The sequence below is a fragment of the Salmo salar genome, chromosome 04, assembly GCF_965601325.2.
Source record: "Salmo salar chromosome 04, fSalSal1, whole genome shotgun sequence".
Lineage (NCBI taxonomy): Eukaryota > Metazoa > Chordata > Actinopteri > Salmoniformes > Salmonidae > Salmo > Salmo salar.
In genome coordinates this window covers 27,837,919-27,910,007 of record NC_138294.1, presented here as the reverse complement: position 1 = coordinate 27,910,007, position 72,089 = coordinate 27,837,919, and the positions used below count along the sequence as shown (strand labels likewise).

The following is a 72,089-nucleotide window of genomic DNA, read 5'->3' as shown; positions in this document are numbered from 1 at the left end:
TCAAAAGGCTCGCAAACCAAAACAAATTGAGAAGTGTGTAAAAATGGTGTGTGAAAGAACGGTTGATGCTAAACTTCGTGCTCCCTAATAAATCATTGCGTGATGTTACCATGGTGATCGGAATTCTGATTTCCCTCAAATTCTACCCAAACTCTGATTGGAACCAGAGTGCCGGTTACCATGGTATAATTACGCTCTGATTTATTAGGGAGCACGAAGTTTAGCAAGTCTTGAAACAAAAGAGCTACGAATATTAATAAGCAGTTTGAACGTGTCATGTAGCTACAAGCAAACAGAGTTTCTGTAGAGGGTAAGTTATTATTTATTTACCTTTTGACTATGTTTTACTATAACGTTCGCTAATTACCTAGCAAACAACGCCTGGCTTTGACTAGCTACAGTAGCTAGCTAAGTTAGCTAACTTTAGCTACGTCAGCAAGTTACAGTCGCCTTGTAGCTGGCTTTTTAACCCAGTAATGTTGATAGCCTTGAGACTTAACATGAGAAGTCTATCTGGAACATTAGCTAAACTATCCTAAATTAAATGGCATTTAATCCCTGCTCATTAATGTTTTAGGTTACTGTCAATGAGTGTAATATTAGGCCCATTCCTGTTCAGGGACCAAACGTGCTGTCATCTAGCTATCACCCCAGAGAGCATCAACTGCTTGAGAAGGCCCCTGCACACCTGAGGCCCCTCTGTCTCCAAGAGAAGGCAACAAGCTTGAATGTTCATAATGAGGACATATCATGTTCTGCGTTTAAGCTAGGCATTTTTATATAATGACATTGTTTGATGATAGTTACAAAGAATATGGCCTAGGCTTTCATTAGGAAATAAGTCAAGTGTTCCATATGCTAAGCCTACTTGTTGGAGAGCAGGCTAATTAAGAATGGCTGCTGAATATGTATTTACAAATATGTGTTAAACCCACGATAATATTTTATTATTGACCTCACTCATTCCTTGCACTCACTTCAGGTTGAGTGGAGCACACTGGTTTCACAGCACATGGAGATGACACAGCCTCTTCATAATTGTAACAGCAAATCAGGGATATCTTCAGAAAAGTTTAACAATGTTTCATTGATGAAGGAAACAAATGAATCAGAGACTCGTAGAGCATCCTACAGGCATTCACCGACGGCGTTCGACTCTGCCTGCTCCCCAAGACGCAGTGGCTCAGGAGACCGAGCTCTCGTGACAAACTATACATCTGAGATGATAGTCGATTTGGAGAATACGGTGGACAGACTGAAAAATGCTCTGGTGTCACTGGAGGAGGACAACCTGAGCCTCAACAAGAAGATAAGAGAAAACAAGGCGGAAGACCGCCCATCTTTGACCAATCACAATGTCTTAGGCTCAACAAGTGGCAACAATTCACAGGAAATGGCTGGTGATCACAGACCCACCTCCAAACTCAATACCCACCCTGTCACTTTCGACCTTGTCAAAACATACCCAGAAAGTCAGAGGCATGATACACCATCCAAGATAGAGGAGACTAGGATGAGAGGGATGCTCAAAATGGAGAGCCTATCCTTGGAGGACAGGTGCGTTTACTTGGAGAAGGAGAAACAGGACTTGCGTAGGAAGCTGCGGAAGACGGAGGACTACTGCAAGGAGTGCGTCCGCGAGCTCAAGAGGATCCTCCCAAAGTACGAGGATCTCAAAGCCTTGAATAAAACCCTGGATAAGTGCAACAAGCAGCAGGCCGCAGAGAACCGCAGACTCGTCAACACTCTTGAGGCCGAGAGCCAGACAGGGGAGAGATCCAGGGATCCCAGCCTGGCTCGGGAGCCCAAAGAAGGGGATGGTGACAACAGGGTGTGCGTTCAAATAGAGAGGGCCAACGATCGCTTCACCCAGCTCACCCAAGAGAAGGGGCAGCTGGAGGACCGAATGGCCTCCGGCCTCACGAACGAGCTGGATATGAGCTGGGCCGAACTACATCGGCTGGGGGCCAGGGGGAGAAGCTCCCTTGAGGGGAGCACGACTAGGGACGTCAGCTCTCTGGCTTCGTCGGGCAACAAACACCCGGCCGAACGCATCCTGGACAGTGTGGGGAAAGAGCGCAAGGCCATGTCGAGCTCTGTGGACCATCTCAAAGAGGAGAACAAGACACTACGAGAGAACCTCAAGCAGAGCGTCAAGAGGGTTGAGGAGGCAGAGGTCGTAGCCAAGCAGCTGAGGGAATTGCAGGCCATATTGGAAAGCTGCCTGCTCACGGTGCAGCAGGAGAAAGACCTGCTACAGCTGGAGGTGCGGCAGCTCCACCAGGAGTACATTGATCTCAGCAGTAGCATCTCGCTGCAGCTGAGAGAGAGGAGCCCCGTCGCCACTACCGGGATATTAGCAGGGTCACATGAGGTGATTGATGGTGGAGCCAGGCAGCAAGAGAGTCCAAGGCAGCCTCTGAACAGCAGCCCTATTACCAGAGAAATGCTGGATGGCCCTGTAGGTAAGGTTAAAAGCTAACAGAAGATGAACATTTTAAAAGTAGAGACATCACCACTAGTCGTCCTGGAGCTCATCATTTGAATGACTTTCTTTCCTTTTCTTTGGACTGTGTAGGCGGAGAGGCAATTGACCATATAAGGAAGCGTTTCGAGGAGGAGGAGGAGCAGAGAGCCCAGAGGTACAAAAACATCCATCAATCAGAATGAGTGAGGCTGTAGCTGGATCAGTGGGCTAGGCAGACTGGATGTTTACCTCTACCTCCCGTACCACATCCTGTGTGACAGAAGAGTCAGGAGGGGTCAACCATACTGTAGCTTACCGTAGAGCTCTCTGCACCACTTTACCAACAATATGCCCTTCACAAAGTCATGTACCATATGCACTGTATAGATTTGAATTCCCTGATTATATTATGCTATTCAAAATATTTTGTCAGTGTTATAATTTCTGATGTTTAATACTTGAGAATTCGAGCTACTGTAGATAAATGGCATATCAAGGCTATTTGAGGCTAGGGTCGGGACGATGTATTATCAGTATTATCATACTTGTTAGTAATGTGGCAAGGAAACAAAACATGAAGCGGATTTCACTTGTTTAGGAAAACAGCCCTGATGTTGGAAACAAACATTATGTTGTCATCCAGAGTCACATGTATTTATTTTCCAAGCTATAGCACATAAAATGTTATATACAACAGGTTTTTAAAGGACCAAAGAATTTGGTCTGCTTCATGTTTTCATTTCTGTCATGGGGAAAAATATTGTGATAGTGGTCTAAGGCACTGCATCTCAGTGCAAGAGGCATCACTACAGTCCCTGGTTCGAATCCGTGCTGAATCCTGTAGGGCGGCGCACAATTGGCCCAGCGTCGTCTGGGTTTGGCCGTGGTAGAACTTCATTGTAAATAAGAATTTGTTCTTAACTGACTTGCCTAGTTAAATAAAATAAATAAATCATCTCGGCCCTATTTGTTGCTGTTGTGCAGCACGTGCCCCATGTAGTTTCATTTGGAGAAGGTCAGGATATTTTTGGACAGTAGGGGGAGCTGTTGTATTATTCATGAGCCACCTCTCTATTAGGATCTATTAGACCTCAACAGCCAAAAGGTTTAACCATAAGGGCTCATCACAGTTTATGTTGGTAGTATGTAGTCTGCTGTATGCATCATTCATACTAACATGTCTAATAAACATCCACTTAGCATTACAATCCAATTGGCGAGGTTTTATATTTGATTCCCTTGTTTATAGGGCCTAGTATTATAGTGTTTGCTATTTTGCACCCAAAGACCCAATAAGTCAGATGGAAACCCACCATTTGAGTTAACACATTATTTGGATAGTCTGTAGAGCATCTACAGATGGACTATCAGTAACATTTCAACTAACGATCTACTAACCCTAACCGTAACCCTTACCCTAACCGTAACAACCCTTACCGTAGCCCTAGCAAGCAGTTGCTTATCAACAGATTGTATAGTATAACGATCTGCAGAGATTCTACAGATGGACTATCTGCACTATCCTAATAAGGTGTGACCCCTTTTGACTCCTTATGGTTGCACAGATGGCAGATGAGCACATTGGGATTCTGTATACCCCGCTAGCCATGCCATGCTAATCAGTGGATGGCTTTTGTGGGACTATGCTACTCATGACTCACAGCTCAGCGTGTCTTGAGGCTTTCATTCTTGTCCGTTACCCATCTGTCTGGCAGCGAGACCGTTGTGTTGCATTGTTGTCATCAGGCCACTTATTCTTAGCTACTCCTGCCAACTTTAGTCTTTTTAGTCATTTCAGGGAGTAAGAGGCCTATTCTTTGACAGAATCGATACATATTTCTTTGTCTCCCCCCGAAACCATGTTTTACCTTCTGACTTGTCCGATACCCATTTGTCTGGCAGAAAGACCGATGTATTGCATTGTCATCAGGCCACTTATCCTGAGCAACTTTAGTCTATTGAGTAATTTCACAAAGTAAGAACTCCATCGTTTGACAGAATCAATACTTGTTTTGTTTGTTATGTGTCTCGGGAAACATATTTTTGACCTCGTGACATTCATTTTCTCACTGATACCTCACTGATGTAACTGCTGCAGTCATTTCATGCTACAGTCATAATGTGAGTCATTGAATAATTCTTTAATGTATATCTGTCGTAAGAAAATATTATGTGGGCATTTGATATTGATTCTGTTTCACAAATACTCATACTAGCCTATAACTCCCATTCTGTCAATGGATTCATAGACTTTGACTTCAAAATGTTAGATGGATGGAAAGCCGAGCGGTAAGTCATCAACTTCACTGCTTACATCCTAATGTAATTCCGTAGTGAACACAGACAGTATCAAAGGGAAAATGACATACGTCTTATACCCCATTGCTCAGGTCCTTCAGACTTGATTTAGAACGGGGGCAGCTCCCTCCTGGGCTCCGCTCTCTGTAAGTCGCAGGTCAATAACTTTCGACAGCCTGATAAACCATTATTGGCTTACGTGCTGAATGGTCCATGAATGAGTTACTAAAAATAGAGGCATTGAACCAATCCCCGCCAAACAACCGCGGTGATTGACTAAGAAACAGGAAGAAAGGAGAGCCTCTTAAATGATCCAGAAATATAGTGAGCACATACTCTAGCGGTAATGAGACTGTTTGCTGCAACCAAAGGCGAGGGAGGGGTTCCGGATCTGTCGTGGACTGTCTAATAATATAGCGTACAAATATTTTTGCCAGAGCTGCAATATACACTGAGTGTACAAAACATTAGGAACATCCTAATATTGCGTTGCACCCCCTTTTGCCCTCAGAACAGTCTCAATTTGTCGGGGCATGGACTATACAAGGTGTCGAAAGCGTTCCACAGGGATGCTGGCCCATGTTGATTCCAATGCTTCCCACAGTTGTGTCAAGTTGGCTGGATGTCCTTTGGGTGGTGGACCATTCTTGATACACACGGGGAAACTTGAGATTGGAAAAACCCGGCAGCGTTGCAGTTCTTGACACTCTCAAACTGGTGTTCCTGGCACCTACGACCATACCTTGTTCAAAAGCACTTAAATGTTTTGTCTTGCCCATTCACCCTCTGAATGGCACACATACACAATCCATGTCTCAATTGTCTCAAGGATTAAAAATACTTCTTTAACCTGTCGCTTCCCCTTCATCCACACTGATTTGAAGTGGATTTAACAAGTGACATCAATGAGGGATCATACTGTAGCTTTCACCTGGATTCACCTGGTCAGTCTGTCATGGAAAAAGCAGGTGTTCCTAAAGTTTTGTACACTAAGTGTACTTAACATGCTCAACAGTAGCCATAGCTCTAGTTAGGTCCATCTATCCAAAATCCACCATGCATGGAAAATTGTCAAAGACTGTTCTCTCTGATACTGCACGGCAAGTGTTACTGGAGCGCCAAGTCTAGGTCCAAAAGGCTCCTTAACAGCTTCTACTCCCAAGCAATAAGACTGCTGAACAATTAATCAAATGGCCACCGGACTATTTACGTTGACCCCCCCCCTCCCCTTTTTGTTTTTACACTGCTGCTACTTGCTGTTTATTATCTATGCATTGTCACTTTACCCAAACCTACATGTACAAACTACCTCAACTAACCTGTACCCCTGCACATTGACTCGGTAGCGGTACCCCCTGTATACGGCCTCGTTATTGTTATGTGATTTTATTGTGTTACTTTTTTATTTTTTACTTTCGTTTATTTAGTAAATATTTTCTAACTCTTTCTTGTTGGTTAAGGGCTTGTAAGTAAGCATTTCACAGTAAGGTCTACAGCTGTTGTATTCAGCACATGTGACAAATACAATGTGATTTGGTTTGAATTTGGAAATGTCAGCACTGACACACAGCTTGATTAAATGGATGAGTCAGTGAGTTTGCAACTATTAGGTGTCAATAAATTACAACCTGCGTTCTGAACGAATGTGTTGTTTTCCACCTCAGCTTGTAATTAAAGCACATCTATCAAAACAAGGCCTCAGAATCCATTTCAAAAGAAAAAGAATGATCAACATGGTTTACTATGGTAGCATTCACAAAGGCAATGTCAAAAAAAATTGTCCCACGATCAACATTTTAAATATCAACATTTGCATGTGGCCAAAGTAGTCCAGTTGTAAGAAGCAGCAAGTTTTAAACAGCAGTTTCATAAGCTCTTGATTATCAATGGCACAATTCAGCAATGCATTTGGCACTTGCATGAAATCATTTACACATTTTGAACACACTTGGTTCTTCACTGAACCTTTTGACAATAAACTAATGTAAAAAAGCTGAATGTTTTACCCATAATTCACCCTTACAGTAGGTTGCACAGAACAGCAATTTCACATTTCAGTTGATATTATGAATTCAGACTTTAGTCGCTTGGAAATCTGTATCACTCATGTCCTTTTCCCTCAGTGTCTTTCTGCTCATGATGCTCCTCGACCCAGAATTGACAGGTTGGCTGCACTTACACACGGACAGAAACGCAGTCCGGTAGTTGTTGTTCATCCACCCGTAGAGGATGGGGTTGACAAAGGTTGAGCACATGGCCACGATGTGGAACATGGTGAAAAGCAGCTTGAAGTCTTTCATGTCCAAGACACTGTTGTCAATGTCAATGGCCAGCTGGAAGGCATGGAGAGGCAACCAGCTCACTGCAAACACCACCACCACGATCACCAGCATCTTAGTGGTCTTCCTCTTGCGCTGGTGGCGGTTGTTCCTCCCTGCCGGACTCACGTGGTTCTTCAGCTTACTCCAGATGCGGATGTAGGCGAAGGAGTTGATGGCCAGCGGCAGGCAGTACTGGAGCAGGAGCATGGAGATACTATAGATGGTCCCGTCCATGCCGCTCCCTGGCCACTTTTCCGTGCAAACCTGAATGGACTGCTCGGGCGAAAGGTCAAACGTCCCGTACTCCCGGAAGACGGCGAGTGGGCTGGCCAGGACTGCGCTTATGGCCCACGTCATGACGATGACGGCGGCACACATTTCCTTGGACATCTTGGTCTCTAGGTGGTAGACGATGCTCCGATGGCGGTCCAGGGCGATGATGTTGAGCGTGATGGTGGAAACGTGCACGGACATGCCTTGGGAGAAGGGCAGTATAAAGCACAACGCCTGGCCAAACCTCCACTCTCCATGGAGAGTATTGATCAAAGTAAAGGGCAGACATAGAGTATTCACCAGCAGATCCGCCACAGCCAGATTCACGATGAAAAAATTGGTGACGGTGTGCAGAGTTTTGAACTTGTACACCACGTATATCACCAGGGAGTTTCCGATGACTCCGAACAGTATGATGGTGCTGTAAGCCAGGATGAGGATCACTTGCACTCCCACCAGCTTGGTGCTGTCCTCCAGGTCTGGAAAGATGTTGTAGCAGTTTGAGAATTCACCAGCAAGTCTAGAAGAATTCGCACAGTCCTCCATTGGAGTTATGTTTACTTGACTTGCATTATCCATTGGTATCGTTCCCCTCCGGGCCTCACAAATTCTGCAATAAGAGGAGGGAAATCATTTTGACAGAGGGCATAAAATTGTTTACATCTATGAACATAGTCTTGGGTTACAAAACATTTTAAAAGCTCCTTGCCTGCCCATATTTTAGACTGCAGAGAGTGATGTAATTGTTGGGAGGTTTAAAGACCATTGTATAAGCCGCTAGCATCAAGTGTGAGGCATACCTGTGACATATACACTACCGTTCAAAAGTTTGGGGTAACTTAGAAATGTCCTTGTTTTTGAAAGAAAGGCAAAAAAAATGTGTCCACTAAATGGCCTTTGTACGCCTATGTAGATATTCCATAAGAAATCTGCCGTTTCCAGCTACAATAGTCATTTACAACATCAACAATGTCTACACTGTATTTCTGATCAATTTGATGTTATTTTAATGGACAAAAAATGTGCTTTTCTTTCAAAAACAACGACATTTCTAAGTGACCCCAAACTTTTGAACGGGGGGTGTGCATACAAGATCTCCTGCAACATCGAGGGCAGGGCAAAAACATGAGGTCGCCCTATCACAGTGACTCATTGAACTCCGGAGACTAGTTGAATTTTGCAGCATAGAAATAAATATCATGCCAACAACCTTTTTCTAGTTTTCCTCTCACCCCCAAGCCACTGAATAAAATATGACTTGTTCTCTTTCAGTTGTTTCACAGCACATTGTATTAAGGATCACCTGACAAAACTAGTTATTCTCAATACTGTATTTATTTATAGATTTTATATTTTACCTTTATTTTACCAGGTCAGATTAAATATCTATTCTACAAGAGACAGCTGGATGAAATGGCAGTAAATGTCAGCTACATTTACAACAAAACACAAAGGACTACATTTTAAAAATGAATTTACACATTGAGCATGCAAGATGCTTTGGGGAGGTGTGTTGCATTGATAGCCCCCCAACTTCACTGTCCACCATAGTTTTTACCTTAGCTTTAAACTCATTCAAAGAGACCAGATCCTGCAATTTCATGTCCTTTTATAGCTTGTTCCAAGTGGAAGGGGCATTTTTTTTTAACCTAGCTTTATACAGACCTTAACACTGTCAACAAAACACAGTCATGTGAGTGTAGGCGATATAGCTGAAAATCAGCTATACGATTACCTACATTGCTGCAGGGGATTGCTCATCCTGCATCATACTGTTGCCCTTTGATGATCAAATAGCCAAGGGTCGTCTTACTTACCACTATAGGTTTAAATACACTATATATACATATATATATATATATATATATATATATATATATATATATGTATATGTGTGGACACCCCTTCCAATTAGGGGATTTGGCTATTTCAGCCACACCCATTGCTGACAGGTGTATAAAATCAAGCACACAGCCTTGCAATCTCCATAGACAAACATTGGCTGTAGAATAGCCTTACTGAAGAGCTCAGTGACTTTCAACGTGGCACCGTCATTGGATACCAGCTTTCAGTTGGCAAAAATGTCTGCCCTGCTAGACCTGCCTCAGTCAACTGTAAGTGCTGTTATTGTGAAGTGGAAACGTCTAGGACCAGCAACAGCTCAGCCGCGAAGTGGTAGGCGACACAAGCTCACAGAACGGAACCGCCGAGTGCTGAAGCATGTAAAAATCGTCTGTCCACGGTTACAACACTCACTATCGAGATCCAAACTGCCTCTGGAAGCAACGCCAGCACAAGAATTGTTCTTCGGGAGTAGCCGCACACCTAAGATCCTAAGATCACCATTCGCAATGCCAATAGTCGGCTGGAGTGGTGTAAAGCTCGCCGCCATTGGACTTTGTAGCAGTGGAAACGTGTTCTCTGGAGTGATGAATCACGCTTCACCATCAGGCAGTCTGACGGACTAATCTGGTTTTGGCAGATGCCAGGAAAACACTACCTGCCCCAATGCATAGTGCCAACTGTAAAGTTTGGTGGAGCAGGAATAATGGTCTGGGGCTGTTTTCATGCTTCGTGCTAGGCCCCTTAGTTCCAGTGAAGGGAAATCTTAACTCTACAGCATACAATAACAATCTAGACGATTCTGTGCTTCCAACTTTGTGGCAACAGTTTGGGGAAGGCCCTTTCCTGTTTCAGCATGACAATGCCCCCGTGCACAAAGCGTGGTCCATACAGAAATGGTTGGTCGAGATCGGTGTGGAAGAACTTGACTGGCCTGCACAGAGCCCTGATCTCAACCACATCAAACACCTTTGGGATGAATTGGAACGCAGACTGCGAGCCAGGCCTAATCGCCCAACATCGGTGCCCGACTTCACTAATACTCTTGTGGCTGAATGGAAACAAGTCCCCGCAGCAATGTTTCAGCATCTAGTGGAAAGCCTTCCCAGAAGAATGGAGGCTGTTATAGCAGGAAAGGGGGGACCAACTCTATATTAATGCCCGTGATTTTAGAATGAGATGTTCAACGAGCAGGTGTCCACATACTTTTGGTAATGTAGTGGAGATGTAAATGAACTATCAAATGATGTATAACCTGCATGGGAAACATATGGAAAAACCGAGGGTAGTAGCCTATTCCAGTATTCGTCACACTTATTGTTTCCAAGATCATGTCTTGTTTGTGGCAGTCATAGTGTAGCCTATACGATTTGAAAATGGCCGATTTTTATAATTGATAAGTGCCTAAATTGTAATGCAGTGACTTTACAGTAACATGCTATACATGACGTCAGAGCTCAGGTTCTCCGCCTCAGTGCTGTATGGGTTTTGACTGACAGCCATTATAAACTTCAGCGCGCGACAAGAAGATGCCCCCGTCCCTCCCGCTAACTGGGCTACTTTTGCACATTTGTTGTCATCTGAGTGAGGGAAATGCTGTAAATCGAGAGGAGTCGATGTGTTCTGAAAGATGAGACTTTAAGGATTATAATAAATACCAGTGATGTCACACAAGCAAACCACACCCATGAGTCCATATGTGCAGTTCACATTTCCATATTTGAAAACTCATGTCATTTACAGTGGCAACGTTTATGATCGCTATGTTCGATCCACAGTTACAAGGATGACATGCGTTATACCCGGGGTTGTCCTGAAGAGAATGAGCCTATGTTTGTCATATTGTGAAGGACAAGCTTTCAAATGATGCCCACCTGATGGTGGGGACACGGGTCTGTGTTCCAAACCAAAAACTACTAGTGTGCTTGCTTCAGTTCCTCAATGGCAAAGCTAGGAGTGCTCAAAAAACGAAGAACTGTGCACAGTTTGGAGTGGTGTGTGTCCACTTGGTGACACCAGTTAGACCTCTCACTCAAACCCTTGTAATAGTTTTTTCTTATCTTGCACTCCAAAAATGCACTGAATGTTCTTTATTATGTTACTAAATGTATCTGGAGTACTTTCAGATTTTGCTATTGATAAATGCTGTGAAAAGTACAGTAAATGTTAAATGCACATAAAATCAAAAGTGTTATGTTTGGATTCAGTCTTGTGTCAGGTGAACTGTTGTGACCTCACCTTTTGGTCTGATAATTTCGCCATAATCTCAAGTGTTATCTTTCAATTGCTACCTTGGTCATGTATATGCTTTTTATGGTTATTTTGTTAGAAAAATGTAAATGTTGCTTTATCCCTATAGGCCAATTTCCAGAGTGTAAGGGGTATTAATGAGCAGCATGTCCTAGTGTCTGTAAATAAGAATTTGTTCTTATGACCTAATTCTTAGGATCTCCTGACCTGCCTGTTAAAATGAAAGTTAAATTAAAATCAATCAATTTCATTTTGCTCTCAAGAAGCTGTATATGTCTAGCTGCTTTTCTAAATGGCAGTATTTTTAGGAATACTGTTTGGGATTTCAAACAGTACTGCATTAATACTTCTTGGCTGACAAACTTTGGCAATTCATGATAACATGACTTGGAACTCATACCAAAAATTCCTATTGCTTCCTGTGACAACTGAATCAGAATGAAGAGCGATGAAAAGAGTTGATATACTGGCATCCTGTATGATACACCAAGAAATAGACTGTCTACTTTGGAAATCACTCACAATATCTTAGTGCATTCAATACGATTTTTCTTCAAATGATTATCAGGAATTTATTTCTCACGTCATAGACATGGCGTTCCTAAATTCATTGCATTTGTCTACAACCTATGAAAGGTTCGAAAATATGACATAAGAAATCTTTCGTGATACTGATTTCTAGAAGAAGAAAACATTGTAATCAGAAATGTTAGTTTGTGTATCTTAGATTACATCTTGGGGATGCTGATATCAAGATTACAGTTGTAGCCTACAAAACAAATATAGGATTAAATAGGCTATACATTTGATAAATTCTTAACTAAACAAATGATCAGCATATTTTCCCATCGGCAAGTAACTGCTATAGAATAACCGACTCACCTTGATCTGTAACAGACGCATTCGTTATACTTCCGATGATAACCCTTTGTGTCAAGGTTCTCAACAGCGTATTAGTATTTTCAATTTAACATGAAATAATACCCTATATTCAAGTTGCAGCATTTTTTTTTTGTCACCACATGTCCTAGATATCAAGCCATTTTATTGTATCGCACATCAAGTTGTATAGTAGACATATCTAGGAATCTAGACAACAAGCAACTGACTAACTGAACGGTGATATATATTGGCAAAACTTCACGGCTTTTTTCCTACGAGGTATGTGCTCAACAAGACAAGCGCACCGCGCACGCTGTGGACTCCTGTCTTGAAAGGAGCGCATATTATGTGTGGCCAGCTTCGAGAGTGTGCGCCAGGGGGAGGGGGAGATGATGAAGCGCGCTAAATGACAGGGGGCGTATTACCCTGACAGAAATAAACATTGCCTCAAGGGAGAAAGTCTTTGCCTTATAAATGATTTCGGATCCATTTCCAGTTCAAACAAACAGATATGCCTGGGGTAAACTGCCTGGGGCATTCCACGAAATTAGTCCCTTTTTGCGTCCCTTTAATATTTTAAGTAGAAATTGTGTTCTAATATTGATTTTATATTATTATATTAAAATTAAGTGCCCTTTTAATATAGACCACATGGGAATTTGGTTGCACTTGCAATAATACCAGTTTTGTCAAATAAAGTTATTGTGTAAGGTTTTGAGCAATTTATCAGTCTTTTAACATTAATTGAACATTACATAATTCCAGTCAAGTTAATTCCCATGTCTGTGATATCAAATACATTTTTATTGTATTGTACATAGACATATTTAGGAAACTACACAACAAGCCGCTAACTAACTGACTGGAGATATATTTTGGTAAAATTGCATGGCTTTTTTTCGACAGAGGTATGCCCAACAAGACGAGCGCACTGCGCACGCGGTGGACGCCTTTGAAGGCGCGCAAATTCTGTGGCCAGTTTCAAGAGGGAGACAGAGAAGGAGGTGGAGATTATATGAAGCGCGTTAATGACAGAGAGGGGGTGTAACCCTGACAGATATAAACACGGGGGGGGGGTTCTATTAATCTCGCCTGGGCACCCATGTAGGTGTGAAAATCGATTTCATTTGATTTGGAACCAGGCTGCCTTCCGGGCATGAGCCAGGAGCCCAGCTCTGTCTGATGCAGGGTTCTTACCTCATGAAAATCCTGGAAAAGTCATGGAATTTAAAAAGTGTTTTCCAGGCCTGGAAAAGTTTTTGGAAAATGATCAAATCTGAAAAGTTTGGGAAAAGTCATGGGAATGAATTTAATAATTTCTCTTAATGTAATTTATTTAGGCACAGTTTTAAAATATTTCAACAATCAAATAAAAATCAACATATCAGTCAGGATCAGAATAACACTAGTGCATCTAATTTGAGCGCATCACCTGCATAGTGCCAGACTAGTGGGAAATTGCTCAAGGAGAGAGAGCGAGTCGGACTTTGTAGCAGCAGGCAGGACTAGCCTATAAAATATGAAAGAACAGATTAAGTAGCCAATTCAAAACATATATTGTACCTTCTAGTTAACTGTTTACCTATTATTAGCATGTGTTAATGTTTTCGTCATGTCCAAAAACCTTTCCACCGACACTCACGAATAAGGCCATAAAAAGTTTATTTACTTTTTTAAACGATTCATATGATTCATTTAAACGATTATTTTGACGAAACGAGGTATTCACTTCGCCATTGTATTAGTTGGGTTTCGGTTCAATCACGGTGAACATACATTTTAGGAAAAACATTAGATGTTGCCTTTCTTGTGGAATATGGGCTTTCAAACCTTGTTTTATTACAGCCTTATTCTAAAATGTATTAATTAAATACAAATCCTCAGCAATCTACACACAATACCCTATAATGATAAAGCATAAACAGGTTTCTAGAAATTGATGTAAACGTATATACAGTTGAAGTCGGAAGTTTACATACACTTAGGTCGGAGTCATTAAAACTCGTTTTTCAACCACTCCACACATTTCTTGTGAACAAACTATAGTTTTGGCAAGTCAGTTAGGACATCTACTTTGTGCATGACACAAGTAATTTTTCCAACAATTGTTTACATACAAATTATTTCACTTATAAATTCACTGTATCACAATTCCAGTGGGTCAGATGTTTACATACACTAAGTTGACTGTGCCTTTAAACAGCTAGGAAACTGATGTTATGGCTTTAGAAGCTGCTGATACTCTAATTGACATCATTTGAGTCAATTGGAGGTGTACCTGTGGATGTATTTCAAGGCCTACCTTTAAACTCAGTGTCTCTTTGCTTGACATCATGGGAAAATGAAAAGAAATCAGCCAAGACCTCAGAAAAAAAATTGTAGACCTCCACAAGTCTGGTTCATCCTTGGGAGCAATTTCAAAATGCCTGAAGGTACCACGTTCATCTGTACAAACAATAGTACGCAAGTATAAACACCATGGGACCACGCAGCTGTCATACCGCTCAGGTCCTATCGACATAACCTGAAAGGCCGCTCAGCAAGGAAGAAGCCACTGCTCCGCCACTGCTCCAAAACCGCCATAAAAAAGCCAGACTACGGTTTGCAACTGCACATGGGGACGAAGATCGTACTTTTTGGAGAAATGTCCTCTGGTCTGATGAAACAAAAATAGAACTGTTTGGCCATAATGACCATCGTTATGTTTGGAGGAAAAAGGGGGAGGCTTGCAAGCCGAAGAACACCATCCCAAACGTGAAGCACGGGGGTGGCAGCATCTTGTTGTGGGGGTGCTTTGCTACAGGAGGGACTGATGGACTTCACAAAATAATTGGCATCATGAGGGAGGAAAATAATGTGGATATATTGAAGCAACATCTCAAGACATCAGTCAGGAAGTTAAAGCTAAAATGTATTTGGCTAAGGTGTATGTAAACTTCCGACTTCAACTGTATATATTTAAAAAAATAAATGTCACATTTACGACCACAAGGTCGAAGGAATTGTCTGTAGAGCTCAAAAACAGGATTGTGTCTAGACACGGATCTGGGGAAGGGTACCAAAAAATGACTGCAGCATTGAAGGTCCCCAAGAACACAGTTGGCTCCATCATTATTAAATGGAAGAAGTTTGGAACCACCAAGTTTGTCCCTAGAGCTGGCCGCCCAGCCAAACTGAGCAATCGGTTTAGAAGGGCCTTGGTCAGGGAGGTGACCAAGAACCTGATGGTCACTCTGACAGAGCTCCAGAGTTCTTCTGTGGAGATGGGAGAAACTTCCAGAAGGACAACCATCTCTGCAGCACTCCAACAATCAGGCCTTTATGGTAGAGTGGCCAGACAGAAGCCACTCCTCAGTAAAAGGCACATGACAGCCCGCTTAGAGTTTGCCAAAAGGTACCTAAAGACTCTCAGACCATGAGAAACAATATTTTCTGGTCTGATGAAACCAAGATTGAACTCTTTGGCCTGAATGCCAAGCGTCACATCTGGAAGAAACCTGGCACCATCCCTACGGTGAAGTGTTTGTGGCAGCATCATGCTGTGGGGATGTTTTTCAGCGGCTGGGACTGGGAGACTAGTCAGGATCGAGGCAGATGAACGGAGCAAAGTACAGAGAGATCCTTGATGAAAACCTGCTCCAGAGTGCTCAGGACATCAGATTGGGGTGAAGGTTCACCTTCCAACAAGACAACGATCCTAAGCACACAGCCAAGACAACACAGGAGTGGCTTTGCGACAAGTCTCTGAATGTCCTTGAGTGGTCCAGCCAGAGCCCGGACTTGAACCCGATCGAACATCTCTCGAGATACCTGAAAATAGCTTTGCAGCAACGCTCCACATCCAACCTGACAGAGCTTGAGAGGATCTGCAGAGAAGAATGGGAGAATCTCCCCAAATACAGGTGTGCAAAGCTTGTAGTGTCAGACCCAAGAAGACTCGATGCTATAATCGCTGCCAAAGGTGCTTCAACAAAGTACTGAGTAAAGGGCCTTATGTAAATGTCATATTTCAGTTTTTTATTTGTAATAAATTAGCAAAGATTTCTAAAAACCTGTTTTTGCTTTGTCATTATGGGGTATTTTGTGTAGATTGATGAGGTACATTTTTTTTTTGAATACGTTTTTAACATTGTAACGTAACAAAATGTGGAAAAAGTCAAGGGGTCTGAATAGTTTCCGAATGCACTGTAGATACTTCCAGTTGATTTGAGTATCCAGTGTATGGGACATCGAAACTGAATAGATGGTAGTCAGCCTGAAAAATAAATACTTCTAAAGTAGCTAAGATAAATATGACAAAGCTAGCAAAGGTACATTTCATGAAAATGTGTGTGCTTGCTTCAGCTGAATAAAAATAATTGTAGCCTGCCATAGCCATTTGATCTTTGATATATTGAATGAGCCGAATTATTTCAAAAGGCATGAAACGTATTTGATTGTAATGTTACAATGTTTTACATCAAGGGTAATCAACCATCCTCCAGGAGAGCTAATGGGTGTGCAGGTTTTTATTCCGGCCCCCCTCTAACAAACCACATTTTAGTAATGAGCTGCTCAGCCAGACCTTGATAAACTCTCTGATGTTTTTGAGCAATGCTTGATCAAAAGCCTGCACACCCAGTAGCTTTCCAGATGTGAGGGCAGATTACTGTTCGATTTGAGAAGGGCGCTCCACTCTCCCCGCTTTCGCCCGATGACGTGATGGGCCATAGGCCGGTGTAACCTGGGCCAGATTAATCAAACCCCCTCTATTGCCTCGAGGGAGAAAGTCTATGCCTTAACGATTATTTCAGATCCATCTCCAGTTCAAACAAACAACACACACATTGAAACTCAGGCTCTTAGTATGACAATGTCATGGCTAATATCATCCAAAAGATATGCCTGAGGTAAACTACATGTTGCAAGTTATCAGCATGCAGCAAGCATATATGATTTTGTTTTAAAGCACCTAGGGGCTGTGTTGATGCAACCTTCATCTAATTCAAATCAAAATGTATTTGTCACATGCTTTGCCAGCAACAGGTGTGGACTAACAGGGAAATACTTACTTACGAGCCCTTCCCAACAATGCAGAGAGAAAGGAAATAGAGAAATAATAGAAAAGTAAAACATGTAATACTATATACACAATGACTATGGCGATGTACAATGGGTACTGAGTTGATGTGCAGGGGGACGAGGTAATTGAGGTAGATACAGTGCCTTAGGAAAGTATTCAGACCCCTTGACTTTTCCCACATTTTGTTACCTTATTCAAAGATTTATTAAATACATTTAAATCCTCATCAATCTACACACAATACCCCATAATGACAAAGCGAAAACAGGTTTTTAGACATTTTTGGTAATTGTATAAAAAATGTAAAACAGATACCTTATTTACATAAGTATTCAGACCCTTTGCAATGAGACTCAGGTGCATCCTGTTTCCATTGATCATCCTTGAGATGTTTCTACAACTTGATTGGAGTCCATCTGTGGTAAATTAAATTGATTGGACATGATTTGGAAAGGCACACACCTGTCTATGAGGTCCCACTGTTGACAGTGCATGTCAGAGCAAAAACCAATCCATGAGGTTGAAGGAATTGTCTGTAGAGCTACGAGACGGGATAGTGTCGAGGCACAGATCTGGGGAAGGGTACCAAATAATTTCTGCAGCATTGAAGGTCCTCAAGAACACAGTGGCCTCCATTATTCTTAAATGGAAGAAGTTTGGAACCACCAAGTTTGTCTCTAGAGCTGGCCGCCCAGCCAAACTGAGCAATCGGGTTAGAAGGGCCTTGGTCAGGGAGGTGACCAAGAACCTGATGGTCACTCTGACAGAGCTCCAGAGTTCCTCTGTGGAGATGGGAGAAACTTCCAGAAGGACAACCATCTCTGCAGCACTCCACCAATCAGGCCTTTATGGTAGAGTGGCCAGACAGAAGCCACTCCTCAGTAAAAGGCACATGACAGCCCGCTTAGAGTTTACCAAAAGGTACCTAAAGACTCTCAGACCATGAGAAACAATATTTTCTGGTCTGATGAAACCAAGATTGAACTCTTTGGCCTGAATGCCAAGCGTCACGTCTGGAGAAAACCTGGCACCATCCCTACGGTGAAGTGTGGTGGCAGCATCATGCTGTGGGGATGTTTTTCAGCGGCTGGGACTGGGAGACTAGTCATGATCGAGGGAAAGCTGTACAGAGTGATCCTTGATGAAAACCTGCTCCAGGGCGCTCAGGACCACAGACTGGGGTGAAGGTCCACCTTCCTACAGGACAACGACCATGAGCACACAGCCAAGACAGTGCAGGAGTAGCTTCGGGACAAGTCTCTGAATGTCCTTGAGTGGCCCAGCCAGAGCCCTGACTTGAACCCGATCGAACATCAGAACCCAAATACAGATGTGCCAAACTTGTAGCGTCATACCCAAGAAGACTTGAGGCTGTAAGCGCTGCCTAAGGTGCTTCAACAAAGTACTGAGTAGAGGGTCTGAATTCTTATGTAATATTTTCATATAATTTCTTTTTTAAATGGCACAAAATTTGAACAAACTTGTTTTTGCTTTGTCATTATGGGGTATTCTGTGTAGATTGATGAGGGGGAAAAAACAATTTCATCCAAAATGTGGAAAAAGTCAAGGGTTGTAAATACTTTCCGAATGCACTGTATGTACATATAATTAGGAATAAAGTGACAGATAGTCAACAGTAGCAGCAGTGTATGTGATCAGTTAAAACATTTGTGCAAAAGGGGTCAATGCAGATAGTCCGGGTAGCTATTCAGCAGTTTTTTAGGCTTGGGGGTAGAAGCTGTTCATGGTCCTGTTGGTTCCAGACTTGGTGTATCTGTACCACTTGCCGTGCGGTAGCAGAGAGAACAGTCTATGACTTGGGTGGCTGAAGTCTTTGACAATTTTTAGGGCCTTCCTCTGACACCTGGTATAGAGGTCCTGGATGACAGGGAGCTTGGCCCCAGTGATGTACTGGGCTGTACGCACTACCCTCAGTAGTGCTTTTTGAATGGATGCCAACAATACCAATCGGTGATTTAGCCAGTCAAAATGCTCTCAATATATAACTTTTTGTTCACGGATGTAGCAGACCACATCTAGTAGGCTTGTGTAACTGAGCAGCTCGCAGCTTGGTTTCCCTTTGTAATCTGGGATAGTTTGCAAGCCCTGCAACATAAGATCTTAAAGTTCACATTAGGCGTTTTTAATCTAAATAGCCTACAATATAGTAGAAGTATGCAAAGTTTCAAAAGTCAAATAATATATCATATTCTCTGTTTACATGGCTGTCTCGGTTTTATTTCACGCTGAAAGCCACTTTACAGTTTCCCATTTTTCTAATTTTCCATTCTGCTCTAAATGTGTTTCTATGGACCGGTACTGATGTGAAAGCCACTGCTGAGTCTGCACGATTCCTCTGTAGACTACTGACAGGAAATGCAATAATCAGGAAGACAATGAGAGTTTATCAAACGAAGGGAAACCATGGAGTTGATCCATATCAGACCGTGCCGCAGGTAATTGCGCCTCTAATTCCGTTGCCACCATTATGGTTCAAGACCTCACGTGGCCTCTCAAATTAAGTTAGTGTCTGCCAGCCTCCTTATAGCCAAAGCCCTTGGTGCTAATACACAGATGGTTAAATAATGAAACAAACCGTGAAATGATGAATACATGGGGCATACTTAGAACTTTCCTTATTTTTTCGAAAGCTTCAGCACTTCCCAAGGCAATTATAACATGCATTAGAGCCCATAGGCTCCGGCAAATTCCTCTGACTGGCTTGCAAACCACTCAAACAAATGCACATGGTTGTTGACCTTGTTTTAAAGTGAACGTCAACTCGTGAGCAAGAAGCCCCATTTTCTCATTTTAAATTGAAGATATCCCAAAAGGCTTACAAGTCGTAGCCAGAAGAGGGTATGAAATCCCCCTAAACAAACAGGCTAGAGTAGAAGCCTTGGTTAACACACGATATTGTAATGTATTGTAATGTAAATGGTATTCTAAAGCATCTCTCAGATTACAGATATGTCCAGTCTCTACAAGGAGAGCTCTTCTGCCCCTTCAGGGCAGGCCAGCCAGGCAGATGCTGCAAACCTGCTAGCCACTGGCTACAAACAAGTTTCAGCAACTATGTTTCCATGTGATTTAGCCACAATTTTGTAAATCTGACTAATCCAGGGCTCTCCAAACCTGTTCCTGGAGAGCTAACGTCCTGTAGATGTTGTGAAAAATAACTTATAGAACTTAGCTATGCCCAATATTTCTTAATCATAGGCCTGAAAAGCAGGTGAAACAACATCATTGATCAAGTGTCTGTGTTTAGTCAGACTTCTTGGAGGTATAGCCATTAGCCATCCATCAGCAATACACCGCAATATACCATGTCTGTCCCTCGGACACAGAATAGAAATCCATTATCGATTTCCTTCCCATCTAGACGGTAATTAAGTTCCATCCATGGCTGAAGCATAGCTGCAGTAAATGCCCTCAATGGCATTTGAGGCTACCTTTCTGTGTACTGGCTGGCACTAAATTCATCATTTGTCTAAGTACTACCAAGCATCAATATTCCCAACACTGCGGTAGCCCTGGTGTCAGGGGCTCTTAATCATCATCTAGTCCATTAAATATCACAATTCTGCAATATCACCTGTTATTTATAATGCCGCCTCCCTCTATCCACTGTCATTAATGAAGCTTTCAATTATGGTCTCTATGCTAATGTAGGTGAACAAGTGGAATGGGGAAAATGTTGTATCCCCTCCTGTGTCAGTCTGTTTGTGCTTTGATGCCAACTCGAGCACAAACAGATCTGGAACCAGGTTAAAACTCCACTGGACTCACTGAGAACTGCCGGTACAATTTTAGCAGATTGCAAGTCAGCCTTGTTTAGCCTGTTATCTTCTGCGAGTTCTATAATATATTGCCCTCGTAGGCGGCAGTATGCCGATATAGATTGTAATTTGTGCCAAGAAAATTAATGGGAAAAAATTGCTTTGCTATCCATGGGCTCAAATGTAAGAGAACAGGACGTAAGCACAAGGGATGTACAGTAAACATTTAAATCAATTCTCAGAAGGCCTATAGTCTATCTAAATTAACAGATGTGACACACGGCCTGAACAATAAGATGTACAGGGCGGTATTCCTATTTTTTTTTACATCCGTCAGACTAACTGCTATGAATGGTGAAGGTCGCTACAGTTCAAGATGGATGTTGTGTTTTATGTGTTACATATTGCTCGGACTGCTTTCATTGCATTTCCAATGCGTTGGGTTTATCTTATAAAGATTGCTCAAGAGGCCTATGACATCAGCAGGTACACCTAATGCTCTTGGGGCAAACATGATAGGATCTCACACAATACCGCCAACACTTCATGTCAGTTTGACAGCTGTTCTGATGACAACTTTGGCCGAGACCTCTCAAGCGATATCGATTGAGAGTTTTCTGAGCTCAAGCGTAATGAAAAATTCAAGGTGTTGTCTTTTCATACAGCAGTGTGGACATTTAGGCAGGTTTCTGAGGCTTACGTTGTGTTAATCCACTTTAGTTCCATCACCTCCAATTTCCAAGGCTCTACTCTGTGAATCTAAATTGAATCATCTCGACGATAGAACTTCAATCATCTTCATCAGGGGAAAATAACTGGCAAATTTGCATCCATAACATGATGAACGGGGTCCATCGCTAGCGACTCTACCGTGTTTCCAGGTTGTGTATAATCAGCTTAGCCTAGTGTTACCATACACATGCTTTCTCATGGCTGGGGCTAATGGGCTATGTGCTATCTGGCCGACCTTATCTCAGGCACAAAATGCATTACAATTACTGCCACTGCGACCGTGCAGTGTTTACCCGTCGCTTTTAATAAAGCCGCGGCAGAAAGCGAGCTGCACTGCCTCCATTTTAAAGGATTTCAGGCAGTCGGACCAGTCCATCATGCGGGACTGCAGAGAACACGAGGCGGGAATCAGATCATAACTATGGTTGCCACGACAAATCTTTCACCTTTTGTGCCACTTTCTGGTTCTCTGTGTCAAGGCGAAATGTAGGCAATCCACCACGCTCGGTTTCCTTTTAAGAGCAGGTAGATTGGGCAGGTAAATTGTCAGTTAGAAAGATGGCCTCCGTAGAAGATCACCAAGGTAGACATTTTATGACTCATCCAGAGCTGCGTAACACGATTTGTGGTTGCATTACCTTTCACATCACAAGGCATTTGAGAGAGTTCGAATATCCAATTCGCCAGATGCAAGGCGTTCACATCGACTTCACCTTAGATAGTTGGGTATTTATGGAATGCATGTCAAGGACAGTGAAGAATATCAAGGATGTTTGGATGTATTGAATCGATAAGTCGTACAACTGACGGGATCCCACAGATTATTGAAATTGTGCCCCCAATATAATTTAAAACATGTCCCAAATTTCAAAACTTCGGGGTGTCCTACAAGTATTAAGTTCCTAGTGAATGAAGTGTGTTAAATTCCTAGTGAATGAAGTGTGTGAAATTCCTAGTGAATGAAGTGTGTGAAATTCCTAGTGAATGAAGTGTGTGAAATTCCTAGTGAATGAAGTGTGTGAAATTCCTAGTGAAGGGAGTGTGTGAAATTCCTAGTGAAGGAAATGTGTGAAATTCCTATTGAATGAAGTGTGTGACAGGCTTAAATCAGGTAGCCTACAGTAGTATAGGGGTTCTAAATATATTTTTTTAGAAACTGTGTCTGAATTAGCGCTCCATCTTCATTGTTTTAATGTGAAAGCTGTAAAATGGCAGTCATGGAGGAAACTAGGAGTTTGTATTAATTCTGTTCAGGGAGGTGAAGTTACAACTAGAAGCCTCTGTAGTGGGGGAACCAAAGCTTCAAACACATCGCTAAGGGCTTTGTGAATACGGCGTCTTGATATTCTTCAGATTAAACCGTCAACACTAACTGGTATTACCTGCTCAAAGTCGTGCAGATTCCCGCTCTTTGAACAAGCTCAACAAGCTCACCTAATAATCCTTAACCACGCAAATCAACCAAACAAAGAACCCATAGGGAAACATTTCGGATTTAAAATACGTATCACAGAACACAACATAACACAATACAATCCGTGGGAGGCCAAAAAGCCCCAACAAGCCACGCCTCCAAGTCTTTCCAATAGGCTCCTGCCGCTACAATATATTTTGTCAAAATACATTTTTATTGTTCTTGACACATACCAAAAGCATACCAAAAGCAATGACTACAACCATGATAAAGATCTTATCTTACCTCGCACAGACTGTTCAAAATGAAAATACATCTAACCCCGAAATGCTCTCTATGCCCTCAGGGTGCTCCCGGAACCTTTATTCATATGGTCTGGGAGTGCCCTGAGCAGGTACGTGCACAGATAGGGGTCTACCTGTTCCCAAACACCTGCTCCTTTGCCCTCCCACTTGCCAAGTGCCCTTTTGGGTTTATGTATTTTTTTTGTATATAGTTCTTGTCATTGTTGTTCTCAACCCACTTTTCCCAAATGGCCCGGTTGTGTCTTTTGCCCTGTCTGCCGTGTGCGGAGATTGCATGCACACGGTATCCAAATGTGCATGTCTTGAGCTGCGGTCACCAGTCGAGTGTGTGTGCGTGTGTGTGTGTGTGTGTGTGTGTGTGTGTAGCAAGCTATCTAATTTAAATATCACTTCATAATTTATTTCCTTATAGAATCATAGCCCTTAGCGATGTGTTTGAAGCTTTGGTTCCCCCACTACAGAGGCTTCTAGTTGTAACTTCACCTCCCTGAACAGAATTAATACAAACTCCTAGTTTCCTCCATGAAGGGTTCTGGATGAGCTGCAGCACCCTTCATAAATTGAAATACATTAACCAAAGTTATAGCGTTGCTGCTGTCTGTCAGAAATAAATCATTCAGAATAGCCTACTACACCATGATTAGGCCTATAATTTAGCCACAGAGGATCAGTAGCTATCCCAATAACAAGGCGTAGCCTACGGTCGGGAACGCCAGGCAAATATGTCAGTGAACAGCATGAAGACAAAACAGGCCTTTCGCAATATTTCAAATAAAATCGCGGGAAGCAAATGGCTCCTGCTGAAAGAGAAGACTCTAATATGTCTGCTGTAGATGAACAAAATATTATATCAACTTCCAAATAGGCCTGTTGAGCGAACATTGTTTTACGAAGTTAAACAGGAGGGAGATAAGCTTTTGGCACTAGCGCATTGGCCATCGCCGGCTAGTGAGCTGTGCATCATTGGGTGAGTCATTGCAACTGGAAGTCTCTTTTAGGACTACAATTTCCTCCTACAATACGTGTGTCTCCACACACCTGGGCCTAGGCTATTGATGGATTCAAGACTAGGTTGTTTTGAAATTTTGTCAAAGTAGCCTATCTTTTCAATAATTTGTGCGGTATTAAAAAATACTTGTCCGAAGTCTCCAGTCATGTAGAATTGCATGAGGTGTTTATAAAAGGAAAAAGGTTTCCCGGACCATAAAATGTTTTCTCCCTATGTGTGCAACTTCTGTAAGCACTTCAACTCTACTGCTACATGCAGGCCACTAAGCAATTGCAAAGGTATGCATGCAATGCTTTATTATAAATGTGGACAGGGACAAAAATATAGCCCTGGCATTTCAGCCCCCCCCCCCCCCCCGCTACTTACACACACATACTGACACATAACATAGGCAACTATAGTACAGCATTTCTCAACTTTTACTGTACCAGTGACTGGTGAAACATACTCCTCCTCCTTTTTTAACCAGCTCATGTTTAAATCAAATACAACATGTAAAAGCACCACTGGACATACAACTCAACACTATAACTGGGCCTCTGTTGCCTCCCTGTTGTGCAGTCTGTCTCTGCATCTTCTCTGCTGTCACTCTGTCTGTCTGTCCGCCCGTCTGTCTGTCACTCTTCCTGTCACTCTGTCTGATTCTCATTGTTCTCCGTTGTCACTCCTAACATGACAAGACTGGGCAAGGGCACGCATGTTGATTTTGTCCATCCACACCAGACTCGATCAGGACGCACAGGTTGAAATATCAAAACGAACTCTGAACCACCTATATTAACTAAACCTAGTTAGTTTGTAGTAATCTCTCCTTCAGTCTTCTTCTTCTTTGGACTTTATATGGCGGTTGGCAACCAACTTTAAGGTGCATTGCCACCACCAACTGGACTGGAGTGTGGACCTCAGTTCAGCTTTCAATCACCCACGTGGGTATATGCTCCTTAAAAACAATGAGGAGATGGGAGAGGCTGGACTTGCAGCGCGTCTAAAATAGAACCAAGTTCTATTTTAACACCTGGCTACGCAGATGCTCGTGAGCAGTTTGGATGAGATGATTGAATAACATGTATGTGTACATTTATTTTGCAACGCTCACGCACTTAACGCCAGCATTGTGGTCAGCAGGTTAGTTGCTACTACATATAGAGCCAACATATTAAGGAACTGGCAGTACATCTGTGTCTCTCTTTTCTTCCAACCTCCTCTGCACTCACCTCTGAGCTGTCTCTGCTAAGCCTAGCATCCTTAACCACATCACTGGCACCAGAAGACCAGGGGACCACACTGCCTGTGCTGGGCCCAGCAACATCCTAGTTGTGAATGAATAAATACATTTATTAGATAAAGAAGAAAGACTACTGAATGAATACCTAATAGAGGATCATTGGCTCATGAAAGCCTAACTACTTACATTGCAAATATAAGTGTCTGGCTGTCATACATAATGGTTCATTAGTATTACATATAGGTCATATATAATGTAGAGCCAAAATATAAACAAAATGTGTCTCACTCTCTCTCGCTCTCTATCACTCTTTCTCTCTCTGTGTGTCTGTGTTTTCTCCCTACGTCCACTACACTTGACTGCTGCAGCCTAGCATCACCGGGACCAGAAGACTAGGGGATCACACTGCCTGTGCTTGGCCCAACAACCCCCTAGTGTAACACTTTATTTTAAAGGCATTTACAAACCCTTTACTCACCATTTGTACATTTTAGTAAGCTAGTTATTCACACATATATACATTTCCTTAAACATCCTGTGTTGTGTGTTTGTTCTTTTACCAGGTACAGCAGGAATGTCTACCAATGTCATGCCCATCTTTTTGTGAGAAATTACACTGGTAACTCAAAACATTTATGAAGTAAAAATAGCACTCACTTTTGATTAGGGTTTGCAAAAATATTTTACTAATGTTTAGTAAATGTTTTTTTAATGTGGGAGTAATGATTCATAAATGGTGAACACAATTTATAAATGCAGTTGGATATGGAATGAATTTTGGGAAAAAAAATATTTAAAAAATTGACAGCGGAAACAGCCTATCCAGCCGTGACGCACACTGCCCATATGCTCATGGAACAAAATGTGATTTGGTGCCTGTATACTTATTTAGAAACATAAAAAACACAAATGTTTTTTCCCCATTTCGTTTTATTTGATTAAAAACCAAGCATAGCCGCCCCTCTCAATGAAGGCTGTTTTCTTTTTGTCCTGCCCAACGTAATCAAGTAGGCTAGTCAAGACCGACGATGAAGTTTTTGACTTGTGAGACCGCTGAGAAATACATCTTAATCACCAAAGCTTTATTCAAATATTAAGTTTTAGAGGAGTAAAACAGTGAGCTGACATTCCCTTTTTATCTGTGTATTGTAGGCAGGCCCACATTATTTTAGCCATCCTTTGGAGGCGTGTAAAACCCCCTCCGTGATGTAGGTGACGTGTCCATGCCCATCATGAAATGAGAGATGAGAACCTCTGTGAATACCGGTGAACCTTGTATTTAGAAGTTATTTTTCCATTTCATATTCTGCTACAACGATGGCTGGTTCAACAGCATTGCGTTGTCTTTTTATATGCTGCTGATTTTATGACATCATTACATTTTACATGTATTTATTGTTTATGAAAAAAATGAACAGATGGCTTGTTTTTCATTGAATTGTATTAAAACTGTTAGGTTGTAAATGAAGGTTCTAAAATTTCCCAGGACGATTAGTAAAGCTTAAACCAAGTTTACTCACCCATTGGGTCATACAGCTCCATAAGACAAAGACATGGTTCCACCAGTGGTAGTATATATACCCCAATTTGGGGTGGAATCTCCTCCTCTCTAAACATGACATCTTTGTCGCTTGGCAGGAAATTCAGTGATGCAGGCAATAAACTGTTCCTTCTCCCTTAACATGACCTGACCTTGGCCCCCTTCCTCACTAAACCACATTTCTCCACCATTATCAGTGGCTGCAATCATGTGATTGCCTCTCCTCTACTCAGTACATTCCAAAGCACCCTGGGTCCTATCCATCCTTCATTGACCCCACCACATACTGTCCTCCTACAGATACCCATTACTTCTGGTGTATAAACCAGACTATGGCACTCCTCATGTCTCTAGTATAACTGAGGATTAACAATATTTAAAGTTTAGAAATCCGAACCCATCAAAACCAAACTTATTAGAATGATTCACTGTCCTTGTTTTATTGTGAGAACGTCCGTGGCATGCATGCATATCCACTTCTGGAGAGGTTCAAATGCAATCTGTTAGATGGTTCCAATATGTACATAGAACAAAGAAGCACTTTACTGAGGCAATTGTAAGAACAGAACGCAACCGCGTCACAAAAACAAATGCCCAAAGAACAAGTGAGGCAACACAAAGTACAACAACAAAGTACAAAGTACTGGCTGCCACAAATCACGGGTTCAAATAAAACACGGCGCAAACCAGCCGGAAGCGTGCCAACCAACACAATAAACAATACCCCACACAGACATGGAGGGAACAGAGGGCTAAATACACATAGTAATCATGAGGAGATGTAAACCAGGTGTGCGGAAAAAAACAAGACAAAACAAATGGAAAATTAAAGGTGGAGCGGTGCTGGCTAGAAGACCGGTGCCGTCGACCGCTGAACGCCGCCCGAACAAGGAGAGGGACCAACTTCGGCGGAAGTCGTGACAGTTATTTTGTTTCTGTAAGCTGTTTAACAAACTATAACGGACTAACATTGGAATTGGAGTTGATTCCAAGGCAATACATAAAAGACCGAAAATACTCAAATTGAAGCAACAATATATTTAGCCATGGAGCACGTTCTGATTGGCCAGTGAGAGGCCAAACCTCGACACACCCACAACTTGTTTATTCATCAAAACCTAGGCCCTTCGCCCCAACACCAGCAACTGTGCCGATAATTGTGGTTGTGAAAATAGCTAAAATATTTCGGACATACCCAGTGCGTTTGGAAAGTATATAGCCTTATTCTAAAATGGATTAAATAAAAAAAAGATCCTGATCAATCAACACACAATACCCCATAATGACAAAGCAAAAACAGTTTTTTTTAATGTTTGCTGATGTATTAAAAATAAACACAAATACCTTATTTACATAAGTATTCAAACCCTTTGCTATGAGACTCGTAATTGAATTCAGGTGCATCTTGTTTCCATTGATGATCCTTTAGATGTTTCCACAACTTGATTGGAATCCACTTGTGGAAAATTCAATTGATCGGACTTGATTTGGAAACTCGAGCTCCGAGACAGGATTGTGTCGAGGCACAGATCTGGGGTAGGGTACCAAAACATGTCTGCAGCATTGAAGGTCCCCAAGAAAACAGTGGCCTCCATCATTCTTAAATGGAAGAAGTTTGGAACCACCAAGACTCTTCCTAGAGCTGTCCGCCCGGCCAAACTGAGCAAACAGGGGAGGAGGGCCTTGGTCAGGGAGGTGACCAAGAACCCGATGGTCACGCTGAGAGAGAGAGAGGAGAGAGAGAGAGAGCGGAGGAGGGAAAATAGAGAAAGAGGTGGAGGAAATATACTTAAATTCACAGGACACCGGTTAAGACAGGAGAAATACTCCAGATATAACAGACTGCCCCCCGACACATAAACTACTGCAGCATAAATACTGGAGGCTGAGACAGGAGGGGCCGGGAGACACTGTGTCACCATCTGACGATACCCCACCCACTTTGCCAAAGCACAGCCCGCACACCACTAGAGGGATATCTTCAACCACCAACTTACCATCCTGAGACCAGGCCGAGTATAGCCAACAAAGATTTCCACCACGGCACAACCCAAGGGGGGTCGCCAACCCAGACAGGAAGATCACGTCAGTGACTCAACCCACTCAAGTGACGCACCCTTCCTAGGGACGGCATGGAAGAGCACCAGTAAGCCAGTGACTCAGCCCCTGTAATAGGTTTAGAGGCAGAGAATCTCAGTGGAGAGAGGGGAACCGGTCAGGCAGAGACAGCAAGGGCGGTTCGTTGCTCCAGTGCCTTTCCGTTCACCTTCACACTCTTGGGCCAGACTACACTCAATCATAGGACCTACTGAAGAGATGAGTCTTCAATAAAGACTTAAAAGTTGAGACCGAGTCTGCATCTCTCACATGGGTAGGCAGACCATTCCATAAAAATGGAGCTCTATAGGAGAAAGCCCTGCCTCCAGCTGTTTGCTTAGAAATTCTAGGGACTGTTAGGAGGCCTGCGTCTTGTGACTGTAGCGTACGCGTAGGTATGTACGGCAGGACCAAATCGGAAAGATAGGTAGGAGCAAGCCCATGTAATGCTTTGTAGGTTAGCAGTAAAACCTTGAAATCAGCCCTTGCCTTAACAGAAAGCCAGTGTAGAGAGGCTAGCACTAGAGTAATATGATCACATTTTTTGGTTCTAGTCAAGATTCTAGCAGCCGTGTTTAGCACTTTCTGAAGTTTATTTAGTGCTTTATCCGGGTAGCCGGAAAGTAGAGCATTGCAGTAGTCTAACCTAGAAGCGACAAAAGCATGGATTAATTTTTATGCATCATTTTTGGACAGAAAGTTTCTGATTTTTGCAGTGTTACGTAGATGGAAAAAAGCTGTCCTTGAAACAGTCTTGATATGTTCGTCAAAAGAGAGATCAGGATCCAGAGTAACGCCGAGGTCCTTCACAGTTTTATTTGAGACGACTGTACAACCATCAAGATGAATGCAGGAATGGCTTCGGGACAAGTCTCTGAATGTCCTTGAGGCCCAGCCAGAGCCCAGACTTGAACCTGTTCGAAGATCTGTGGAGAGAACTGAAAATAGCTGTGCAGCGACACTCCCCATCCACCCTGACAGAGCTTGAGAGGAATTGCAGAGAAGAATGGGAGAAACTCCCCAAATACAGGTGTGCCAAGCTTGTAGCGTCATACCCAAGAACACTCAAGGCTGTAATCGCTGCCGAAGGTGCTTCAACAAAGTACTGAGTAAAGGGTCTGAATATTTATGTGAATGTGATATTTCAGTTGTTTATTTTTAATACATTTGCAAAAATGTATTTATGGGGTATTGTGTTTTGATTGATAAGGGAAAAAACGATTTAATCCATTGTAGAATAAGGCTGTAATGTAACAAAGTGTGGAAAAAGTCAAGGATCTGAGTACTTTCCCAATGCACTGCATAGTGCTGCCGCCAACGCTTAGATTGACCAGCGCGTTAGGCTTGTTAAAATAGAGCCCATAATACCTTAGAACAGCCTAACTAAATATTTAAAATTAGTTTATTTTAAGTGTTCCCCCCTGCCCACATTAGATACGTGTTTAAACATTAGGCTGCATATTATTCAATAGAAGAAAACAGAGAGAGAGAGACTGCCAGTTCCTTATTGTCTTGGTTGTAGCCAATGGCTACGTTAAGGCACTGGTTGTCTCTCTCTCTCTGTTTTCTTCTATTGAATTCAGTATTCAACCTTCTGTGTTTGTCAAACACGCAAACGATGCCTGGACTAGTTTATGTGGATGCGGGTAGATTTCCATTGTTTCACAGTGCCACACGTTATTGCGCATCTTTCTGCCAAGAAGTGACAGGCCTTTCGGCAAATGAAATGAGCGGGAGATAGGCAGGACTTTCCAGCATTTAATGCTGTGTTTATGTAATGTAATCCAACACCAGAGTCTCACTTTTTAATACAGCTCATAAACTCACTCGCTGGGTGGAAGAGACTGAGATTCAGAAGTGAATAACATTGATAAAACTATTAAAATACGTAGACAGTCCCCGAATTGACCTTTATTGTAGTACGTGATTTCTTGTGTTTAGTGAAAAGCACTGTATAAATGTCTAGTAGATGGCTTTTGCCTTACCCATCTGTTATACTGTAAAAGCCAATCTAATGACTTGTTAGGCTATAGCCTAGTAGTTTAAATGTTCCCCCAATCCACCTTCCCTAATTAGCTTACTATGTTAGGTATGAAATATATTTCATATATTATACAGCCAAAATATTAGGCCTAACTGACAGTAGTAGGCTACATGATCTGTGTCAGTGTGCTTGAGTGTGTCTTTCTTTTGTTTTCTTCCTACCTCGACTGCACCACAGACACAGCACTTGGACCAGTAGAACCAGATGTTTTAGCAAATAAGTTGGATCATTTCACACATTTAGCGGTGTAGGCCTCGAGTACTTTTTTGGTCTCTTTTTCGCCACCACCCTGTTTTGACTGAATGACTGACAGTCAGAGCGGGTTTCACTCTTTTTGATGATGCACGTTTGAATTTGAATGTGAATTTGTGCCATCTCAGCCCAGCCAATCAGAGAACCAGGGCTGCCCATCTTGGTAGAGGTGCCGGGCCGTGGTTCCCAACCTTTTCCGGTTCCTGTACCACCAACTGAATTCTGCTGTGCCCGGAGTACCCCGAAGTACCCCCTCATGAGCATTTTACCAGTAAGTCTATGGTGTTATGAGTCTTCTCAAGAACACTCTGTGGATGGGCCAAGTACCCCCAGGGGTTCTAGTACCCCTGGTTGGGAACCACTGATATAGACGATTATGACAACAGAGAAATAGCGCAAAAGTCATTAAAAAAATGTATTATATACACTGAGTGTAGAACCATTAGGAACACCTTCCTAATATTGAGTGTCAACCACTTTTGCCCTCAGAATAGCCTCAACTTGTCGGGGGAATGAACTCTACAAGGTGTTGAAAGCATTCCGCAGGGATGCTGGCCCATGTGGACTCCCACAGTTGTGTCAAGTTGGATGGATGTCCTTTGGGTGGTGGACCATTCTTGGTACAGATGGGAAACTGTTGAGCGTGAAAAACCCATTAGCGTTGCAGCTCTTGACACAAACCAGTGCGCCTGCCACCTACTAAAATACCCTGTTCAAAAGCACTTAAATCTTTTGTCTTGCCCATTCACCCTCTGAATGGCACACACACAATCCATATCTCAATTGTCTCAAGGCTTAAAAATCCTTCTTTAACCTGTCTCTCCACCTTCATCTACACTGATTGAAGTGGATTTAACAGGTGACATCAAAAAGGGATCATAGCTTTCACCTGCATTCACCTGGTCAGTCTGTCATGAAAGAGCAGGTGTTCCTAATGTTTTGTTATAACCACTACCGTTCAAAAGTTTGGGGTCATTTAGAAATGTCCTAATGCACATTTTTTGTCCATTAAAATAACATCAAATTGATCAGAAATACAGTGCAGACATGGTTAATTTTGTAAATGACTATTGTAGCTGGAAAGGGCAGATTTTTTTTATGGAATATCTACATAGGTGTACAGAGGCCCATTATCAGCAACCATCACTCATGTGTTCCAATGGCATGTTGTGTTAGCTAATCCAAATGTATCATTTTAAAAGGCTAATTGATCATTAGAAAACCCTTTTGCAATTATGTTAGCACAGCTGAAAACTGCTGTTCTGATTAAAGAAGCAATAAAACTGCCCTTCTTTAGACTAGTTGAGTATCTGGAGCATCAGCATTTGTGGGTTCGATTACAGGCTTAAAATGGCCAGAAACAAAGACTTTCTTCTGAAACTCATCAGTCTATTCTTGTTCTGAGAAATCAAGGCTTTTCCATGCGAAACATTTCCAAGAAACTGAAGATCTCGTACAACACTGTGTACTACTCCCTTCACAGAACAGCGCAAACTGTCTCTATCCAGAATATAAAGAGGAGTGGGAGGCCCCGGTGCAAAACTGAACAAGAGGACAAGTACAGTGAGGGAAAAAAGTATTTGATCCCCTGCTGATTTTGTACGTTTGTCCACTAACAAAGAAATGATCAGTCTATAATTTTAATGGTAGGTTTATTTGAACAGTGAGAGACAGAATAACAACAAAAAAATCCAGAAAAACACATGTCAAAAATGTTATAAGTTGATTTGCATTTTAATGAGGGAAATAAGTATTTGACCCCCTCTCAATCAGAAAGATTTCTGGCTCCCAGGTGTCTTTTATACAGGTAACGAGCTGAGATTAGGAGCACACTCTTAAAGGGAGTGCTCCTAATCTCAGTTTGTTACCTGAATAAAAGACATGTGCCTACAGAAGCAATCAATCAATCAGATTCCAAACTCTCCACCATGGCCAAGACCAAAGAGCTCTCCAAGGATGTCAGGGACAAGATTGTAGACCTACACAAGGCTGGAATGGGCTACAAGACCATCGCCAAGCAGCTTGGTGAGAAGGTGACAACAGTTGGTGCGATTATTCGCAAATGGAAGAAAAACAAAAGAACTGTCAATCTCCCTCAGCCTGGGGCTCCATGCAAGATCTCACCTCGTGGAGTTGCAATGATCATGAGAACGGTGAGGAATCAGCCCAGAACTACACGGGAGGACCTTGTCAATGGGGCTGTTTAACTATACTTGTGGGGACCAGAACAAAAAAATTGACCAACTGGGATTTTTTTTTATCCCTACAAGGTCAAATGCTATTTCTAGGGGGTTTAGGGTTATGGTTAGAAATAGTGTTGGGTTAGGAACTAGGGTTAAGGTTAGGTTTAGGGGTTAGGGAAAATAGGATTTTGAATGGGACTGAATTGTGTGTCAAGGTTAGTTATACAAGACTGTGTGTTCCATGAGGGGAAGCAGGAAGGGGCTCGTTGGGCTTGATGGATTTCCTGAATGTGGTACAGATGGAAGGGAGTGGCAGCAGGCCTGTTTAACTATACTTGTGGGGACCAGAACAAAAAGTTGACCAACTGGGATTTTTTTTTTTTATCCCTACAAGGTAAAATGCTATTTCTAGGGGTTTAGGGTTATGGTTAGAAATAGTGTTGGGTTAGGAGCTAGGGTTAAGGTTAGGTTTAGGGGTTAGGGGTTAGGGAAAATAGGATTTTGAATGGGACTGAATTGTGTGTCAAGGTTAGTTATACAAGACTGTGTGTGCCATGAGGGAAAGCAGGAAGGGGCTCGTTGGGCTTGATGGATTTCCTGAATGCGGTACAGATGGAAGGGAGTGGCAGCAGGATGTATCCCACGCTGGCTGGCGTGGGGCCAGGGCCCCTCCTCAATCTATTTATTTATTTGTTTATTTATTTGGATCACCGTTGCAGATGCAGCAGCTACTCTTCCTGAGGTCAACCAAAAAGCACAAAACATGACAAGTAACAAAACACTTTTACACTAACAGACAAGGACAATCACACACATTTAAAATGCAATGATATAAAAACAACACACTATTAGCACTAGCAGTATAGGACCAGGCTAGTTCAGTCAGTGTACCGTTCATTGTACTGTTAGTGTCTTTTGCATCCTTTTGGTATGTTAAGTAGAAATTGTGCACCAATATTGCATTATTAAAAGCCTGTTATATGTAATTAAGTGCCCTTTAATATATATATCACATGGTGAATTCAATAAATCTGATTTTCAATATGAATAAAGACAATATGAATGTCCCTCCATACACCCTCTGTTACTTCTAGGAAGATTTTAACCCACTAACCCCTCAAAATACTCCCAACTTTTTACCGTCATTGTAAAGCCCTAGTTATTTTATTGTCACCAGTTCAAGAGCCGTTCAAGTGGATTTTTCCCAAATGTGTTAAATTTTCACTTCCCACTTGGTTATGAATGCACTATAACACCGCTAACCAGTCATTGGAAGCACAAGACCTAGATCTACACTTGGACATATTGTGGAGTGTTGTACAATGTATAGTTTTTGTTTAAATCGATACAAACTAAAATAAATAATAAAACCATCCTAGTGCCCGATCTCAATTTTTTTTCATTATGTAATTAAGCTGAAGAGAGGCACTTACTATAGTCATTTAGTTTTTTAACTTCTTGTGATGGGAAAAAAAAGTTTTTTGTCAAGTTGAACATGTGCTCTTCATGACAGAATGTTAAAGGTTCGGGTTTTTACTCACCATCACAATTTAAATTATATCATTGCCAAATCTTTGGCTTGGTGGCAAAAAAAAATGTGTCTCCATTGAACCATACATCAATTGTAATTTAAGAAGCCGAATAAGGAACCATTGGCCACCCTGCAGTCTAAATGTCATAGCCATTTATTTCTGGAATATTGTCAGGCATTACATACATTTGAGCTATGTATCTATATGTATTTTTTTTATATCACACATGTCGACCGGAGAATTTAACTATTAGCCTAATGCAAAGAAAATGTTTGCGCTTCAAATCAAATGACATTACCATATTCACGTTTAATTACTAGCAGCTTTGCATTAGCCACAGGCCAAATGAAGGCGACCTGACTACTTTGCATATTTTAACCACATTCCTGCTTGTAAATGTTGATATTTACAAACAGGTGTTTGACTCTCCATTTTTGCCAGATGGGTATTTATCATGTACTCGTCCATGTTAGATGGAAGCCATACTGTCTTGTGTATGATATTAGGTGAATATAACATCTCTGACAGACATTTATTAGAATATCATTGGCCAGATAGATAGTTCAAAGCAGGTCAGTGTGTTTTAAATTCAATCTTACCTTGGCTTTGGTTTGGTTTAAAATGATGTGCCAAGAGCATTGAGATCACCAGAGGCAAATGGTCAATAGCACAACACACAACTGTGATACGGAACAGAAATCACCCTTCCACAATAGCGTCTATTTAATTGGGAGTGATACCGTGATGGGATTCCTTTCATTACCTTCTCCTCGGTCCTCACCCGTCTACACAGCATGGGGCCTGACACCTCATTCATCTGTAATGGTTCAGAAGGCTGCTTGAGGACAGCTCCCAAGAATCAACTCTTAAATTAAACCTAGTTTTCTTCCTTAAAGCTGCTATAGAGTTTGCAGTCATATAAGAGAAACAGAAGAATCTCATCATGCCCAATGACAATTGAAGAAGACAAACAAGAACAGGAAACAGTTTCAAAGCCTTCTATTTCAGAAGAGACTCCAGCCTCCAGTCTCCCCACAGTGGCTCTAATGAATGGAAAACACACAGTATCTAGGTTACATAACAAGAAGGGCAGTGTGCTCGTGGCAAGGCCCCAGGATTTCCACTCCAACTCAGAGGAGGTTGTTACCGTACTGCCCTCCCTCCAAATGGTTCCAGTAAATTGTAGGCACAATCCACAGAACCACTAAATCAATAGTATGTGTGCCTCTCTCCCGGATTCGTGCCTTGACGTGGGGAGGTAATGATATCTTATTATCGGTGCTCTCTACCTGGCTGCCTCCACCAAAGGTCTATGGGGGGGCATACATCTGGCAGGTTTTATCAGTACCGCGGTGCTCTTTAACAGTCTGCTCCGTAGGGTAAATAAGACCATAGGAAGGAGGAAAATGTTGACATCTGCTTGATTTTCTGGACCGATGATTAGGGCGATGATTGGATGAAGACACGTTTAAAATAAGATGGTATTATACCAAATTATAAATCACAATATATTGTAGGTTTGTAGCTGATATGGAGATGCGGTTATGTCATGCATACCCTTTTACGGGCCTAGCAGCCAAATGTAAATAGCAGGCATTTGCACTGTGATAACTAGGTTTTCCTTTGCCAAAGAGAGTCGATTTGTGTCCTGAATTGCACCTAGAGTTCTGAAACGTGACGGCTTAAATAGATTAGATATTTGATGGGAAATCGCACTTAATCCAACCAATCAAAATAGCAGGATCTAACAAAAATCCCCCTCGTTCACACTGCAGTGAAGTTACTTTTGAAGACCTTCAACAAACTCAGATTGATATGGTAAGACCTTGGGACTGTCTGTAATATTCACAGGCGATTGAGGCTGAGATCCACGATAGGCGAAACAGAACCGCTGGCCGCCCGAGGTGCATTTGCTATTGTTTTTGTTTTGAGGAAAGAGCATCCAGCATCATACAAACAAAATGAATAATAGTAGTACAGTGTCATGCAGTGATGTGCAATGAGGGGAAAAAACATTGTTTGTTGTTTGAACCTCTATGGAGTCAAGCTTTAAGGAATGAAACAGATTTCACAACAAACTAATTAGAAGGTAGATTCAATTAGCCTTGCTTCTCTTATCCAAGGGAGAATTGAACGATGTTGTGTATAATACTTGCATTACAATTGACTGCCATGGAGAAGGGAAACACTTGAGTAAATGAAGGATACAAAGTATATTGAAAGCAGGTGCTTCCACACACATGTGGTTACTGAGTTAATTAAGCAATTAACATCCCATCATGCGTAGGGTCATGTATAAAAATGCTGGGCAGGCCATTATTTTGGCTACCATGGCTATGCCCCCATAGGATGACAATTCCCCCGTCCACAAGGCATGAGTGGTCACTGAATGGCTTGATGAGCATGAAAACGATGTAAACCATATGCCGTGGCCGTCTGTTAACAGTGTTTTCAACCACCATCAACAAAACACCATATGATGGAAATTCTCAGGGAAGAAAGGTGTCACATCATTCCTCTATGCCAAGGTGAATTGAAGCTGTTCTGGCTCGTGGTGGCCCAATGCCCTCTTAAGACACTTAATGTAAGTGTTTATTTTATTTTGGCAGTTACAGTTGAAGTCGGAAGTTTACATGCACCTTAGCCAAATACATTTAAACTTAGTTTTTCACAATTCCTGATTTTTAATCGTAGTAAATATTCCCTGTCTTAGGTCAGTTAGGATCACCACTTTATTTTAGGAATGTGAAATGTCTGAATAATAGTAGAGAGAATGATTTATTTCAGCTTTTATTTCTTTCATCACATTCCCAGTGGGTCAGAAGTTTACATACACTCAATTAGTATTTGGTAGCATTGCCTTTAAATTGTTTAGCTTGGGTCAAACATTTCGGGTAGCCTTCCACAAGCTTCCCACAATAAGTTGGGTCAATTTTGGCCCATTCCTTCTGACAGAGCTGGTGTAACGGAGTCAGTTTTGTAGGCCTTGCTCGCACACGCTTTTTCAATTCTGCCCACACATTTTCAATAGGGTTGAGGTCAGAGCTTTGTGATGGCCACTCCAATACCTTAACTTTGTTGTCCTTAAGCCATTTTGCCACAACTTTGGAAGTATGCTTGGGGTCATTGTCCATTTGAAAGACCCATTTGCAACCAAGTTTTAACTTCCTGACTGATGTCTTGAGATGTTGCTTCAATATATCCTCATAATTTTCATGCCTTATGATGCCATCTATTTTGTGAAGCGCACAAGTCCCTCCTGCAGCAAAGCACCCCCACAACATGATGCTGCCACCCCCGTGCTTCACGGTTGGGATGGTGTTCTTCGGCTTGCAAGCATCCCCCTTTTTCCTCCAAACATAACGATGGTCATTATGGCCAAACAGTTCTATTTTTGTTTTATCAGACCAGAGGACATTTCTCCAAAAAGTACGATCTTTGTCCCCATGTACAGTTGCAAACTGTAGTCTGGCTTTTTTATGGCGGTTTTGGAGCAGTGGCTTCTTCCTTTCTGAGCAGCCTTTCAGGTTATGTTGATAACGTCTTCGTCTGCCCACGTGTTCTCGCATACCCCTAGAGCATCGAGCCAACGGGGTGGTGGCACTGGAATCCTCATCTCTCCCAAGTGGACATTCTCTCTTTCTCCCCTGACCCATCTGTCTATCTCCTCATTTGAATTCCATGCTGTCACAGTTACCAGCCCTTTCAAGCTTAACATCCTTATCATTTATCGCCCTCCAGGTTCCCTTGGAGAGTTCATCAATGAGCTTGACGCCTTGATAAGTTCCTTTCCTGAGGATGGCTCACCTCTCACAGTTCTGGGTGACTTTAACCTCCCCACGTCTACCTTTGACTCATTCCTCTCTGCCTCCTTCTTTCCACTCCTCTCCTCTTTTGACCTCACCCTCTCACCTTCCCCCCCTACTCACAAGGCAGGCAATACGCTTGACCTCATTTTTACTAGATGCTGTTCTTCCACTAATCTCATTGCAACTCCCCTCCAAATCTCCGACCACTACCTTGTATCCTTTTCCCTCTCGCTCTCATCCAACACTTCTCACTCTGCCCCTACTCGGATGGTATTGCGCCGTCCCAACCTTCGCTCTCTCTCTCCCGCTACTCTCTCCTCTTCCATCCTATCATCTCTTCCCTCTGCTAAAACCTTCTCCAACCTATCTCCTGATTCTGCCTCCTCAACCCTCCTCTCCTCCCTTTCTGCATCCTTTGATTTTCTCTGTCCCCTATCCTCCAGGCCGGCTCGGTCCTCCCCTCCTGCTCCGTGGCTCGACGACTCACTACGAGCTCACAGAACAGGGCTACGGGCAGCCGAGCGGAAATGGAGGAAAACTCGCCTCCCTGCGGACCTGGCATCCTTTCACTCCCTCCTCTCTACATTCTCCTCTTCTGTCTCTGCTGCTAAAGCCACTTTCTACCACTCTAAATTCCAAGCATCTGCCTCTAACCCTAGGAAGCTCTTTGCTACCTTCTCCTCCCTCCTGAATCCTCCTCCCCCCCCCTCCTCCCTCTCTGCGGATGACTTCGTCAACCATTTTGAAAAGAAGGTTGACGATATCCGATCCTCGTTTGCTAAGTGAAACGACATCGCTGGTCCTGCTCACACTGCCCTACCCTGTGCTTTGACCTCTTTCTCCCCTCTCTCTCCAGATGAAATCTCGCGTCTTGTGACGGCCGGCCGCCCAACAACCTGCCCACTTGACCCTATCCCCTCCTCTCTTCTCCAGACCATTTCCGGAGACCTTCTCCCCTTCCTCACCTCGCTCATCTACTCATCCTTGACCGCTGGCTACGTCCCTTCCGTCTTCAAGAGAGCGAGAGTTGCACCCCTTCTGAAAAAACCTACACTCGATCCCTCCGATGTCAACAACTACAGACCAGTATCCCTTCTTTCTTTTCTCTCCAAAACTCTTGAACGTGCCGTCCTTGGCCAGCTCTCCTGCTATCTCTCTCAGAATGACCTTCTTGATCCTAATCAGTGAGGTTTCAAGACTGGGCATTCAACTGAGACTGCTCTTCTCTGTGTCACGGAGGCTCTCCGCACTGCTAAAGCTAACTCTCTCTCCTCTGCTCTCATCCTTGTAGACCTTTCTGCTGCCTTTGATACTGTGAACCATCAGATCCTCCTCTCCACCCTCTCCGAGTTGGGCATCTCCGGCGCGGCCCACGCTTGGATTGCGTCCTACCTGACAGGTCGCTCCTACCAGGTGGCGTGGCGAGATTCTGTCTCCGCACCATGCGCTCTCACCACTGGTGTCCCCCAGGGCTCTGTTCTAGGCCCTCTCCTATTCTCGCTATACACCAAGTCACTTGGCTCTGTCATATCCTCACATGGTCTCTCCTATCATTGCTATGCAGACGACACACAATTAATCTTCTCCTTTCCCCCTTCTGATAACCAGGCGGCGAATCGCATCTCTGCATGTCTGTCAGACATATCAGTGTGGATGACGGATCACCAGCTCAAGCTGAACCTCGGCAAGACGGAGCTGCTCTTCCTCCCGGGGAAGGACTGCCCGTTCCATGATCTCGCCATCACGGTTGACAACTCCCTTGTCCCCTCCTCCCAGAGTGCTAAGAACCTTGGCGTGATCCTGGACAACACCCTGTCGATCTCCACTAACATCAAGGCGGTGACCCGATCCTGTAGGTTCATGCTCTACAACATTCGCAGAGTACGACCCTGCCTCACACAGGAAGCGGCGCAGGTCCTAATCCAGGCACTTGTCATCTCCCGTCTGGATTACTGCAACTCGCTGTTGGCTGGGCTCCCTGCCTGTGCCATTAAACCCCTACAACTCATCCAGAACGCCGCAGCCCGTCTGGTGTTCAACCTTCCCAAGTTCTCTCACGTCACCCCGCTCCTCCGCTCTCTCCACTTGCTTCCAGTTGAAGCTCGCATCCGCTACAAGACCACGGTGATTGCCTACGGAGCTGTGAAGGGAACGGCACCTCCATACCTTCAGGCTCTGATCAGGCCCTACACCCAAACAAGGGCACTGCGTTCATCCACCTCTGGCCTGCTGGCCCCCCTACCTCTGAGGAAGCACAGTTCCCGCTCAGCCCAGTCAAAACTGTTCGCTGCTCTGGCACCCCAATGGTGGAACATGCTCCCTCACGACGCCAGGACAGCGGAGTCAATCACCACCTTCCGGAGACACCTGAAACCCCACCTCTTTAAGGAATACCTAGGATAGGATAAAGTAATCCTTCTAACCCCCCCCCCTTAAAAGATTTAGATGCACTATTGTAAAGTGGTTGTTCCACTGGATATCATAAGGTGAATGCACCAATGTGTAAGTCGCTCTGGTTAAGAGCGTCTGCTAAATGACTTAAATGTAAATGTAAATGTATATAGGACTCGTTTTACTGTGGATATAGATACCTTTGTACTTGTTTCCTCCAGCATCTTCACAAGGTCCGTTGCTGCTGTTCTGGGATTGATTTGCACATTTCACACCAAAGTACGTTCATCTCTAGGAGACAGAACTTGTCTCCTTCCTGAGCGGTATGACGGCAGCGTGGTCCCATGGTGTTTTTTTTTACTTGCGTACTATTGTTTGTACAGATTAACCTGGTACCAACATGCATTTGAAAATTGCTCCCAAGAATGAACCAGACTTGTGGAGGTCTACAATTTTTTTTCTGAGGTCATGGCTGATTTATTTTGATTTTCCCATGATGTCAAGCAAAGAGGCACTGAGTTTGAAGGTAGGCCTTGAAATACATCCACAGGTACACCTCCAATTGACTCAAATGGTGTCAATTAGCCTATCAGAAGATTCTAAAGCCATGACATCCTTTTTTGGAATTTTCCAAGCTGTTTAAAGGCACAGTCAACTTAGTGTATGTAAACTTCTGACCCACTGGAATTGTGATACTGTAAATTATAAATGAAATAATCTGTCTGTAAACGATTGTTGGAAAAATTACTTGTGTCATGCACAAAGTAGATGTCCTAACCGACTTGCCAAAACTATAGCTTGTTAACAAGAAATTTGTGGAGTGGTTGAAAAACGAGTTTTAATGACTCCAACCTACCTGTAGGTTTCATGGTTAAAAATAACAACAGACTAACTCAGAACTCTGGATCCAGCTGTCATGAAAGAATCCCCAGATGATCCACATATTGAATGAGCGAGTCGCTGCTTGGTTATTGAACCACGAGACCACTCGGTTGCGCACTACAACCAGTAGGCTATATCAGCCCTCACTGTCCCACGTAGACCCCACCGGGACAGAAGGTTGATTATTCCAAATGCAATGTTCTACTTTGCAGTCAGCGTACAGCCATCTGCCTGGGTTGTAATATAGGGAGAGGGAGAGGAAGAGGGAGAGGGAAAGACTGAAACAAGAGATGGGGAGAGAATATGAGGGAGAGCAAGGGAGAGAGACAGGGGAGTAAGGGAGAGAGATTTGGGTCCATTACATGTGGCCAGAATCTTCCACAGAAATGATATTACATTGGCTTCTTCAATGAGAACTTGGCTTCTTTAATGAGAACTTGGTGAGGTGGCCACCCAACTACCACCCACTTTCATTATACCTCGATGACTGAGCACTGTAAAAACAAAACAGTATTGCTATTTCCAGTGAGGTAAAAGGAAAGACACTTTTTCGTTGATGATTCATGTCATTTTTGCAGAGCCCAATTAATGGTGGGTCATCAAAATTGTGTTTTGACAGGAAGTAATCACAGGCTCGCTGTTAGTATAGCTATGGGGCTTGTATGTGCAAAATAATTTGAATTTGAGAACATTCAGGTGGACTGAATAGAAAGCGTTTTAAATTATTTATTATTTATATGACAAATATAATTTTGGGGTTAAATGCTCCTTTAAATGAGTGTTTCTGGGCACATGGTGTGTCCCAGTACTGTCTTAACAACGTATGTATTACACAGTTAAACGTGAATGTCTAGTATCCACAGTAACAGCAGAAGAAATTTACCCACAAACCCATGTAATGCAATCTCAATGTTTTGTCTTCTCCGATTCCTTCAAATACTTTCATAATTGAATGTTTAATCATCCTTAAAATCTAATGTTTACATGTACGTTATGTTTGCTGCAGTCATTAGTTCAATTTGCCATCCAATTTGCCATATTAGGAAAAGCAATGCCAGCACTGTTGGCATCAGATTACTTCTGAAATTACATTTTTACAGTGAATTATTTCATGGTTTGTTATTATTTCTAAATAGGCCAGTGGGAGACTGAATTGGATGGAAAAGATATCACCGACTGAGAAAACACTGCTTCTTATCACTACAGTAGTAGGGACACTTCCAACCATGCTTGAACCATGCTGAAACCCCCACAAACAATAATGGACAAGAATTGAGCACAACTGAGGATATTTCTGGGACTTCTATATTCAGAGCCTGAGATTTCCCCGTAGTCTTACCTCTCCATGTATTCCAAAATCATGCATTTCATTCAGAAGCATGGCAATGTTACTTACAGTGCTATCTACTGGGAGTATAGATAAGGGCAACAACAGGAGGAGTAAATTAGCACAATATAGTATTAAAGACAAATACTATAGGCTAATTGAAAAGTTGCACAAGGAAGAGTAGGCATATGAATTTAGTTGAAAGGCATAGGTCAGTACATTCACCCTGTCGGAGTATGGCAATAACAGTGTCAAATTGCACCTTGTCCATCCTGTCCTAATGTCATTATTGTCTGTATAATTTTGACCACCAAGGCCATGATGTCCATTACATACTGTCAAAACAATGCCTTTATCAGGAACAACAATTTAAAAAATAATAATATTGCTGTCCATTTATAGACTGTTGTACACAGATGTATATGTACAGTGGTGGGAGGAAAGTATTTGACCCCCTGCTGATTTTGTACGTTTGCCCACTTACAAAGAAATGATCAGTCTATAATTTTAATGGTAGGTTTATATGAACAGTGAGAGAATCAGAATAACAACAAAAAAATCCAGAAAAACGCATGTCAAAAATGTTATAAATTGATTTGCATTTTAATGAGGGAAATAAGTATTTGACCCCTCTGCAAAACATGACTTAGTACTTGGTGGCAAAACCCTTGTTGGCAATCACAGAGGTCAGACGTTTTTTGTAGTTGGCCACCAAGTTTGCACACATCTCAGGAGGGATTTTGTCCCACTCCTCTTTGCAGATCTTCTCCAAGTCATTAAGGTTTCGAGGCTGACGTTTGGCAACTCGAACCTTCAGCTCCCTCCACAGATTTTCTATGGGATTAAGGTCTGGAGACTGGCTAGGCCACTCCAGGACCTTAATGTGCTTCTTCTTGAGCCACTCCTTTGTTGCCTTGGCCGTGTGTTTTGGGTCATTGTCATGCTGGAATACCCATCCACGACCCATTTTCAATGCCCTGGCTGAGGGAAGGAGGTTCTCACCCAAGATTTGACAGTACATGGCCCCGTCAAATGATGCGGTGAAGTTGTCCTGTCCCCTTAGCAGAAAAACACCCCCAAAGCATAATGTTTCCACCTCAATGTTTGACGGTGGAGATGGTGTTCTTGGGGTCATAGGCAGCATTCCTCCTCCTCCAAACACGGCGAGTTGAGTTGATGCCAAAGAGCTCCATTTTGGTCTCATCTGACCACAACACTTTCACCAGTTGTCCTCTGAATCATTCAGATGTTCATTGGCAAACTTCAGACGGGCATGTATATGTGCTTTCTTGAGCAGGGGGACCTTGCGGGCGCTGCAGGATTTCAGTCCTTCACGGCATAGTGTGTAACCAATTGTTTTCTTGGTGACTATGGTCCCAGCTGCCTTGAGATCATTGACAAGATCCTCCCGTGTAGTTCTGGGCTGATTCCTCACCATTCTCATGCTCATTGCAACTCCACGAGGTGAGATCTTGCATGGAGCCCCAGGCCGAGGGATACTGACAGTTCTTTTGTGTTTCTTCCATTTGCAAATAATCGCACCAAATGTTGTCACCTTCTCACCAAGCTGCTTGGCGATGGTCTTGTAGCCCATTCCAGCCTTGTGTAGGTCTACAATCTTGTCCCTGACATCCTTGGAGAGCTCTTTGGTCTTGGCCATGGTGGAGAGTTTGGAATCTGATTGATTGATTGCTTCTGTGGACAGGTGTCCTTTATACAGGTAACATCCTAATCTCAGCTCGTTACCTGTATAAAAGACACCTGGGAGCCAGAAATCTTTCTGATTGAGAGGGGGTCACATACTTATTTCCCTCATTAAAATGCAAATCAATTTATAACATTTTGGACATGCGTTTTTCTCGATATTTTTGTTGTTATTCTGTCTCTCACTGTTCAAATAAACCTACTATTAAAATTATAGACTGATCATTTCTTTGTAAGTGGGCAAACGTACAAAATCAGCAGGGAATCAAATACTTTTCCCCCCCACTGTATATACCTGATGTGTAGGATGTTTACTCTTCTTAAACTTTCAAAACTTTTAACTAATAAAATAACGCAAGTTGAAGGAAAAAAAACGACTATCACCACAAACATGACATTTCCCATATGCTTTTTTTAAATGTCATGTACAATGATAATGCAGTGATACTGTAACGGTCGTCATAGGAAGTGGTCCAAAATGCAGCGGGTAGGTGAATGCTCATATTATTTTATTACGAACACCACACAAAAACAACACGGTGCCCGTTCCACACAGAGCTGTGAGGTAGGCGTTCATCCTTCTGCAGATGATCTTCCTCACTGTCAAACAGAACTGCAGGAGAGAGGATGAAACAAGAGTAAGCATCCTTTACATCTTTTTTTTTTATCCACCAGATGAATAAAAGCTTGTGAGTGCTTTAAATCTTAACATCGTGTTAACATCGAGTGAAAGAGAGGAGTGCTCTTTGCCTTAGTCTTTGAAAGCCTTCGTCTTTGTTTGATTGAATTGGGGCCTTTGATATTCTAATGGTTAATCGTTATTGTTAATTTTATTTATTTATTCATCATGTCCATTTGTAACCATTGAGATGCAAATCTCTTTTTAAAGGAGCTCTGGCCAAGAGGCAGCATCCCAATCATACATACAAATGAAGTACAATGACGATGCAACAATTAATGAAACAGCATGAGATGTCTTAATATGATAGAACATTGTGATTCAACCATAAATACCTCTATTCTATAAAGTACTGTGTAGCAGTGGTTCCTATCCAGGGCTACTGGCATTCCATCCTGAAGTTTTTATCATTACTTTGATTTATATTACAATGCATTTCTTATTTAAAATGAGGACTTCGTGTGTCTACATTAAAGGGGCAATCTGGGATTCAAACAACAGCAAAATGGGTACCCCTCCACTGTTTTGGTGAACAGCCGCAGCCAAACAGCGATGCATGGGGGCCTTTAATGCATTAACACTAGATGGTGCTGCTCACCAGTGTACTTCGGTCCAACTCGACAAGTCTGTTGTTTTGTCCCAATTCTCCACTTGCACACGTTCTCTTATGGATTTAACCAATGTTAGTAACTCCCTCCGCCACTGCTTACAACAATCAGATGCTTTTGAATCCATTGATGGGGAGTGTGCAAGTGCACACTTTTGGAGACGGGTAGAGAATCGGGATGCAGCCTTTAAGTTCACTTTTCGTTGGCCTAAAAGCAATCTATTCACAGCAAAACACAATCATCTGACCTTTTCAGAGAAATGTACACCCTTTCAACCGCTCTCATCATACAGTACATTGCATCAGTGTGCAGTATTCCCACATTGATTGGCTATTGTCTGAGCTAGGGGTGACCACAGCATGTCTAGACTAGACGTTGGTACCAGCACACCTGTGTCGTGTTCAGATAGAAATGCCATGATTAGAGCTTACCCCGATTCGTTACTTACATGCCAGAGTGGTTGCATGTCTGTTCTACCCAATATATTTCTGAGGGTTCCACAACACTGTGCCCTGCTGAACTTAGACCAGGACCCGTATTCATAAGAGTGATTAGGTGTGCTGATCTATTACCAGCTTTGACTTTTAGATTCTAATGAATGGATAGCAAGGATCTGATTACGGAGTAGGACTCCTAGTCTGAGACGCTTCATAAATATGGTGCCCGATGACACTCACTAATTATGCTCCAGAGATTTTGAGGAGTCTGTCCATGAATCATGAACCGTTGATCATTTGAACCAGGCGTTTTACTGCTGGGCTGGAACAAATGAGCCACCTCTGGTGTATGCCAACTGCCGTCATCTGAAGTACTCAAAAGTAGGCTGCTAATAACGAGACATTGTAAATCCATTCTCAAAGCCAAAGGAGTTGAGCAACTAAGCCGCTATTTCACCATACTTTTCAACACAGTCAGTCGATGTCAGCGTGAAACAGCACTTTTACTTGAAAGACCAAATCATATCTGACGGTTGAAGAAAGATTTCATCCTATGCGTTTCCCTTTTACCTATGTTCCGATTTGGCACGTGAGGTGACGGAGGTCAATTTAACGACACCACTTGATAGTCCCATAATCTGTGTTTTGTTTCATGAAATCCATTGAAATATCTGGCATATTTCCCACGTAACCACATGCCAAAACTCTTTCAGAAAATATCCCTCCAGTGTGACCTTTTGACCCTATGACATAGGTGACTGGATAAATAGAGACACTTTTGTGGCTACAATCACATGTACCAAAAGGGGCATTTCCGAAAAGTTGGAGAGAAAATATGCTCGGAGCTAAAGCAGATTCCTTCCAATAAACATTTCTTGTGTAACCTAATGCTCTAACAGCAAAGCAATGCACTACTGCAAGTCATTAAACAACATGTTTTTGTAGTTTTTGCTTCCCCAACGTATTTATCCGCAGCAATTCACTTTAACGTGTCTCAGTAGGTTCTTCACTCAATAGTATATGAATAGTATTACAAAAAATTTGTCTGACCGTAATTTGAACCAGCAGTAACTCTGACTTGCCTAAGTTAAATAAAGGTTAAATAAAAAACTCCTCCCATCAGTGGTTCATTGCCCTGAGCATTATGTAACACCAAGTACTACAGTGTACTATTGGCTCATGGTCTACAATGTTATTCCTACAGTCTCAAATAAAGCATTGTTTTCTTAACATCTTCTTGAGTACCCCCAGCCATTCCACTGATCTAATCCAGTACTAGTCCAGCACACAACTATTATAGGGCTTGATGATTGACAGGGTGAATCAGGTGTGCTAAAACTGGGATAGGTCAAGTCAGTGGACTGACAGTTGAGGGGACGTTTGGTACACCCTATTGTCTAAAGTGACACCCTCCTTTACAGTGCCCGGGGGGGGGGGGGGGGGGGGGGGGGGTTCGCTCTGAGAAGTTTGTAGTGACTGATCTTAGTCGTCGGAAATCACCATAGATTTTCCGATCACATAATAACCACAAAACGTGTAAGAACAGCGCACTTTGACAAAGGAGAACCCCATACTCCACCTGCTAGGTCCGGTAGCTGATGGCCATGCTGTAACGGCAGTACATGACGTAGTGTTCACAGTTGTACCACAGCAAGCCGTAGGTCATGGAGCCCATGAGCTTCTCTGCCCTCCTGGCCACCTCGTCCCCTTCCAGGGGGGGCTGGCTGCACAGCTTGTCCATGTGGTTGACCAGGATCTCTGAGTCATACGCAAAATCCGCCAACTAGTCACCCTGGCGCTCGCTGACTTGGCGATCACCCCTAGAATCAGCCAGTTGTTGGTCACCGTCTTGCAATGGCACCCTTGTTCTTGGTGAAGACCGGAAGGATGTCCGGGATGATGTGGGCCACACGGTTGTTGCCCAGGTAGATGCCAAAATGGGTGAAGAGAGTTCTAGGGACCTCCAAAAGGTCGCCACGTTTGTACAGGGACGGGTCATGCTTAAAGGCTTTGTCCTTGTCCTCTTCATCTACTTTAGAAGCGATGAAGAAGCGGCTGAGGAGTTGGAGGAAGGGAATCGTGGTGGCAGAACTAAACTACGGTTTGACACCTGGCCGTTTTATCGAGGCTAAGGGTCTGGGAGGAGCCAAGCACGTGGGATTAGAGGTTTCTCAACTTTGCAGTGCAATTTTGACAGAAATAAAGGAGCTTTCCACTAATCGTGTGGTTTCAAGGGCGGCTTAATTTCACAACCGGGAGGGTTTAATTGGGGGAAGTGTTCCAGTTATGTGGCTTTCATTGGCAAATCAGAATAACAACCCCCAGTTTAAAAGGTCAGAAATATCTTATAGCCTGAATAAACAGTCAGGTTGAGTTGTATAATGCTGACTCACTCTTGATATGTCTGGAACTGTGAATACCCTGTACAGTAGAAAGAAAATAATAATGCATAGTCATTACTCAGCAATATTATCCAGAGAATGTGTATATTTTATGAATGTAGCTTTTGCGTAAATTGACTTTATATGATTAAATATTTGGGTTTGGAAATATTATGGGGATATATTGGGGATTTTGTGTGGCCAATCATGTCAATAACATGATCATTTGAAAAGGCTATGTGTCACGTTCTGACCAGTAAAGGGGTTATTTGTTATTGTAGTTTGGTCAGGACGTGGCAGGGGGGTATTTGTTTTATGTGGTTCGGGGTGTGTGTTTATGTAGAGGGGTGTTTGGTTAGTGTTTTCCGGGGTTTTTGGGCTATGTTCTATGTTAGTATATTTCTATGTTCTAGTTTAGTCTTTTTAGTTCTATGTTTAGTTTATTGATTTGGCCTTCAATTGGAGACAGCTGTTCCTCGTTGCCGCTGATTGAAGGTCCTATATAGAGGGGTGTGTTTTGTTTGGGTTTTGTGGGAAGTTGTGATTGCATAGCTGTGTTTAGCCTGTAATCCTGTTCGGTCGATCGTTTTCTTGTTTTGTTACGTGTTCAATAAAGTTAAGATGAGCACTCAACCCGCTGCATTTTGGTCCACTACCTACGACGACCGTTACAGAACTTCCTACCACCAACGGACCAAGCAGCGGGGTAAGGAGCAAAAGAGGAATTATGTGGACTATTCGGAGACTTGGACATGGGAGGAGATCCTGGACGGGACAGGACCATGGCATCAGGCTGGGGAATATCGTCGCCCACCGGAGGAGATAGAGGCAGCCAAGGCGGAGCAACACCGGTATGAGGCTCTATACACACGGTTGGCATTTAAGCCTGAGAGGCAGCCCCAATAATTTTTTTGAGGGGGGCACACGGGTAGTTTGGCTGGGCCAGGGTTAAGCCCCAAGCCAACTCCCCGTGCTTATCGGAAGCAGCCTGTTATTGGTCAGGTCCCGTGCTATGGAGTGATACGCACGGTGTCGAGGCCGAGCATTCACAGGCCGGTGTGCGAGGTGCCAGCGCCCCGCATTTGCCAGGGGGAAGCGGGCATCCAGCCAGTAAGGGTGGTGCCAGTACTGCGCTCGAGACTGCCAGTGCGCCTTCATGGCCCAGTGCATCCTGTTCCCGCTCCTCGCACTAGCCCTGAGGTGCGTGTTTCTAGTCTGGCACATCCAAAGCCAGCACCACGCACCAGGCCTCCAGTGCTTCAGCCCAGTCCAACTCGTCCTGTTCCTGCTCCTCGCACTAGCCTTGGGGTGTGTGTCTCCAGTCTGGTACCTCCACTACCAGCCCCACGCATCAGGCTTTCAGTGCGCAGTCCCCGTCCAGAGCTTCCGACGACAGTACCCCGTCCAGAGCTTCCGGCGACAGTGCCCCGTCCAGAGCTTCCGGCGACAGTGCCCCGTCCAGAGCTTCCGGCGACAGTGCCCCGTCCAGAGCTTCCGGCGACAGTGCCCCGTCCAGAGCTTCCGGCGACAGTGCCCCGTCCAGAGCTTCCGGCGACAGTGCCCCGTCTAGAGACGGCCCTACAGTCCGGAACCGAGTGAGACGGCCCTACAGTCCGGAACCGAGTGAGACGGCCCTACAGTCCGGAACCGAGTGAGACGGCCCTACAGTCCGGAATCGAGTGAGTCGCCCTACAGTCCGGAATTGGCGCAGCCAGAGTCGCCCTACAGTCCGGAGCTCCCAGAATCGTCCGTCAGCCCGAGGTCTACAGCGAAGCGCTTCAGCCAGAGGCATTCAGTGGGGGTGGACAGGTTAGGTGGGGGACTAAGGCCAGAGCCTGAGCCACCTCCACAGTAGGAGGATTGGGGGGGGGGGGGGGTGTAGCACGGGAACCGTGACGGCAGCCACCCTCCCTTCCCTCCCTTTAGTTTGGGGGGTTTATTTTGTGTTTATTTTTTGTGTGAGGTGCATCCGTTGTCTGTACCTTTGGAGGGGGGGGGGGGGGGGGTACTGTCACGTTCTGACCAATAAAGGGGTTATTTGTTATTGTCGTTTGGTCAGGACGTGGCAGGGGGGTATTTGTTTTATGTGGTTCGGGGTGTGTGTTTATGTAGAGCGGTGTTTGGTTAGTGTTTTCCGGGGTTTTTGGGCTATGTTCTATGTTAGTATATTTCTATGTTCTAGTCTTTTTTGTTCTATGTTTAGTTTATTGATTTGGCCTGCAATTGGAGGCAGCTGTTCCTCGTTGCCTCTGATTGAAGGTCCTATATAGAGGGGTGTGTTTTGTGGGAAGTTGTGATTGCATAGCTGTGTTTAGCCTGTAATCCTGTTCATTCGATCGTTTTCTTGTTTTGTTACGTGTTCAATAAAGTTAAGATGAGCACTCAACCCGCTGCATTTTGGTCCACTACCTACGACGACCGTTACACTATGGGTGGTATTGACAGAGATGCAATGTGAGTATTAAGATGCACTGTGATTGCATGTACCTAACTGTATTGAAAAATGTGTGGAAAAATGCTTTGTTAACATATTTCCTGGAACCAGACCAAAACAAACCAAATGATTACTTCCAATATCTTTATTAACATTTCTGATATTTACAATGTATTTGATTGAAAACAAAATGATCTGCTCTCAAAACACATAAGTATTGGATTAATCAGCATAGTACTCTTAGAGTTTCAAACTGAATGTATCTGTTTAGAAAATTATACAAGAGTATCATCATTGAAGAAAATAAATTATTTACAGATTAGACTACAGTGACTTACACAGTAAGATAAAAAGTAGAAAATGCGCCTTGGCCAATCTTTTGGGGGAAATATGGATGATACATTGGTCACAGAGGGATCATATGGCCTTTATAAAGGCTTTATAATGCCTTAATGGCCTACATACAGTAAGTGTTGACATGAACACTCACATGTAAATTGCTAGGCCTGCAGCCACATTGCCCTATGTTTACGTTTGGCTGGCAAGGATCAAATCAAAAGTGAATGGATGGTAGCTCTTGCAGTAACAATGGCCTATTATATGATATGCCACTATAGGCCTATACCAAAGGCAAATGAGTTGGGAGGTGCCAAGTAATGTCATCACAAGGACCAATGAAAAGACACCATCCCAAATAGTTTCTATTGAAATGTCCATATCGGAGTGTTTGAAGGCTTTGAACATTGGCTTCTCAGCCGGCCATCCACAGAGTGAAGGGGATGAGGATTGTGGGTAACGTAGTTGAAGGGGCCAGGCCAAAGCAGATGATGTAGATAATTCCCAGGAGAACACTGAGAAAGACACTCCTCTGGTCTCGGATGATTGATTTCAGGCACTCACAAAACTGCAAAGAAAGGAGATAAATAATTAATACACATGTAGGTTTAGGATTTTTATGAACAATTCCTTTTAGGCATATTTAATTTATTTATGTTATAAATCTAAACGTGTATGAATTATGGAAGAAAAGAGAGAAGACCAAAACAACAAACCAAAGCCCAAATAAATGTATTTTCAGTAACACTGAATAAAACACAATGTTTCTGAATATAGTTGCCTATTAAATTAACCATGGCATAATATAATTTAAAATGGAGATGCACTGTCATGAATATAAATACAAAATATGGGATGGAAAAATCAAAGGTTGAAGATGCTGTGCCCAATAAGTATTACAACCAGGTCTAACATAAATCAACAATTCAATCCGATGCATTTGTAATAATTTTAATCTAAATGCAAATCTCTGAAAACATTATCTATGCCATAATCTAAAGATAACAGTCCTCGCTGTGATACAGGTCATGCATATGCAAAATATTTTAAGAAGACACTACATTATGTCCTGTAGCGTAAAAGTTAAGGGGTCAGAATTATGCACAATGTAATTGTATTGAAAATAAATAAATATATATATATTTCAAGGAAAATAAAATTACCATTTCCGTTTGCTGACTTTTCGCTGAACCGTATCTGCAGTATGTAACAAAATGTTCACAGTTATTCCATAGTAAACTGTAAGGGATGGCGCCGACGAGTTGTTCTGCCCTCTCGGCAACCTCTTCATTTGGGAACGGTTGTTGCGCCTTGAATTTTCTATCCATATGATTCACCAATATGTTTGAGCCATATACAAAGTCATCCAAGGTGTCCACGCGCACCGTGGCACACTTGTACAAGCAACCCATGATGAGTCTCTTATTTGTGATAACTTTTTTAATTATCATCTTATCATTGGTTAGCACGGGCATGATATCTGGGATCAGGTGAGCGACTTTGTTGTCACCCAAGTAGATACCGAAGTGCGTGAACAAAGTTCTCGGCACCTCCAAAAGGTCCCCTCTGTGGAGAGACAACGGCGCGACTATATGACTATATGTCGTGCGCTCTGTGCATCCCGCCTCTTTGCGTTTCCCATCCGTCCATTTAAACTCAAAAAGTTTGAAGTTCGAGAGAAGGGATAGCTTTTCGACGAGAAATGTCAACGAGTAGAGCATGGTGAAAGTTCCTGTCCAAAGTTGTCTGAGAGTTGTCTGGGAGAAGTGGGTTTATATGCGCACTAGGAGGGGACTAGTGCAGCTTAAAGGTAAACCCCGAAGACACGATTGGCCACAAAGGACATTCCCATGGTGTTTATGGCACGTATGGCGTTTTTCTTTAGTCTACAGAAAATGGCATATTGTTTACTTTACTTTTAATCATTTGTTTATGCTTAAGGTGTAAGTTGATTTATATAATTTAAGTTCACTACCATTACATTTGTAGGATATATAAATCAAATATTATATTATAAGCCTATAATTACAGGCTCATTGGAATCATATTGAACATATACATTCGATTTTGTTATTTACAATTTTATAATCAAAAAGGCAGATTTCTAAAATAAAAAAATTATGACCTTGTGCCTAGAATCTTGAAATTATTTAACTTTTATTTTATTACATACAGTATTTTATTTAATCTTTATTTAACTAGGCAACTCAGTTAAGAACAAATTCTTATTTACAATGACAGTAGGCCCTATGTGACAGTCAAGACAACATTTTGAAGAACACCTTGTCTGGCCTATTAGGCCTAAATTGTCTTTCAATCTAATCTAACTCAGGGATCTTTACAGTTGTTGTATTCAAAGTAAATTAACCTTGTCTGCCAAGCATTGTGCTACAATTGGACTTTTACCCCATTTTTTTCTGCAATTTCGCGATATCCAATTGGTAGTTACCCAGCTAGCACGGTGGATCTGGGCTGATTCTGGCTGAGAGTCGGGGCACTCGGCTGAGAGCCAGACTCGGCCGACGTCATGTGGCCCGGGTCTGGGCCGCCTTCGGCAGTATTACTTATGGCTAGGATGCGGGGATTGAGCAGAGGCCGATTCCGGTGTGAGTTATCTGGCCCAAATGTATATATTACTTGAGGTTCGGCCGATTCTGGTGTGAATAATCTGGCCCAAATGTATTACTTGGGGCTTGGGCCGATTCCGCTGATGGTTATCTGGCCCAAATGTATTACTTGGGGCTCGGGCCGATTGGGGCTACTCTCTGGCAGATGATTACATGGGCTGCTTTATATATAATTAACATTAACACTAACACTACTATGTAGTATTTTGATACTTTGTGCAAGGCAATTGATAAAAGCATTAAAAACTTTGTGGATGGAGCCTCCCGAGTGGCGCAGCGGTCTAAGACACTGCATCGCAGTGCAAACTGCGCTGCTACAGATGCTGGTTCGAGACCCGTGCCGGCCGCGCCCGGGAGGCCCATGAGGTGACGAACAATTGGCCCAGCGTCGTCCGAGTTAGGGGAGAGTTTGGCCGGCCGGGATGACCTTGTCCCATCGCGCTGTAGGGACTCCTGTGGGGGGCCAGGTGCATGCACGCTGACACGGTCACCAGGTGTACGGTGTTTCCACCGACACAAAATGTTTTTGTTTTTTTGTGGATGGGTATAATTTGTATGTATAAAATGTATAATAGTAATATTTAAAATTACTAAATCGGGTAATTTTGTTTACATTTATTTAAATTTGCATTGACCGCTGTACAAACATCAAGCATTCCCTGTTAACATGTATAATATGTTAGCGTGAACTGGTCCATTCCTTAGCTAGCTAACTACCTAAAAGAATGAGGAGATGGTAGCGGAAGTTGAACAGGAGAACTGGGTTTTATTGCCCTCAAAATACAGGCTAACAGAGGGTTAGGAGGGCTGCCTTGGTAAGGCTGCCTTAGCGGGGATATCACTGACAGTACAGTTTCGGTATGCCTTCGCTCTTGCTCCAACGACCCCCCTCAACCCCAAAATGAGTGACTTATTATGTTATCATTGAAACTGTACATTAACTAGAGGTCCATGACAAAGGCTCCAAAGTGGGTCAAATTTGGAAAATACAAAAGTAAACAAAGATAGGGTTGAAATGTGTTTGCATGAACTTCTAACCCCCCTCTTATCAACTATAATATTTGGGGTTGAAAGTTGAGGTCTGACCGTCACTGACCTCTGTAAGACTGCAGATGTGAAGTGATCTTTTTGGGGTCAGAAAAGGGTTGTGTTGTGGTCACATCAAGGTCAAGTCAAGAGCCTGTTGACCTCAAACTTCCCTCAACCCTAACTGACTGGCGTCTTAACATAATACATCCAACAGGATTTGCAGTTCAGTGCCTGTGTTTCTCTAAGTCTGGACAGATGAAAGGCTCCAAAGTGGGTCGATGTTGTATAATACAAAAGTCAACAAAGATGGGATCGAAATGTCTTGCACGAACTTCTAACCGTCCTCTTATCAACCAACATATTTGGGGTTAAAAGTTGAGGTCTGACCGTCACTGACCGTTGGAAGACTGCAGATGTGAAGTGGTCTTGTTGGGGTCAGAAAAGGGTTGTGTTGTGGTCATATCCAGGTCAAGTCAAGACCCTGTTGACATCAAACTCCCATCAACCCTAACTGACTGGCGTCTTAAAATATCAAATCCAACAGGATTTGCAGTTCAGGGCTGGTCTAAGTCTGGACAGATGTTCAGATCTTGACAGTGCCTGGAGAAGTGTAGACTTATCATGAACCACATCGATAGATAGCCTAACGATCCTAACACATGCGCAGAACCTGTGTAAATGCACCCTGCTCCCATTGTGTTAGAAAGTAATGTGACATTTTGTAATAGTAAAAATGAGAGTCCAAGGGCTTCATTTATAAAACGTTCAGGCGCACAGATTTGATCGTAAATTGTGCATACGACGAAATCCACAGCAACAATAGCTAGGTTTCCATCCAATTGGCGACAGATTTTCGAGTGAAATATTCAAAAATACAGATTTTCCCACCAGTGGTTTTTCCACAAAACTGACTTGTTGCAGATGAAAATCAGTACCTGATAACACAAAATGTTCTTTTTCGCTTAAAACCTGTTGGGGCTACAGGTTAGCAATGAACCCCGAGTCGGGATTGCTAACAAGGCTGGAAATTCAAAACATCAAAAATCTAATAATTTCAATTTCTCAAACAATCAACTATTTTACACAATTTAAAAGATAAACATCTCCTTAATCTAACCACATTGTTCGATTTTCAAAGAGGCTTTACGGCAAAAGCATAAAGTTAGATTATGTTAGGACAGTACATAGCCACAAAAGTACAAACATCCATTTTCAATTCAAGGTCAGGCGTCACCAAAAGCAGAAACCAGCTAGAATTATGCACTAACCTTTGTCAATCTCCATCAGATGACACTCCTAGGACATTATGTTATACAATACATGCATTTTTTGTTCCATCAAGTTCATATTTATATCCAAAAACAGCATTTTACAGTAGCGTGAAATTCAGATTTTTTTCTTCTCTGAAATGCTTCCGGTGAACATAACAAAATTACTATTCGAAAACATTGGTAAATTATAATATTGTCATTCAAAGAATAATATATTATCATCTCGTAATTGCTACCGAATGACCAGATCTCAAAATAACTTTACTGGGAAATCACATTTTGCAATAAACGGGGTGCTATGCTAAGAACAACAAGCTATGCTATACAGTTAGCATCATCTAATATCGATAATAACATTGTAAATATCCCCTTACCTTTGATTATCTCCATCAGAAGGCACTGCCAGGATTTCCCAGGTCCGGAACAAATGTGGTTTCTTTTGACAAAGTTCATAATTTATGTCCAAATAACACCAAGCAGTTAGCGTTCATTATGCTCCCACAAAACGTGGTGGGGGGGGGGTTGTAAAATCACGCCGAAAAGCTAAAAAAAACCTAGTAAATAATCTATTTACGTTCGTTCAAACATGTCAAACCTTGTTTAGCATTAATCTTTTGGTCCATTTTTAACGTTAAACATCAGTAATATTTTCACACAACCTATCCTATGTCTTGATAAACAATTAATGACAAACTCACGCTTCTCAGATTTATGCGCAGGCGCAAAAAAATGAAGTGATGACATGTCAACTTCCCTGCATTCTAATTTGCTCTCTGTTTATCATAGACGCTTCAAACAACTTTATAAAGATCGTTGACATCTAGTGGAAGCCGTAGGTGTTGCGAAATGAATCCTTTCTCACTATGGTATCTATAAAACAATGACACTAAATAGTACAGTCACAAAATTCACATTTTTTTAAATCTATTTTTCACAGGTTTTTGCCTGCAATATGAGTTTTGTTATACTTACAGACACCATTCAAACTGTTTTAGAAAATTCAGAGTGTTTTCTATCCGAATGTGTTAATAATATGCATATCCTAGCTTCTGAGTTGGTGTAGGAGGCAGTTAAAAATGGGCACATATTTTTTTCAAAATTTCTCAATACTGCCCCCGAGCCCCAACAGGTTAAGTTTTCATGTACCAAATACAAATCTAATGTTCAATATGTTTCCATTGCATTTTCAACTCGAGCGATAGTTTTGTCACAAAAACTGTTGTGTTAAATAGCAATGTGCCTAGTCTGGTCTAGCCAACAGCTTGCAGATACATTGTGGGTAGACTCTGCGGGTAGGTTAGTCTACAATAGCCTACGTGATGAGAATATTTTTATTTATCCAACTTCAGTCAAGCATCGATCCCCACATCACCAGAATAAGACCCTCAACATTTATTGGAAAGGAGCATCAAGCTTCATAATTAATTTAATCTGTAAACTAATAAAATGCATGTTTTCCCGAGTCATAGTGGGAGGACCACACACCATGTCATCGTGTGATTCCAAGTTTACTTCGACATGTTGGTTATTATATCAATATTTCTGCATAAAGGCCGTTCCACCGCCATTTCTTTCATAAGTAATTTTACCGTCACAAAAAGATCCCACCATGTCAAATGAACAAATTATCTATCGGCATTTATAAAATTATACCAAAACTTCTTGCTTCCATCACGGTGTGACTTTACTTGCATAAAAACTGTGGATGGAAACGTGGTTGGAGTGATTCGTAAATCTTGAAGTTTACATTAAATTATGCCATTTACATCAATTTTGCATTACATTTTTGGATTTACAAATGAAACATAGGCTTACCATTTGTGAATAACAACTTTATTCATGGCTGTATATATTATTATAAAAACCAAATGTTGTCATATTTTAAGAAATTATCATACGCAGAACGTGGTATAAAAATTAAGAAGATTATGATAACCACATGTCAACCAGCACTCACACGTTCCACTTCTGGTGGTCGTACCACGTTCAGCCGAATGAGCTTACAGTTCGTGACCATAACTTGAACTCCTGGGTGGCATTCAAACAAACCTTTGGCCTCTCCCCACTCAGAGATTTACTCCCCAGTCAAATGGCCCCATAGTTATAGCAGTCACCACTGGGGGACTTTTAACAAGGGTCCTGAAAGGTAATTCCGTGAGGGCCACCAATAGTCAGTGTCGGCTTTGTTTTTGACTCCATAAACTTGAGATTATTAGTGAGAGAAGCACGTTGTCTATTTGCTAGGTGAGAGTCACCAGTTTGAGGATAACCCAAAAACTGCTCGTTAGGCACTTCTTTTGACTGAACTGTCAGTGATATACACTGTATAACTCATTTAACCATTTAGGGTTGCAAAGGCAAATAGGGGTGAACCTTAACTTCCACTTAAAGCTGGAATCCTTCATGGTAAAACTGCCAGGGCCGTTTGCAATACAACAACAAAGAAGATACTGCAAATCCCCATTGGCGCTCTTTCCCCCTCCTGCGGATTCCATCTTTAAGCAGATTTTCCACTTGGTCATGCATTGATGTCATTGGGAGACTACATTAACATTTGACTGAAGTTCAAGCCCCCCCTCCCATACTGAGTCTTAAAATTCTTAGACTAACTGACTGAACAGCTAACTGTATTGTATATGTAATGAAATATGAAACACAGTTATCTCTTTGTGGTGAAGCCAATGTAATGGCCAATGAGAGGCTTTGACGCCGTCGGCCGCCATATTGGTACCCCCCAGAAGGAGCAGTCCCTCCATAGGAATTAAATAAATTATAGCTCTCCCCCACAAAAAAATTTTTGCAATGGAGGCGTACCGCCAAAATGGCTGCGTGGTGTCTTCAATACAGCGCCCCTGACAGTCATCCACGGTTTATACACATCAGTGGGTGCAGCAGACTAAATACAGGACTGGAAAAGGCCGATTGCAGATTCAAATGTCCATGCAGTTACCTCAGTGTAACTAACTAATAAAGTAGAAGAGGTGTTCTGTTTTCTCATGTTAATGCATACGTGACTGAAAACTCTCCAACACAAATTCCCTTCAACAGACAGTCACACCAACACATGACAGAGCATCCAAGCCCTATCTAATCAGTTGGTCCCAAGCCTAGAAAATAAGTATTTTTCCTGGCACTTGAGAGAGCATGAGAGCACTAGGAAACACTTTCCATCTGGCGTCTCTCCCCAGTTTCAAGGAGGAGGAAGAGGGCAGTTCAACGAGAGTTCAGGGAGAGTTTACTGTTGTTTAGGTTTGGGGGCCCGACAGTTCACTCCCAGGTCAGCCAGGCCTTATTTGTCTGGGTGCCTGGGTTTCACGTGTTGTTTCCTATAGTAAAAGTGGATCATCGAGAGGTAGCCAAGGTGTGATTTATCACCTATGTCGACAACGGGGGCTACAGATGTAACTTTATAACCCACTAGGTATCGTTATGACTCCGCCAACTGTTTGCTTTGGTGTGGAAAGCAAAACAGAACTGAAAGAAGATCTAGGACACCCTGACCAGAAATGTAGCTTGGCTACCAGTAAATAAGATACAACTAGCATTGTGTTTATGGTGGTCTGCATGGTGATATTAGAAGTGTCAGTTACGGTTCATTTACAGCATATTACATATTGATCCGTCAATTAAGACCCTGGTGGGAAATCAGAAAATGCTGGAACACTGCCTGGGTGAATATGTATAGGCCTATTTGTACAAATAAAAACAATTGCAATGCACTCTTTGGACTAGAAACATTATAATGCCCTAGTTTTGTAATAGGTACAAGAGCACAGGCAAGTGCTACCACAGTATAGCCAAGTTCTTGAGAGAACTGTAAGTGCATTTTCTAGAGAGGAATACCATTGAGAATGCCATGTATTATAGGTGGAAGTGGGACGAAGTAGAGGAGCACAGCCGGGCTTACCGACCCACCGACTGACCTCCCAGCATACTGTACGTTGAATATAATGGGCCCCTATTGGGTGAAAGCAGTTCTGAGAAAGTGGTCCCCCAGATCTCTCACAGGAACAGCATTTTAAATATGTGGTCTAGTGGCCTATGGTCTGTGTTTTAGTGGTAACAGACAAGGGTTGGGCCGACTCAGCCGATATATAATTAAATCGAATATTGTGATATTTGACATTGACAACGTGGAAGACTATACTCTATTTGAACTTTACAACTCAAAACTGTGCCGTTCTAAGTTTTATCTAAGCCTTATTTTTTCGCCACACAAAGATAATTTAATGAGAGTGTGACTATAATATTGTAAATAAGGACAACAATTGTACAGTCTGGAATGATGTAGTTATTAACGGTGAAAAACGATTATATCAGATATGGCGATATTTGGAGTAGCACATCGTAGAAGAGGTCTCCCCAAATATCGCCCTACCCTATAACATACTACTCCTAGCATATATACACTGGGTGTACAAAACCTTAGGAACACCTTCTTAATGTTCAGTTGCACCCTCTTTTGCCCTCAGAACAGCCTCAATTCGTTGAGGCATGGACTCGACAAGGTGTCAAAAACATTCCACAATGTATTTATTTTATTTAACCTTTATTTAACTAGGCAAGTCACTAGGCAAATGTTGACTCCAATGCTTCCCACAGTTGTGTCAAGTTGGCTGGATGTCCTTTGGGTAGTGGACCATTCTTGATATACACGGGAAACGGTTCAGTATGAAAAACCCAGCAGCGTTGCAGTTCTTGACACAAACCGGTGCACCGGGCACCTACTATCATACCCGGTTCAAAGGCACTTGAATCTTTTGTCAAACCCATTCACCCTCTGAATGGCACACATACGTAATCCATGTCTCAACTGTCTCAAGGCTTAAAAATAATTATTTAACCTTTCTCCTCCCCTCCATCTACACTAATTGAAGTGGATTTAACAAGTGACATCAATGAGGGATCATAGCTTTCACCTGCATTCACCTGGTCAGTCTATGTCATGGAAAGAGCAGGAGTTCCTAATGTTTTGTACATTCAGTGTAGGTTGACCCCTGACACTGTTTTTTTATTTTTTGTATTTTTTGTATTTATTTCACCTTTATTTAACCAGGTAGACAAGTTGAGAACAAGTTCTCATTTACAATTGCGACCTGGCCAAGATAAAGCAAAGCAGTTCGACAACATACAACAACACAGAGTTACACATGGAGTAAAACAAACATAGTCAATAATACAGTAGAAAAATACGTCTATATACAATGTGAGCAAATGAGGTGAGATAAGGGAGGTAAAGGCAAAAAAAAAGGCCATGGTGGCAAAGTAAATACAATATAGCAAGTAAAACACTGGAATGGTAGATTTGTAGTAGAAGAAAGTGCAAAGTAGAAATTGAAATAATGGGGTGCAAAGGAGCAAAATAAATAAAATAAATAAATACAGTAGGGGAAGAGGTAGTTTTTGAGCTAAATTATAGATGGGCTATGTACAGGTGCAATGATCTGTGAGCTGCTCTGACAGCTGGTGCTTAAAGCTAGTGAGGGAGATAAGTGTTTCCAGTTTCAGAGATTTTTGTAGTTCGTTCCAGTCATTGGCAGCAGAGAACTGGAAGGAGAGACGGCCAAAGGAGGAATTGGCTTTGGGGGTGACCAGAGAAATATACCTGCTGGAGCGCGTGCTACAGGTGGGTGCTGCTATGGTGACCAGTGAGCGGAGATAAGGGGGGACTTTACCTAGCAGGGTCTTGTAGATGACCTGGAGCCAGTGGGTTTGGCGACGATTATGAAGCGAAGGCCAGCCAACGAGAGCGTACAGGTCGCATTGGTGGGTAGTATATGGGGCTTTGGTGACAAAACGGATGGCACTGTGATAGACTGCATCCAGTTTGTTGAGTAGGGTATTGGAGGCTATTTTGTAAATTACATCGCCGAAGTCGAGGATTGGTAGGATGGTCAGTTTTACGAGGGTATGTTTAGCAGCATGAGTGAAGGATGCTTTGTTGCGAAATAGGAAGCCAATTCTAGATTTAACTTTGGATTGGAGATGTTTGATGTGAGTCTGGAAGGAGAGTTTACAGTCTACAGTCTAGTTTGATTACCATGTCCACCCTACCTACTCTGTCTCTTTCATCTCTCCCCCTCTTCTTCTAATCTGTCTAAATGAAGCATAAAAAGATACCCCCAAAAAGTATTCCAAGCATAGGGTTATGTGGTGGAACACGCAACCACACAAAACCCAACAGTACCACATAGATAGGCTCCAAGCAACCTATTACTGTCTGAGACAGAGACAAATCTGAAATTAGTTTGAGGTGTTTTGACTGCACTGGCGCAGTTTGTCCTCATTTAAACCTTTGAATACATTCCATTGTGGAAACGCTATAAGCAACCCATTACTGTCTGAGACAAATCCGAGATGTGACAGTTTTTCCCCTCAGTAACAAATCTGAAATGAGTGTTTTGGTTGCAATGGCACAGTTTGTCTTCGTTTAAACCTTTGAATGCATTCAGATGGCAGTGCTCAGAGCAGAACTACTGCCCAGTCAGAGATCCCAATTCCTCCAATTTCTCAACCCCCTGAATGCTTGAAATCCCCTGGAAAACAACGTAGATGGGTGTCAAACGTATCAGAACACCGAGTTCAATTCAATCAAACTCTCGTTCTGGAATTTTTTCACCACGACTCTTTTGCCCATGGTCAAATAAAAGCATGTGAGAGCTACAACATTGAGATTGCATTCCTAGTCGTCTTTATTGAAGTCTAGTTGGGCATCTCAGTACATTGCTGTATCGTATTGTAACAAACAGCGACAGGGGGAGTGTCCCTTGTGGGTCTCGAACCCCTGGTCTCCCAGATCGAAAGCCTACCTAGGCAAGGGTCTTGACACTGCGTTTCATTATACCAAGTCCTTCACATGAACACGACTCTCCGATGACCTCGCAGACAGCATCCCACTTCTGACACCAATATAGCGAACGGTGTCACAGGGAAACCCCCCCTTGCGGATCTTTTGCAACGCCAGGGTCGTGGGTTCAATTCCTGCTTGGGCCACCCATGCCGAAAATGTATGGAGGCACTGTAAGTCACTTTAGATAAACGTGTCTGCTAAATGACATACTTCTGGAGATCATAACCAGGCCGTTTAGGCTAGGGTCAAGGCTGATAATCTGTGTCAGGCGACTGAAATAACAAAGACCCAGAAAGCCCTGATGGTTCGTATTCGGTAGTAGGCCTTTAAGAAACAAACAGGAAATATTGTCTCTTCCATGGCCTCAAATGAACCAAGTATTCCTCTCCAAGTCTTGGGACATATGAGGACACTGATGTGTTGTTTATGGTCTCGATGCCAGAAACAAATGGCCATCTGGTTCCATCCTTCAAAAGTTCTTCAAAAATACATACCAGATACCGCAGCCAATTAGCAGCAAAATTGCCCATTGAAAGCCTTGTTTTTGTTCAAAGGCTTTGTGCTAACAATGTGTGTAGCGTTGGGGTTGCACAGTACACAAAATGTGTGTAGCTTCAGTGTTAGCTTCAGGGCTAACAATGTGTGTAGCTCGGAACAACTCTCTTCCCAGGAGGACCACAATGAAAAGGACTGTCACAGCATTTTTGAATGGATGTTTTTACAATGGTGGTTAATGTAAATGATTACAGACCGGTGATTGATTTTGGACAAATGTGTCATAGCTTTCACATCCTGACTCATAGTAAAACTTGGTGTGTCAGTATGTCTGAAAAACTTTCTCAGGAGGTTCAAAGCCATTTTAGGTCAAGAACTGGCTGCAGTGATGTTTATTCTTTTAGACAGGGCAGGAGATGCATGGATATTCTGGAATATAAATAGTGAATGATCTCTTGTAATATATCCAGGGGGCTAAATGCTTTACCAATTTTCCACAACAAACAAGTCTTTCTATTTTCAAAAGGAATTATTATTGAATCATTGTGTAAGGTCTATACATTGAAAAACAGTAAAGTCCCAAATTATTGGCACCCTTGATCAATGAATGTATTTATGAATAGACAAAGCCATCTATCACGTGACACCATTCATACCTATGTGAAGACTCAATAGCGCATTGAATCCAAATGAAGTCAGTTAAGATGGCATCTCCGGTTGGAACAGTTTGTGCTGCAGGCTGAGATTAGCAATTATCAACTTATTATGTGTGCGATTTCAAAATAATTGGTTCAAGGACATACATCTGGTGTATCAGAAACAAATGTTGGTACCACGATTGTCTTTGAAAATGGTGTTTATTCATATGAAGACTTTTTCCCATTCACTATAATGGGTATTCTGTTTTCCTCTAAGAATGCCTGCAGTACAGAGGTCGGCCTTGAACCTCGTGGCTTCAATGAGAGGGGGCAGTCGTTCTCCCCTGCTCTTTATAAAGAGTATAAAAAAAGATTATACAAAATAAATAATATAATGAGCTACAGTACCAGTCAAAAGTTTGTACACACCTACTTATTCAAGGGTTTGTCTTTATTTTGACTATTTTCTACATTGTAGAATAATAGTGAAGACATCCAAAACTATGAAATAACACATGCAGTAACCCAAAAAGTGTTAAACAAATCAAAATATATTTTATATTTGAGATTCTTCAAAGTAGCCACCCTTTGCCTTGATGACAGCTTTGCACACTCTTGGCATCCTCTCAACCAGCTTCGTGAGGTAGTCACCTGGAATGCATTTCAATTAACAGGTGTGCCTTGTTAAAAGTTAATTTGTGGAATTTCTTTAATATGTTTGAGCCAATCAGTTGTGTTGTGACAAGGTAGGGGTGGTATACAGAAGATAGCCTTATTTGGTAAAAGACCAAGTCCATATTAGGTCAAGAACAGCTCAAATCAGAAAAGAGAAACGACAGTCTATCATTGCTTTAAGACATGAAGGTTAGTCAATCCGGAAAATTTCAAGAACTTTGAAATGATGATGAAATTGGCTCTCATGAGGACCACCACAGGAAAGGAAGACCCAGCGTTACCTCTGCTGCAGAGGATAAGTTCATTAGAGTTAACTGCACCTCAGATTGCAGCCCAAATAAATGCTTCACCGAGTTCAAGTAACAGACATATCTCAACATCAACTGTTCAGAGGAGACTGGGTGAATCACGCCTTCGTGGTCGAATTGCTACTAAAGGACACCAATAAGAAGAAGAGACTTGCTTGGGCCAAGAAACACGAGCAATGGACATAAGACCAGTGGAAATCTGTCCTTTGGTCTGATGAGTCCAAATTTGAGATTTCTGGTTCCAACCGCTGTGTCTTTGTGAGACGCAGAGTAGGTGAACAGATGATCTCTGCATGTGTGGTTCCCACTGTGAAGCGTGGGAACCACACATGCAGGTGTGGTCGTCAGGTGAGGTGTGATCGTATGGGGGTGCTTTGCTGGTGACACTGTTGGTGATTTATTTAGAATTCAAAGCACACTTAGCCAGCATTGTTATTACAGCATTCTGCAGCGATACGCCATCCCATTTGGTTTGCACTTAGTGGGACACATTTTTTTTCAACAGGACAATGACCCAACACACCTCCAGGCTGTGTAAGGGCTATTTGACCAAGAAGGAGAGTGATGGAGTGCTGCATCAGATGACCTGGCCTCCACAATCACCCGACCTCAATCCAATTGAAATGATTTGGAATGAGTTGGACCACAGAGTGAATAAAAAGCAGCCAACAAGTGATCAGTAAATGTGGGAACTCCTTCAAGACTGTTGAAAAGCCTTCCAGGTGAAGCTGGTTGAGAGAATGCCAAGAGTGTGCAAAGCTGTCATCAAGGCAAAGGGTGGCTACTTTGAAGAATCTAAAATGTAAAATATATTTTGATTTGTTTAACAATTTATTGGTTACTATAGGATTCCATATGTGTTATTTCATAGTTTTGATGTCTTCACTATTATTCTACAATGTAGAAAATAGTAAAAATAAAGAAAAACCCTTGAATGAGTAGTCTATCAAAAGTGTGTAAGTTTTAGCATGTGTCTATTAGTGTGTCTAACCTTTTGACTGCTACTGTATGATTCTATTATTTAAAGATGGAATACGCAGTAGGAGTAAACAGCGCCACGGCCGCCCCACCACCGTTGTTATTGTTTTTGTTGCCGAGCTGTGGAGATGTCGCACTGTATAGTCAAAAGTATTACTGTATGCTCTTCTATACTGCATGCTAAAAAAACAGTGTTCGTTGTTTGCAGCAACTTCTTTGTTGTGGTAATATCGCAAACGGACGTGGCTGTTTCACCAATAAGGATTTCACCTTTAAACTAATACAATTGCTCAGAAGAATTAACAAGTAATCTTTTTTTCTCTCAAAAAAGATAGGGGTCAAAATAATTTGGCACCTCTGTTTTCAATACCTTGTGAGACCTCACCTTCCGAGGATAACGGCACTGATCCTTTTTCTCAAATGTTTTAGGGGATCTTAGACCAGTCAAATCAAATTGTATTTGTCACATGTGCCGAATACAACAGGTGTAGACCTTACAGTGAAATGCTTACTTACAAGCCCTTAACCAACAATGCAGTTTTAAGAAAAAGAAGTGTTAAGTAAAAAATAGATAAATAAGAAATAGAAAAATAAAAGTAACAAATAATTAAAGAGCAACAGGGGGTACAGGTACAGAGTCAATGTGCGGGGGCACTAGTTAGTCGAGGTAATTGAGGTAATATATATACATGTAGGTAGAGTTAAAGTGACTACGCATAGATAATAAACAGAGAGTAGCAGCAGTGTAAAAGAAGGGGGGGGGGGGCAATGCAAATAGTCTGGGTAGCCATTTGATTAGATGTTCAGGAGGCTTATGGCTTGGGGGTAGAAGCTGTTAAGAGGTCTTTTGGACCTAGACTTGGTGCTCTGGTATCGCTTGCTTTGCGGTAGCAGAGAGAACGGTCTATGACTAGGGTGACAATTTTTAGGGCCTTCCTCTGACACCGCCTGGTATAGAGGTCCTGGATGTCAGGAAGCTTGGCCCCAATGATGTACTGGGCTGTACACAATACCCTCTGTAGTGTCTTGAGGTTGGAGGCCGAGCAGTTGCCATACTAGGCAGTGATGCAACCAGTCAGGATGCTCTCGATGGTGCAGCTGTAGAACCTTTTGAGGATCTGAGGACCCATGCCAAATCTTTTCACTCTCCTGTGGGGGAATAGGCTTTGTCGTGCCCTCTTTGTGACTGTCTTAATGTGTTTGGACCATGATAGTTTGTTGGTGATGTGGACACAAAGAAACTTGAAGCTCTCAACCTGCTCCACTATAGCCCCGTCGATGAGAATGGGGGTGTGCTCGGTCTTCCTTTTCCTGTAGTCCACAATCATCTCCTTTGTCTTGATCACGCTGAGGGAGAGGTTGTTGTCCTGGCACTACACAGCCAGGTCTCTGACCTCCTCCCTATAGGCTGTGTCATCGTTGTCGGTGATCAGGCCTACCACTGTTGTGTCATCGGCAAACTTGATGATGGTGTTAGAGTCGTGCCTGGCCATGCAGTCATGAGTGAACAGGGAGTACAGGAGGGGACTGAGCATGCACCACTGAGGGGCCCCCGTGTTGAGGATCAGCGTGGTGGATGTGTTGTTACCTACCCTATCACCTTGGGGCGGCCGTCAGGAAGTCCAGGATTCAGTTGCAGAGGGAGGTGTTTTGTCCCAGGGTCCTTAGCTTAGTGATGAGCTTTGAGGGCACTATGATGTTGAGTACTGAGCTGTAGTCAATGAATAGCATTCTCACATAGGTGTTCCTTTTGTCCATGTGGGAAAGGGCAGTGTTGAATGCAATAGAGATTGCGTCATCTGTGGATCTGTTGGGGCGGTATGCAAATTGGAGTGGGTCTAGGGTTTCTGGGATAATGGTGTTGATGTGAGCCATGACCAGCCTTTCAAAGCACTTCATGGCTACAGACATGAGTGCTACAGGTCCTCCATACAGAATCTTTCCAGATCATTGATATCCTTAATTTGCACTAATGGGCTGCCCTCTTCAATTCAAACCACAGGTTTTCAATAGGGTCCAAGTCCGGAGACTTAGATTTCCTTTGCAAAATGTTGATTTTGTGGTCAATTAACTATTTTAGAAAAAGGCTCAGTGTCTTTATCCTCTCAAGGTGAAGTATTGAAAGGTATTGAAAACAGTGGTGCCAATCATTTTGAACTCTATCTTTAAAAAACATTACTTATTACGTAGTATAAAATAATATAATTAAAAAAAAATGTTGAGCATACACTATAGCTCAGTATGTGTATTATTTATTTTACAGTCTTTTTTGCTCATCTTTATCAAGGGTGCCAATAATTTTTGGACCTGACTGTAGCTCACCTTAACTGTGAAATGAAAGAAACCTCTTATCGTTTCGCTCTCTTACCACTTGGCATGCTTTTGCTACAATTCACTGACGTCAAAAAAAGCACTCTTGAACATACTGCATTGTCCCTGTGACTTTCGAGTGGGGACATTTGCATGCAATGTACGTAGGCATGTCTTTTTTTTGGGGGGGGGGGTACAGCATTGGAAGTAGCCTCCATTCTTACTTTTCTCTACCCTATTTGTCCCCTACGTGCTCTGCTAGGCTCCAATTCAAATCGCAAAGTCCCAATAGCCTAATTGTTGTTTTGAGAGTGTCTCAAGAATACAAAATAAAAACTTTTAAGCTCTTAAAAAAAAAAAGCTGCTTTGTTTTTGCGCAACATCAACACATGGAAATGTGTTTGCCCAACAGGCCGAAGCCAAACTCACAATTAATGCGCACATGTTACTGAAACTCTAATTCAAGGCCCTCTCGTAAAACAATCATTTAATGACAGTGAGATACTGACGTGGAAAATTGAGTTGACATGCATCACCACCGACCGTGCCGTCTTTGCCCGCCTCGTTCTGTCTCAACGGAATACAAAAGCCTTTTCAGAAGTACCATAAAGATTATTTGTGTTTGTTCATTAAGTTTGATTCACTTTATAGGCTTAACAACGCTCATTCAGATAGATTGACTGGTTAAAGAGATGTCTCTGTCATGCTGTGAATCACAGGCCTGTTAATGGTTGTCGGATCGTTTCCTCTTTTTCACTGCCTGTAAAAAGAATGGTTGTGGGAACGTTTCCTCTTTTTCACTGTCTGTAAAAAGAATGGTTGTGGGATCGTTTCCTCTTTTTTACTGCCTGTAAAAAGAATGGTTGTGGGAACGTTTCCTCTTTTTCACTGCCTGTAAAAAGAATGGTTGTGGGAACGTTTCCTCTTTTTCACTGTCTGTAAAAAGAATGGTTGTGGGAACGTTTCCTCTTTTTCACTGTCTGTAAAAAGAATGGTTATGGGAACATTTCCTATTTTCCACTGTCTGTAAGAAGCTGAGAATAGTTGTGAAAACGTTTCCTATTTTTCAGTGTCGGTAAGAAGAATGTTTGTGGTAATGTTTCTTATTTTTCTATGTCTGTAGAAAGAAGGGTTGTAGAATGTTCCCTCTTTTTTTAACTGTCTGTAAGAAGCTGAGATCCAAACTGAGGCTGTTTTAATATGGACACCGTTGTCTTATATTGTAGCTCCTGGGTGAAGATTCCCCTCTGTACAGATCTAGGATCAGCTCTCTCTCCCCAAATCCTAACCTTGACCATTAGTATGGAAAATGCTAAACTGACCCCAGATCAGCATCTAGAGGCAACTTCTCCCAACAGCTGAATTGTTGGCCTCTCCAGTGTTCCTCAGATCATGGTAGCTCATCTCCCTCTGGTGGTTATCCTAAGAAATGCAGCCATGGTTGGAATAGGACAAATTTGCCTGCCCAACTACTGACAGAGGCTCATTACCAGGGGTGGAAAGAGCACTGAAATATCCTACTCAAGTAGAGGTACTGTTACTTTAATGACATTTTACTCAAGTAGAAGTAAAATCACTGCTATAAAAAACACTGCTCAAGTAAAAGTAAAAAGTAGCTCATTTAAAAAGTACTCAGTAAAAGTAATTGAGTTACTTTTTAAATAAAAACATTGACTTTGATAATTAGCTAATTTCGCTAAGGTTACCTGAACATTGATACAAATGATATTTTCCATGCATTAAATTGAAAAAGGAAGAGAGTAAATCAATGTACAGCAGGAACTAAGTTAATTTATTTTATGAGTCGCAACCAGGCACATCTTTTTATTTATTTTATTTCACCTTTATTTAACCAGGTAGGCTAGTTGAGAACAAGTTCTCATTTACAACTGCGACCTGGCCAAGATAAAGCAAAGCAGTTCGACACATACAACAACACAGAGTTACACATGGAGTAAAACAAACATACAATCAATAATACAGTAGAAAAATCTATTTACAGCATGTGCAAATGAGGTAGGATAAGAGAGGTAAGGCAATAAATAGGCCATGGTGGCATCTGTATGTAAAAGATGAAGCATTTGTCCAATATACTATTAGCATTTGAAAATAAATTAAACATTCAAAGCAATTAAAATGTCACACATTCAATCCCTCATTCACCTCTGTTACTTGTTATGTGTCCATGTGACTGGCTGACATTCACTCACTCATTAACAGTCCCTCCCTCCCTCCCCAGGGGTGGAAAGAGTACTGAAATATCCTACTTAAGTAGTACTTTTACTTTAATTAATATTTACACAAGTAGAAATAAAGTGATTGACTTTGAAAAATACCAAACAAATGTACAAGTACTCGGAAAAGCTACTCAATTACAGTAACGAGAGTATTTGTAATTAGTTACTTTACACCT

At 42.4% G+C, this 72,089-nt stretch overlaps 3 protein-coding genes and 1 pseudogene across 3 annotated transcripts; 1 reads left to right on the top strand and 3 right to left on the bottom strand.

Annotated features, from left to right (window-relative positions):
• The first annotated feature begins 131 nt into the window (after nt 1-131).
• On the top strand, nt 132-3,934 carry ccdc110 (coiled-coil domain containing 110). The gene is made up of 3 exons (XM_014195385.3): nt 132-310; nt 983-2,465; nt 2,579-3,934. Exons 2-3 carry the CDS (start codon nt 1,013-1,015, stop codon nt 2,668-2,670), a joined length of 1,545 nt encoding a protein of 514 aa, XP_014050860.1. The 5' UTR covers nt 132-310; nt 983-1,012; the 3' UTR covers nt 2,671-3,934.
• A 2,428-nt stretch (nt 3,935-6,362) lies between these two features.
• LOC106602638 (neuropeptide Y receptor type 2) lies at nt 6,363-7,998 on the bottom strand. The gene has a single exon (XM_014195387.3). It carries the CDS (start codon nt 7,936-7,938, stop codon nt 6,838-6,840), a length of 1,101 nt encoding a protein of 366 aa, XP_014050862.1. The 5' UTR covers nt 7,939-7,998; the 3' UTR covers nt 6,363-6,837.
• A 38,121-nt stretch (nt 7,999-46,119) lies between these two features.
• Nucleotides 46,120-50,509, bottom strand: LOC106602639 (lecithin retinol acyltransferase-like; annotated as a pseudogene).
• Nucleotides 50,510-52,289: 1,780 nt separating this feature from the next.
• Nucleotides 52,290-54,257, bottom strand: LOC106602563 (lecithin retinol acyltransferase). Its single transcript, XM_014195265.3, has 2 exons — nt 53,659-54,257; nt 52,290-53,063 (listed from the first exon to the last, which is right to left on the bottom strand). The coding sequence occupies exons 1-2, from the start codon at nt 54,214-54,216 to the stop codon at nt 52,911-52,913; spliced, it is 711 nt and encodes a 236-aa protein (XP_014050740.1). The 5' UTR covers nt 54,217-54,257; the 3' UTR covers nt 52,290-52,910.
• Nucleotides 54,258-72,089: the final 17,832 nt, after the last annotated feature.

What these genes read in the sequence shown, in the direction of transcription:
- ccdc110 (XM_014195385.3), top strand. Translation starts at nt 1,013, where the DNA reads ATGGAGATGACACAGCCTCTTCATAATTGTAACAGCAAATCAGGGATA. An exon ending in AATGCTGGATGGCCCTGTAG is followed by an intron (nt 2,466 to 2,578) that starts GTAAGGTTAAAA and finishes TGGACTGTGTAG; the next exon opens with GCGGAGAGGCAATTGACCAT.
- LOC106602638 (XM_014195387.3), bottom strand. Translation starts at nt 7,938, where the DNA reads ATGGATAATGCAAGTCAAGTAAACATAACTCCAATGGAGGACTGTGCG.
- LOC106602563 (XM_014195265.3), bottom strand. Translation starts at nt 54,216, where the DNA reads ATGCTCTACTCGTTGACATTTCTCGTCGAAAAGCTATCCCTTCTCTCG. An exon ending in AAAGTCAGCAAACGGAAATG is followed by an intron (nt 53,064 to 53,658) that starts GTAATTTTATTT and finishes CTTTCTTTGCAG; the next exon opens with TTTTGTGAGTGCCTGAAATC.